Source organism: Tauraco erythrolophus, chromosome 2 (genome assembly GCF_009769465.1).
Source record: "Tauraco erythrolophus isolate bTauEry1 chromosome 2, bTauEry1.pri, whole genome shotgun sequence".
NCBI lineage: Eukaryota > Metazoa > Chordata > Aves > Musophagiformes > Musophagidae > Tauraco > Tauraco erythrolophus.
The window spans coordinates 126,995,296-127,062,733 of record NC_141466.1 but is presented as its reverse complement, the minus strand read 5'-3'; the positions used below and the strand labels follow the sequence as shown (position 1 = coordinate 127,062,733).

Here is a 67,438-nt window from a genome sequence, read left to right as displayed (position 1 = left end):
TGCATGTTTACACGTATACAGATCTCATGTCAGATGAAGTGTTGTGACTCAAGTGAGCACTAAATAACTAAGACTCATTCTGACGTGAAACCTTTTGCAAGGTCTGTCGTTGACTTCGGTGGTGGGTGTTTACCCAGAGCTCAGTTCTACCCTGCAAGTGCTGCCTCCAAAATCAGTGGGAGAGCAAAGGGATGGGCTCTCCCAGCAAGGAGGCACGGGTAGTGCTTTAGAGCCTGCTGCCATGCAAGTAAACATTCCTCTGAGCTCTGCAGCCAGAGCTGCAACAGACTCGTAGCAAACACAAGACCAGCCAACTCAAGTCTCCAACACTGAGGCAGAGCACTAGCTGTGCTCCAGCATCTTTCTGGAATTTAAGAGGCATGGTAGTTGCTTTTAAAGGGCAAACCCAAAAATATCCTGTAGCTTGTTCATTGCTGGATAGTCTCTCCTCCATTCCTGTATTCTCACTGCTGTGGGCTCTGATGGCTCTTGAACTACATTTACTTCAGCACATGGCTGGGAGAACAACCCAAATGGCCTATTTCCCAACATCCCACCTCAAGACAAAGCACCCAGGGCTTGCTGGGGTTCATTGATCCAGGCTTTAGGACAGAAGCAGGGTGGAAAAAAAAAAAGGGGGTAAGATAGCAAATGAGATGGATCTCCAGGTGTCCCCACTGGTTGGTCTAATCTTTTTCTTTCTAAAGCAGAGATGGTCCCTGACTCTCCATCTAACACTACCTTCAGGCAGTGAAGTACTTCATTCTCAGTAGCATCTTTGCTTTGACCCTTCTGAGTTTTGGATTGGGGCCATAAAGCATGCTGTAGATACTATGTCAAATCCATAGGTGGAAGTAAAGTCTGTTCCCCCACTGCAATGTGTTCACCAGTGGCTGCTGTAGCAGACGTGATACAGTACAGGCACAATGAGGGAGGGAATGCAGTAAAACGACAGGGTCTGGATGAAGGCAGTTGAAATGATTGAACAGCACCAAAGAGCTAAAACTCTTGATGTCTTTCAGCCAGGAAGGAAACCCATGGGGTGCTGCACATTAATACTGTCATGCCACAATCAAATACTACAGGAAGGAACATAGCTGGGATCAGAAGTGACAAACTCCTGGCAGGGGAGGATTATGAGTGGTGACTTGAATCTCAGGACAAGGAAAAACTGCAGATGAAGATGGTAAGCACCTCCTGAACCATGAGACAGACCTCCAACTCCCTTGCAAGTCTAATCTGTAAGGAAAAGGACACCAAGACACTGAAATTTTGTACAGTACAATGATGTACTGTACACATGATATGCACATACAGAGAAAAAACATCTGAGGGGAAAGGAAATAAAGAACGAACTCTGCTGGGAAGAAAAACGCTAGGGCTTAGTTTTCATTATCTAAAACCACAACTCAGAACTGTCCAACTGATAAGAGATGTCACCCACCCAGGGAGCTGGATCCAGAGAGAAAAACAAAAGCTTTCAAAAGAGCTTCTATAAGATATTAAACCAGCTTAATATCCAGCCAGACTGAAAAGCAAACATTTTAACTCCAGAACATCAAAGCATTGGGAGAGAACATGCTAAAGCAGAAAATTCCTGAATTAAAGGCTTAGGGTTTCAGTCTTTACATGTTTGGCAAGTAACCCATTATATAAATAATGCCAAACCCATATATTCTGCAGAATGTCCCAAAAAAGGTTTCCTTTAGCCAGAACCCTGTTTTGAGCCAGACTTGTCAACTCCCTTGGTGCATAATGCCATCCTGTGCACATAACCTTGTGCCATTACAGCTGATAACCATCATTTTTTCCCCCGAGCTACTGCAGGGGATGTGTGTGGGCTGCTACACAGTTATTGCTTTTCCCCCAAAGTGACCTTCACTCAAAGGATGACACCTGCTTGTATACACAGTAGTATTCACGGTCTGAAATTGGAGACATGTGAGCAAAGCTCCTGAAGACTTCAGTGGAAGTTTTGCTTGCCCGAGGACTTGGGGATGGCCTACATCTATTTATAAAGCTTTACAGTCCGTTGGGATACGGAGAGCTACTGCTCACAAGCATAAAATTATGACTGTGAGGCTTTACCACCATGAGATAAATTATATTATAACTGCACTTAAAAGTGTGTTTAACACAAATTAGCTATATCAAACTAACACTGGAGTTATAGGCTGCTGAAGCTGACTAAGAGATCTGAAGGCTCAGTTGCTTTTAATTTGAGTGGAAACAAGGGATTTGAGTTCCTTAAATAGTCTTGAATGTTTCATCACTCACATGAAAAAAAGAAACTTGCTCTTACTCACTCTTAAAGCCTACAAACCTAGCCAAAAGATTTTGCCAACGTTTTTTTGGGACACACCCCACCCCCAACCATATTGCCATTAAAATCAGAGATTTTCAGAAATCCCTGAAAATATTCCAAGTTTTGATGAAAATTTTCAGAAAACACAATTCCAACAAATGTTTTTCAATAGATCACTTTGAACCATTACAAAAATAAAAAAGTAATTGGGCTATAAGTCTATTTAAAGAAAACAAACTTTAGCACCAAACCCTTTGCCCTTCAACTCAGAACAGAAACAACTGGTTGCTTAGGGTCTGCTCTTTCTTCCTGACCTCAACTGCAATACTTGCATTTTTTTAAACGTTTTTAAGAAAGCACAGAACAAATATAACGGTATTGCTTGGGCAACACCGTAAAATTATTTCCCAGTCAGAACCAAAATGTTAGTGGCAATGAGGAAATGGAGGGAAGCTGGTTACATGAACACATCCTTCCATAACTGAAAATATGTTAATAACGAATCTACGAGCTGATGCTATTCCTTCCTGGATGTCTGTATGCCTGTCAAAAGATACTAAGACAGAATCCCCCTGGGTTAAACACTCCTCTGCATTGCCTTTCTCTTGCTAGCAGTCTCTCTCTTTTTTGGGCACTTTTCTCCGTGCTTTCCTCTCCTGAGCAGATGTTGGCTACCCAGACAGCTCCACTGAAGCCAGAGCCCAGCGTGCAGGTACTGCTCACCTCCACAGTGAAGGCTGGGAGGTGTTTCAGACAGCCAGGGCCCCTGAGGTGAGAAATTTCCCTATATGTATTTATTATATTCTAGGAAAAACATTCAGGGGAGGAGAAAGAGGGAAGAGAGGGCGGGAAAGCAATATAATAATGATTAGTGTAATGGGATTTGCTATTCTTGTTAATAGTTTAATCAATACAAACATTTACTGAACCCTCTTACGTGCTTGCCATGATCAAGTCGCTTTATATTTAGCTTAACACTCGTAAGCCATGGTTAGCATTGTCTGCATCTCTACTACTCATTCACTTCTGCAACAAAAAGAGCCAGGACTGGGATTTCCCATTCCTAAAAAACCCAGCCATGCACAAGTGACTTCCTCAGCCACATGCCACAGTGCATGCCCTGGTTGTGCTGGACACACCAGACACACGATATGGAGATGACGGGTCTCAGGATATGTGGGACTTGCACTATAGGAGCAGGTTAATTGCATAGGTGCTGTGCTTCAAGGCACCACTTGCCTCAGACTCACAAATGCAGCCACATGTGCTTCTCACCTGCCCTGGAGACTGCCCAACACTTCTAAAGCTTTGCAGATCACACACAGTTGGATCCTGCACTTCTCTCACAGTCTTTCCTTGAAGGAATGGCTTATTAGCAGCCTCTGCTTTGAGGGTTCATCAATTAGATACTGAAGATATGCAAAAGATAAAAACATACATATGTCGAGGGACGAGGCACAACTGGCAGCAAGGTGGCACCGCACCAGTCCCACAGAGGTCACCACGGGGAGGCTGGTGGTGCCACAGTGGCTTTGCTGGATTTTTCCCCTAGAGTAGTTTATTTTCTGTTTCATACCATGGCATTTATGATATATTATTGGTATCATACCACAGGATGTAGCATATGCTCTAAGGAGCCACAGGCCTTTCTTACAATCCTTTTTCTTTAGCTTGATTTTAGCCAGAGAGAGAGAAAGATTGCCTTAAGTTTTGCTTTCATCTCTCTAAATAGATAGTGCTAAAAGCACATAAAAGCATCCTATTGGTGTATCAGTATAAACCTAATTTAAAGGGCTTAAAACTGGCTGTGAAATAAACTGAGAGAATCTCCAAATCAACAACTACAAGGGGGAAGAAAAAAAATTAAAATCTCCTACAGGCAGATTTCCCTGCAGAACAGCCCTCCCCATTGCAGAGCTGGAGGCAGGGAGGGGCACTTTCCCCATCCAAAAGCCTGTCCCCACAGCCTCACAACAGGGGCAGTTGTGCCATTTATAGACGCTAGTCTGAGAGCAGACACGTGTCGCTGTAACAGCAAATGCCACAGGCAGCATCTGTCCAAGGAGCCCAGATACCATGTTCCAGAACACAGGAACTCTGAAACGCAAGATTAGTTTGCTATAATGGGTCTAATTTATTTTGGCATTTCCTAGGGACAAAAAATAGCAAAACAACAACTATGGGCAATGCTGTTGTATCAGCTCTGAGAAGCATAAAAAAATACAACTGTGAGAAACATGTCTTTTGGGTGGGTAGGGTTTTTTGGTGTTTTGTTTTATAATAAGAAACAACCCACAACTTTCCATTGTGCCACTTGGATGCACTTTGTAGTGCACAGTATCACAGGTCAACTCACTCCCAAGGCAAAGCCTGAAATTTCCCATTGGAGCTTCAAGATTGTCACCACAAACATTCAGACACAAATACTGATAACTCAGCATTACAGAAGAAGTTATATGCTTCTAACTAGAATTTAATAAGAACAATCCTGTCCTGCCTAAGGCCACAGCAGAGCAACAAGCCTCAAACACTGATCAAAACCTTAAATATCCACTGCTATGGCTGAATCTTTGTGTTAGGAGTAGAGGTCTCCTACTCCTCTGCCTCTCTTCCCCTGTGCAGACAGCACAGTTAAACTGACAAGAGCATTACTGAGCATTCCACAGGGAAAAGAGAAATCTCCAGTATCCTGGGAGCCATTTGTGTGCCAGACAAGCTTTGGGTAACTCTGCTGACTCACCATCTCGCAATATTTAACTCTAAGATCTCCATCAAGGCTTACGTACAGACCTGAACGTTTTCAAGAGTGTGGATTTAGGAAATGGAGGTCAAGCACATCAGATGTGGGTTATTCCATCAATTAGTTAGTTCTCCTAATTAAGAGAATTCAATGGAACTGCTTTCTTGGGAATTTGTCTGTAAAGTGAGTCTAGAAGCAAAAAGTCAGTTATCTTTTTCTTCCATATTTGTAGTACTCCTTTTCGAATGCAAGAATGCATTTCCTTAGTTGGAAGACTAGTAAGTGCTCTGTGATAGATAAATAAAGGAATGAAGCAAGAAGTAGCTGCCTTAAAACATCCTGGTAGATTTTAATTCTCCTTTCTTAAAAATAAAGTGACTAGATGAAGAGAATTCCCAATTCCTGCAGGTAACAGGAATGGCGTTTTCAAAGAGAACACAAATCACAATCATTACAGTATCACGTGTGAAGTGAAACATCACTTCCAGTTTCCTACTTGCACATTTAATGGAGCTGTTATGTGCAGGCAGCTGTAAGGAAGAAATTACCTTTGAATAAAAATAAAAAAGAAGCTTGAGGATCCAGAAATTAACTACAGGGAGGAAAAAAAAAGGCAAAACATTAAGCAGACTCTATGAAGAGGTGTAGATGAAAGAAACAAGTGTCCATACACTCACAACGCTAATAGCATTCAGTGGACCATTAAGTGCCAAAAAATACCTGTATAGTCGACTTGTCCACTGTATATAAGGCTGTCACCTTCTGCTGTTTGGAGAGCTGTAAGGAGCCTGCTCTGCGTTACTTCCCCCTATCAGCCTCTGAAACCACCACCATTTAGGGGCTGAGGCAAAGCGGGATGAAATCAAAAATTTTTAGCTAACACACTGATTAAAAAGCGGGTTTCAAGTTATTGGGATATACATGTTGCTTTGTGCACTTCCTACCCTGCTCCTCTCCGTGCTTATGCATTTAATACTTCCCAGTCCCAGAGTGGAAAACCTCTGGATATCTATAGAAGGCAAAATTCTCTTTCTATCAATAGCAGATTATTGGTACTGACTTAGTTAAATTAACCTGGATTGTTGCTGCTAGATTAGTGGAAGTTAACCCTAGCAGAACCAGAGGTCTAGAAGAGATTTCCAGACGTTTAGTCCATCTGCCCATTTGAGGGAGGATAGCATAGGCCATTCCTGACAGGCAGAGGTCTAGCTTATTTTAAAAGTGTCAGAAACTCCCCTCTCCCAGGGAATCTGCTCCAGTCCTTCACACTCCCTTAGTATCAGATTAATTACTAAAAATAAACTGCCCTGATTTTCCCTTGAAGGATTTTAGCCCACAGCTTCTTGTCTTAACTGCCAGGGCCAGGAAGACCAAATTATTCCCTTTTTCCTTTGCAGGAGCTGACAGTGTTTTGGAAGAGATTTAGTCTCCCCCTCAGTCTCCTTCCTGAGGACAAAACCCCCTCAGTCTATCCTGGCAGACCATGCCTTCTAGACCTTTGATCAATCTTGCTGCTTTCCTTTCCATACTCAACCATTGTCCAGCTTAGTCTTGAGGCACACCAGCCACAAGCGAGCACTGTGCTCCTCCTTGGAGAGCTGACTGCAAGGATTACGACGCTTGCCATAGTGGCAACGGTCCTGCTCGTGCGTTTGATGTGCCTTTTCTGCAACAGCACAGCGTTGTTTATTCACGAGCAGCTTGTGAGCCATCAAAGTCTTTCATCCTTTTCGATAAATCAGCTACACACGTAGCTGTTGTTGCCCAACCTGTTATAACTACATCATAACCTATATTAAGAGTTTATTGCAATACATAAATCTATATTGAGCAGAGGGACAATACACAGTCTCAGCTGAATGGCAAGCTGGTTTTGTGAGGTTTTTTTTACTGCATCTCTAGTTTGCGAAGATCATACCGAATTCTAGTCCTGCCCAGTGCGCTGACAGCCTTTTCCAACACGGTGGCAGCTGCAAATTTTAACTGCATGCTCTCTCTTCCATCAGCCAGATCACATATGGAAGCACAAGATATGCACAGAAAACAGCCCCCTCAGAATCTCCCTCAAAAGCATCCTTCTATCAGTTTTCCATCCAGGTATTTTCACCCATGCCATCCTTGTAAGAGTGCATGGGAAACAGCTCCAAAATTCAAACCAATCTCAGGGTGTTGCCCTATTTTAGCTGGCAATTAGACTGGTTTGAAGCTCCTGCATTTAAAAAAAAAAAAAACACACAACACCCTACACTGCCTGTTACTCATCCCCTCGTTTTCTTCTAGCCACTCACAAATAGTTTGGTTATTTGTTCCAGTGTTTTTCCAGGAACTGAAGCTAAGCTGACAGGTCTATAATCCTAGACCTGCTTGTTAGCACCACTTTCGTATCGATGAGCTCAAACCTGCACATAGTACTCCTGGGCTCTGCTCCAACAGGCCACTTTAGCACTTATTTAATTGCAAGAGTGAGAGACATCTGTGGCTGTAGAGGGGATGAGTCACATGCTTAACCTTATGCATGTGATTCGATGTTTTTCTAGTTCCTAAGAATGGATACATTCAAAAAAACCCCAAAACACCACAACATCAAAAGCAAGCAAAAAAAAAAAAGGCATGTTTTCATACAATGCTTATGACTTTAAGAATGCAAACACCAACAAATCTTAGACATCGATCTCCATGGATAAATGAAAAGCAGGAATCATTCGCTGCTATCCTGTGATCTTCTCCACTATGATGACATCTTTTGCAATTCTGTTACTTTATTATATCTTTCTCACATCTCCCTTATCTTAATGCTTGTAACATTATGCCTCCGGCAAGCTTCTCAGCCTTTTTAGTCCTTTCTTCTAGAGAATTAATTAATTGATCAGTGTCACTTAGTCTCTTACGAACTGCTATTGATACCTCTCATAGCACCTTTTAGTGCATTTGAAGTGGATTTTTATGCTTCTGAAAGACAGAGCGCTGACAGCTCTAGAAAGCAAGACTAACCTCACTCCTAGGTAAACTCTGCCCAGATCAGTTCAAACCAACAAAGCTATTAAATGCCACCCCTGCCCCTCAACTTTATGATTACCTGTAGCAATATCCCAGGAGGAAGCAGCATATTCAAAATGGTCCAACATACAATAGGGTCAGTACACAATGGTGGGGCCCAACAGGAGTCCTCTGCTGCTCTTTCTCCTCTCCTTCATCTTCAGGAAGCCTTTCCTGATCTCCACGTTAGACATTTATCTTAAACACAGCCCTGGATCTGACTGATGCTGCTTTATCAAAGGAACCGTTTACACCTGTTGAGTTGCCTGTGGGCCACTCGACTCTGCTCCATGGGCCTGCCAGTCCAATGGCTAATTGCCATTTGAACAGAGTCACCTGGATAATCGGGTGCTGAGTCTCAGCACCTGACTCCCATGTGTGCTTCACTCTGCTTAAGTTTTCCCTGTTTCTGTTGCTGCTTGCTTCTGAGCCCAGGATGGATGTGGCCAGCCAGGCTTTCTTCCACTCCTCTTCTAGCTAATTCCTTCATTCTCTCCACATGAACCATTTCTGCAGACCAGCAAAGAGACCTCAAAGCACACTGCTAATCCCAGACTAAATTTATCTTATGCATACAGAATTGGGGAGGAATTCCAGCTACCAGAGCTCTCTTGCAAGCTAATTATTCTTCAAAGAAGTTTTAGGCAGTCCCAGGGAGCATCTAACTATTGATTTTCTACTTTGTATAATTTCCCTGCAAAATGTAATCATTCTCCTCTGTCTTGCACTATCACTTGTCTCTCAGAACAACCTGGGAACAATAAAAGAATGGAATAGAGGGCACCAAGAAGGGCACTGTTGAAAAAAAAAAAAAATCTCTGTACAAGCATAGTCTGTAAAAGCAAACTCAAGAAATGTGTGTAGACTTTGTTTAATATTCATCAGCCAAGGTACTATATAACTGAAACCCAAATGTAACTGTTCTGAAAATTCAGGCTAGAAGGAAATCAAATGGAGACAGCATTCTAAAGACTCTGGCATTTTGGAGTTTCTCATGTCTGGATTTCTAGTATAAATGTACCACAGAGGGAAATGTTATTAAATATATTGGTTGCTTACAAATGGCTACATTTGTATATAAATTTACCTCTTAAAAAAAAAAAAAGAGAAAAGGAGTTGGCAATAAAAGACTCCATGGAACTGGCCTAGCATAAATCTTATTGCTGACACATGATTTTATGGAACATCAAAATACAATTGGAATTGAGACCAGCATATCTAAAAACCCTGTTGTGCAATATTAAGCTGGTTTTAGTTCCTCAGCTCCCTGTGCAACAAAGTGCTTGATGTATTATTAACTTCATGAACATTAAGAATGCCTTTCGACTTCAAAAAGTTAGCACCTTTAAATTAACCTGTATTCTGAATACTGAGTATTTAAGCCGATGCTGACTTCTGTGTTGGTGCTTAATTCCTCCATGTTTACTATAAAATCCATCCTGCTTAGGGACAGCATCGAATAATTCTTCAATTCTGCCCAGTGAGTCTGCCTGGTAAGGGTCGGCCATTCTCCAGAGGGGCCAGAACCACTTTTGTTGCAGTCACACCACACACCAAGGAAGACAGGGCTTGTTAGGAGAGAACAGGGAAAGCAGGTCAGACATCGAGTGGTACCGCTTCGCCCATGTCTGTGCTGACAAAACTCTGTGATTTAACTTAAAGCTGCTCCCTGAGTGTTTTTAATCAGGAGAGGGCTGCACAAAGCCACTTCAGGAAGCTGCATTTGGGTCTCTATTGACCTCTGCCAAGTCTCTGCTCTTCCCTTGTAGTACGGGCACGTCAGGGTAAAGAACTGATTTTGATTTCTTCCATGCTTGGGATTAAAACCCTGCAGGACTAGCGATGAATGTTGGTTCTGAGGCTGTACTGCCCAAAATTGAGCCTGGTTCAATCAGGTTTTGCCAGCCCCTTTCCTTCAGATGCCAAAGGACAGTTCAGGAGGGGGAATGAAATGCTATGGAAAGTAGAAGACACTTACAGTTCATAGTCATTTTTTTTCCTAATTTTCTTCAGCAATTTTCAAGTCCTTCCTATTTCCCTTAGGAAAATAAATTCTTATTAGAAGCTGTTTAATGAAGGAAAAGAAAAATACTATTATCGACTTAAAGAAAAAAAGTAGCTGAGCAAATTTAGGTAAATTGTGTCCCGCTGCTGCTGCCAGGCCGAGAAGTTGGTGCTCCGAAGACAGCTTCTTCTGTGTGTCAACACTTAGCTATGCAGCCTGGCACTCATTATTTAACAGCCTCCATGTGACATACAGCTTTCAGAAACACGATCTTCTTTAGCAACCCAGATAAGAACTCAGCTTCGCTTCTCACTGGTCCGCAGCACGACTGCGTGGAGATGCCCGTGCACTCTCAGAGCAATGCTGGTGGGCTCTGCTGGAAAGGAAGCTGGCTTCGGGGTAGAAACATCATCACGGGACTCAGCGGTTCTGGGGCACCTTGTCTGAATTTGAGTCAAATTCCTGTTCTCTGTTCTTCTGGCACCCTTGAAAACACACCAAAAATTAAAAAAAAAAAAAAAACCCACCACAACAACAAAAAACACCAGAGGAAGGGAATGGCCAAAATCCACATGCAATTTTTATCATTAAAACCTTAAATCCGATCTTCCAAATCCAACTGCTTAAATTCATGCTCTGAGCCCCCTGTGAGAAGCATTAAAAATGGCCTGGTTTAGGGTGACTCTGAGCAGCTGAAGTCCTGGAGGCCTTGAACATTTCCTGTGTCGCTCCAAAGCATCTCCCTTTCATTTGGGGGCCCATTAAAAAAATGGGCATTTCCATGATGGCAAGAACAAAGCAGGAGGGCCTAAGCAAAACCCCAGACCTTTAGGATTTAAAGTACATCTATTTTCACTTTCCCAGCGTTAACAAGAGCACTTTCTTCTACACCTTTGGGCACCTCCATGCAAAGAGATGAGGGCAAGATGCGCAGATGCCGCAAGCCAAAGGAGAAGACAAGCTGGGAAGAATCCAAGCTTCACCCAGGAGCAGAATGACATTTCAGTACATTATGCTTGGGAGGGTGCCAGTCCAAATGATCTCCTACGCACTGCCTGGGCTGGAAAAATCTGTCCCCATATTTCTGTTATAGTGCAGTTACAGTTTCTTACCAGCGATGCAACTGTTAGAGGAGGCAAAGATCCTGAGTCAGGAAAACTGCTGAGCTGAGGGGTATGGCATAGCTTCTGAAAAACGGGTCCTGTATTTTCTCATAGAAGTAGAACTATATGAGGGAGCAGGGAGAAGGGTTTAGAAACTACCTTGAAGCATAACGCATCCTATTATCTACAAAGACCTGGTCCTGCCAACCATGTACTCCCCTGTGAGCCCAGAAACTGCCCTCACGTGCTGTCTCAATTACTGAAGGGCCAAGGAGGTAACCCCACGTGGTTGCTCGGAGGTGGCATGCTTGACAACACTTCTGGCAGCTGGAGATCGAACTATATCAGAGAAGCCAAGCCTTCTTTTCTGTGGGCTTTTACATTCCAGGAGGAAACCAGACCTATTGATTAATTCCTTCTGCATAATATGGGTTTTGGGACCAGATGCAGGTGGGTGAGTAGTAGCTGGTATCTCTTGAAATATTCTCTGTGGGACTCAACTTGCATCAGTGGGCTTAGCAGTAAACTTCAATATCTCTGTCTCGCCTATTAAAAGGCCCCTCTACTGTCCACGTTACTTCTCTTTCTCTCACAGCACCCCAAATCTACCGTGGAATTGACTTTTGACTTCTATTTTAAAAAATGCAAACCTTCCCGTATTTCCATCCTCTGGGCTTTCTCTTTGTTTGCGGTGGAAGGTATTAAACTTGTCCTGCACATGGAGCAACTTGGACTTGTAAGCAAGGAAACTGGGCTTTTCTGTCACACTCGGTCTCTGGTTTGCTCAGTGCCTGTAGGCCACTTCTCCACCTCCTTACCCATCCTTGTGCCCTCACTACCAGCTGGCACGCTGCTAAGGAGAGGCGAAAGATACTCAATACAAAATCGCAGAGTAATTTCCATAAAGCTATTTCTAGTAGAAATCAGATTCCTCTAGTTTGGACTAACTGGCGAATTATGTGCCACATTCTGGGTTGTCCTGAAACAGTCAGTCATGAGAGCAATAAGCCCTTAAACCACCACCCCTCTGCTTTCTGCCCTTAGCTAGTGAGGGATGCCAGTAAAATCATCTACAACCTCACCCGTACCAGAAATAAGTCCTTAGGACACATTTTGCAGGCTGACGGACCTGCTGAATGGGCACAGCTGTGGCTGGTCATCCCCTAAAAGCACAATCTGTCCTTCACGAGAATGTTACTTTACTCCAGAAAGACGTGACCACCTGGAGCTATTCAGTTGCTGGCTTCACCCAGGTCTTTGTCCAGGATGAACCAACATACATCCTTCTCAAGCCTTTAAGTCAATGGCACCAAGGAACAGAGTGTTTTATGCAAACTCAGAGAAGGAGCAGCACCCTCCTGTGCTCATGTGTATTTATTGCACTGGAAACTCGGAGCTCCTTTGCTGCTAATCAGCACAAAGTACTTTTTGTCCGTCTGCCTCCGAGGTCTCTTTCATTTTATCCCCTCTCCAGACTCTCTGTTATCAGAGATGTAACTTTCCTGCTATCCCTCTAAAACATCCCAGCTTCTCTGGTTTCTCTGTGGCATTTCCGTGCTTCTCAGCGTGTCTCACCTGCTTCCCACCTGTCGGATCCTGTGGCACAGGTGGGAGCTGGCACATCCACGCGGCGTTATCCGAACGCTTAAACCTTGTGCAGCGCGTGCTGGCCGGGACTGCAGAGCAGAGGTGACTTTTGCCTGCAGAGGGAAGGTGGCACACGTACAGCATCATCCTCTTTTCCTGCAGGTATAAACGGGGCCCATTTTTCTACTGCACAGGCTGCCATCTCGTGGGCATCATCTGATGCGTGCGTTTTCCTGGAAATAACAACTCCCAAGTGGAAACAACACGGTACTGTCAATATTCTGCTCTGCTGATCTAAGCAAACCGCAAACCTTCAGGTCCTTGGCTTTGGAAGATTGCAGAGGAGCAGAGATGATGGAGTTATTCAGCTTTTAACATGGTCGGTGGGATAGATTTTCCATAAAAATAAGAGCTTTAACAGGCAAATCTATAGCTGCCAGTGTGGAATATAAGGTCGGAAACAGCAAGCTCAGCATACTTCTTACACAAAAGCTAAAGCCCCGCTGCCTGTGTCACCATATGAGCTCCAGGCTACTGCTGTTCCGTCATCGCATCGACACAGCGCAACCAGGCAGCCAAAAGTAACAGAAATCTTTCTGCTGACTTCAGAAAGTTTTGGCTCCAGTTCAGATGTGAGACAATCAGAGCTAGCTTAAAAATTGCTAATGGACCCAGGTGTTTTCATGAGCACCCTGTCCTTACAGGGGTAAGCTACACCCTCGGAAAGGAGGGAAGGTCCCGGCATATCTTATCTTCTTTTAGGATACTGCAACTTGAGTCAGATTTCATGTTTCAACCTCCTGCCTTGCAGGAATCTGCAGAGTCAAATCAATGGAAATGTGTGCTCTGCTTTCTCAGGTGCTTACTACACAACACTCACCAAGATTACTGAAGGACAATTCTGGGCAGATTTGGGGCTTGGGTAAAATTCTTCTAAAATTTGCTAATGCTTATGCTGGATCAGTTTATCACCATTGAACTGATTTTTTATCTACTCTGATACCACTGGAATTTCCCAACAGTCCGACAGCGTAAAGGCTTTTCATCATACGGAGCTGTTCTGGAAGAGCCATTGTGTTCAAACATAGGCTCTTTCTCAAACTGAATTAACTTTTAATCAGAGATAAATCCCAATCTCATCATGTTGTGCCTCTTTTTCAGTAACCTTCATGTTCAAAACAGCTTACCCGATGAAGCTAACTATGTCTGCACTGCATGGCTAAGGTGAAATTATGTGCCAGAGGAAAACACTTTGATTTCAGCACTTTCTAGCTCCAGCCACCAGGAAGAGAAGGAAACTTGATCTTCCCTCACCCTTATCCTCCACCTCCACTTGAAGCTCTCCATTTGCTATGCTGTGGTAATCCTTCCAGGATAGAAATGGGTATTAGTCTGTGTGGAGAAGCTGTCTAAGCACTTTTACTCCCTTTGGGTCATTTTGCAGTAGCATTTTCAAGTCTGAATCACCCAACATTTATCTTGCAAGGTAGAATTGAGACAAAATGGTGTCTAATTTTTTGTTTGTTTCTGGAATATAATCATTGGAAGGTATAGGGTGTCTTTTTGCTTTCCGTGTGCCCCATGCACACAGAAACAGCAGCTGAACCATGACACATCCATCCCTGAGCCAGGGGTGTTCCAGTTTAAAGAGGATCAGTCACTTCAGTTTAGAGGAGAAGGTGGATTTTCCTGCTTCTAGGAGAATTTCCCTCCCATCTCCCTTCCTTTGTTTGCTACTACTCCAATACTGCCAGAAAGGACTTAATCCTAGGGACTTAATAAAATAACTTCTGACAAATGGGAAGACTTCACTTCTGGAACAGACTAGACATTGTACACAGTGACAGGTATTTGGAACTATTTCACGGATAGAGATATTCCTGCCTTGCCTTTTAAAAGGAAGCCATCTCCCTTTTATGACACACCGAGCAATACACGTGACACCCTAAATCTGTTTTGTCAACTGAGTCCAGGGTTTTTAAAAATGTGCAATAAGATTTTAATACAGCTCATCACATTATACAGAACCAGACACCCTGCTTAGTCTTCAAAGACTTGATATTCCCTGTGCACAGCCCACATGCAACTGCTCCTATCTAATTCCATGCAATGACAACCTTTGATTGGCTCCCTTCCTTCGACACCACAGCAAAGCGTTCACTGGCTGAGCCCTGAACTGGGACGCACAGCTTGCCAGCTCTAAAAACTGCAAGCGTTTCTGTTCAGAACGTCTTTGCCTGTCTAACTGCACTAAAAATACACTCTTTTAATTTTCTTCCTGGAAAGCTAATTTTCCCACTCCTGAAATGCTTGCCTGCAGAAGCAGATTTGATATCAGTTTTTTGGATAGTTGCAGCAAGCAGTGTCATTTGTGTGTTAGCGTTAGAAGACAGGAGAGTGTTTTGCTAAACTTTTAATCGACAGGCTGGTCAAGATGAGTTTCATGTTTCTTTCTGTTAAATAAGCATCATTTTCACTGTACCAGTATCAAAAAGTCCCAGCTGAGGTCAGCAGCACGCTATGCTATCCACTGTTCCATGGCAAGAGGCAAGCTAAACGGTCTGGGGTCTGAGCCGACAAGACTCGATGGATGGCAAAGAGAAGAGTCACATTCACGGTGAACTGTGTGTGACAGACCAGCTCTTACGGGGCAGAAATCCCAATCCTGCACCCCAGAAATCATCAAACTGGCTTTAAAATCATAAGAATGTTGAAAAAAAAAAAAAAAAAAGAGGGGTCTGTGTTGATTCTTTCCTAGGTTTGTTTGGTTATTTGGAGCTTTTAGGAGGCACTCTGTCACATTCTCAGCGTTTTTCTGAAGCTTTGACAAAGAGACACTTTGTGCCAAAAGCGACTCCTGTGAAACCAGGGATGGCTCTGCAGTTACCTGAAAAGGCAACGGAGCTTCATTTTTGCTTCAGAAAATAAAAATAACGATGACTTCCACACGATGCTGGAGAGTTGAGGCTGTAAGAAAGACATCAAATATCATTACTCCTCCTACCCACTACTGAGTGGGTATCACTGAGCGTGACAGATGGCAAATTTTGAGACGGCTCCAATTTGCGGTAAGACTGCCAGGACGGATAGAGAGATGAGGGGCTTAGGGAACAGCAACAGGAGAATGGGTAAAATAAACAGATGTGAGTAGACATAAGAAGAGGCAAAAACATAAGAAGATCATTAGGGGCAGAGAAAAACTACACTTATGGAGCAATAACCAATTGAGTTAGTAAGATCTGAGCAGTACTTTTTTCCAAGAGGAGCCTAATCTTAAATACCTTAAATCCACAGTTTGGCAATTCTGGAAACAATCTGATTTTCCAAGGTGTGGAAGAACTGCAGCCACTGTGGTCGTCAGGAATGCAGCACTTTTGAATATCTGCTTATCTAATCACCTAAGAAGAGACTTCGATGCCTCTGGAAAGCTCATTCTTCAGTTTTCAAGTGAAGCAACTTGTTATTTCACACTGTGAAACTTACTGGGTGACCTAGAGGAAAGCTTTAAGCATCAGCTTCACAAGTTGCTGTTCCCAGAAAGAGTCTCAGGAAGAGCGGAAGATCCCTGGGCATGTTCTAGTTGCAGACTTATTCAGATCCTCACCAGTATCAGTCTCCTCACCTCCTTCCTCAAAATCCAGACCTTTGCTTAAACTTACTACAGGAAACTCACAACTGACTTGAACTACGTATGAGGTAGAACAGATTCAGATAGAGATGAAAACTTTTACTTAAAATGAGTTCTAAAGATGAAAAAGGGATTTCAGAAAGTAGACAAAACATAGAATCAAAAATTCAATACGAATATTTAACAGATATGTATGTGTTTGTGTATGTGTGTGTCCCTTCCAACCCAAACCATTGCGTGATTCTATGATATGTCTTTGAGTTTGGAACAGAATAATACATACCCAGAGGAAAATAATTCCAACAAATAGAGAAATTCTACTGCACATCGTCTACGCTGTAGACCTAAGTGGCCTCATTTCTGGACTAGGTAGTCATGAAGTTGGTTCTAACTGTGAAGGTTACAGTTCTAAACCATAACTTCCACGCTAGCTTATTCTGTTGCTCCGACAACATACTGCTCCTGTTCTCAGACTGTAACATGCCACATTTTTAATATCTTTTGAAGTTTATTTGGAATAGAGACAGCATAAAATTCAGAGGTTAGTTGGGTCACTTTTTATTCTTCGGGAGAATGGTTTTGTCACTGCCTGTGATCTTCCTGTTATTAATGGAACACCAAAGCTGAGAGAGCACAGACTGGCAGACGCAAAGTCGAGGTGGGTAGAAGGCATGGAGGAGGTGAATCTGGAATCCCTCCCCATCTTTGTATGCCAGAGGGAACCAGACAGGGAAGCTGGCCGGAGGACAAGCTGTTATCAACTCTCATGATTTTGAGCATTGCATAATATTTTTTAAACGTAAAGACAAAGCTTTGTGACTCAGGTAGTTGCAGAAGACTGAGTAATCTTTTGAAGACTAAAAAAGGGCAGCTTCTCCCAGTTTGACGGAGCATGATCAAATAAATCCTGCTGAGGACAGGTATCTGGATATCGTCTTCTGGGTTTAACCATGCCACTTCCTACGTTGTCTCCCAGCAGCAAAACATAACCTCTTTTTCCAAGCCACTTGAGGCTTCGAGTCCTGTTACGCAATGCCTACAGGAGACCTGAACGCTGCAGAAGGGAGAGCACTGAACAATTTAAAGCTAAAGTAAATCTAGACAGATGGGCCGCCAACAAGAGTAAAGACACATGAATGCCTCAGCCCACGGAAAAGAGATTTAAACAACAATTATTCTCTTTCTCCTTAGAATGTCATTCAATACACTCTCTGCAGTGCAAAGGGATCCCCGTGCAAACATGAAACACAGCTGATGGCAGGGACCAGTGCCACTTCTGGAGACTCACGGACAGCAGGGTGTCACAGTTCTGAAGCCCCTCTGCCGCAACCTGATACAGCAGATATTCTAGACAAACTACTAAAAGCGAACAAGGCTGACCATGGAGCTACAGTGATGCAAATTAGGCAAATATTTAGGACCGTCCCTGTGTGCGTTAAGTCCTGCTGCTTCCTCTGCTGCCGTGTATATGTCAATGAATGACTTTGGCCCCTTTGTATTTTCACAAATCAACTTTAAATCACAATTAATAAAGGCATCTGGCTCTATCAAGCATTTCATTTCGCTCAGAGGAGGCAGACATGACATACTGTCCCTTCCAATAGCTGCTTGGAGGCTTTCTCAGATGAAAGAATGGGCAGAGAAAACACTGCCTAATCAAATTTCTCCTGTAATCTTAGCTCTCAGGGATCTTTGTTCAGCAATGTAAAACTGTCATTTTAGCCTACAAGAAACAGCCATTTTTCTCCACTGAGGAGCGTCTAGGGGCACCCTTGATATAACGTAGCAGACACAGACCCGGGCCATAAAAAACCCTCATCAATTGAATACTATAACACAACATATAACAACTATAACACAATAATGCAGCTGTACTAGAAATCCCTCTCTCACGGATCTGGAAACAACTCATGACGCGTTCTTGTGTGATCTGATCTAGGTGGTCCTGCTCCGGCAGGGGGATTGGACTAGATGATCCTTTGAGGTCCCTTCCAATCCCTGACATTCTGTGATTCTGTGATGATGCTTTAAAGCACTTCGTGCCCTGCGGCCAGTCTGAGTGACGCGACCCCGTGAAGCCCAGTTAAACGGACGGGTTGAACTGCCCACGGTAACTTCCGCGCTGGATTTCGGCTGAAATCCCTTCTCCCTTTTGACCGCGCACATCCAGCCCACAGGACATCGCACGATGCTCACAGCCTGTTTTTTTTCCAAACAAGCCACGAGAAGCATGGGGGGAAAGAGCCCCCCCTCCCCGGTGAGGACAGACCCCTCCCAAGCCTGAAGCTTCACCACGATGCCGGCCTTCCTCTCCACCGCCCTTCGGAGGGGCCGGCGCCCGGCCCCGGGCTCCCCGCAGAAGCCACGGGCACCTGCGGGGCGAGGGCGGTGCCTCGGGCCGCCACTGCCCGGGGGAGGGGATGGCGGGCGGGCGGGCAGGCACGGTGCTCCCGGCGGCTTCCCTCCCGCCCACACGGCGCGGCGGCGGCGCGGGCAGCATGTGGGCCGCGGCCCCTTTCCTCCTCCTCTTCCTCCTCCTCCTCCTTCTGCTGCTGCTGCCGGCGCGGCTGTGGCGGCGCGGGGCGGTGCCGCTGGAGCCGTCCGGCCGGGCCGTGCTCATCACCGGCTGCGACAGCGGCTTCGGGCACCTGCTGGCGCTCCGCCTCCACCGCCTCGGCTTCACCGTCTTCGCCGGCTGCCTCTGCCCCGGCGGCGACGGGGCGCGGCGGCTGCAGCGAGAAGCCGCCGCCGGCGCCGGCCGCCTGCGCGTCCTGCAGCTCGATGTCACCCGCGCCCGGGACGTGCTGGCCGCCAAGGAGCTGGTGCTCCGCCACCTGCCCGAGCGAGGTGAGGCGGGGCCGGGGGCACCGGCGGCGGCCGCGGGGGGAGCGGCTCTCCCCGACCCGCGGGCCCGTCGCCGCCGGAGGGGCGGGCGGGGGCGGCGGGATCGGCGGGCACGGAGTGCCCGGAACGGCACCTCGGCTCGCCCGTGGGCTGGAGGGGCTGCGGGCAGGGAGCTGCCTGAGATCGGGGGTCAGCTGGGCCGTCACGGCTCGGTGGCTAAGGAGCGCTGTCACTAAGGGTGCTAATTGCAATTAGCAATTAGAGAAGAACAAGCGCGCACACACAGGAGGCGGTGGGAAGGGGATGTATTTCTAGGCATGTTTGTGAAAGGGGAATAAGTAAAGGAAATGGAGAGAGGGCAGCTGCCATGCCATACCCAACCTGCTGCTTCTCGGGACAACTTGAGTTTTGTCAAGCTAGTCCCTGGAAGGGCTACTGAAAAAGAAATCTGGCAATCAGACACCCTTCAGGGAGCATACACCAGGGGAACGGAGAGACTTTGGCTCGCAGAATAATTGCAGACAACCTAAATCCTGGGTTATACCCCCCGAACAGGTGACACAGAGAACAGCACAGGGAATAGGGCCACAGTTACCTCCTTTCCTACTAGGCTGCAGGGCGAGAGTCGCCCAGGGTAACACTGGGGGATACGCTCGGCGCAGAGCTGGCTTACTGGGGCTCAGCAGTGAGATTCCCTCAGAATTACAGACAAACCCTTCCTGTTCATACCGGCAATATAAGTACGCAGAACCATAATGAGATGCAAGGCCTCTGCCTGCCTGGTTTGGTAGCGCGTTGGGACGGGGATGAAATGAGAAAGGAAGTAAGAAGAAGCCCAGACGCCCCTCATTAAGGATGTGTATTTATGGTTGATCTTGACCTTAGCTGATTAAGAGGCAGAGCCTTCTCCTCTCAGGCTCTTTCCCAAGCTGCAGACAATGCCGATCACTCATAAAAGCCCTTATAGGCTCGATGGGGACCAGGTTACTTGAAACTCCGGGTTACAGATAATTTATCCTGTAATTCTGGCAGCTTATGCCATGGTCACGCTCATGCTGTTGTGTAGACTCTTGAGTGCACCCCTCAGCGCTGCCGGTTGTCCTCGCCTCTCACAGGCGTGTGGACGCATCCTTCAGATCAAGGGAAATCATGCTGGAGACACCAGGGCTTGCTGGAGGGGCCAGGAAAGACACTTGAGAACAGCTGGCGTTGACATGCCGCGCACACATCGTGTGCACAGACAGTGGTTTGCCCGGGTTGTCCGTCAGGCTCTTACACCCGTAACACAGGGCTGGGCACCCACAGGCAGAGCATGCATTTTATAAAACTTTTTTCCATTGTCGGTTGGCTCTTCTGCGGCAGCATTTTGAGGATACGCTGCAAAGGCAGAAAAGAAAACGTAATTTTACAGCTTTGGATAGCACATATGTCATTTGGGAAAACTGCCAATTATCAAGTAATCTTCCTCCTAAGTTTATTAAATAAAAAGGAGCAAAGGAGTTATTTTAATGTCTGATGTTAATGGAGTAAACGCCATAAGTCTTCTTCATAATTTATAAAATACAGGGGCATAAATATTTTTATCTCAAATGTGAAGAAACTGTGAGGATACTCTACTTACATAGAGTCTTTAGGCAAAAGACATCAATAGGAGTGTTCCTTCTTGGCACCTCTGAAAATAGATGTGTTGTTTTCTTTGGTATTTTAACTTTATAAAAACAGTTTCCATTTCACAATTCATCTGAAGGTTAGTTTTCATTAACCAATTTATTTATCAAAGATAGGAATTGTAATTTTTTTTTCATTTGGGTCAAAGTTTTTTTAATAAATCATTTTTCATTAGGGAAGAGAATTCTGAACCATCTGCAATTGCATTTATGTTCTGAAAGTATCTAGAAGATGAGGAGAGCATGTGACTGCACGGAATGTTGGAACTAGGTGATCTTTAAGGTCTCTTCCAACCCAAGCCATTCTATGATTTTATCTGCTCCCCAAAGGGTGGGCAGTGAGGCATGTGCCTTGATGTCCCACCAGTTAAGGAACTCTCCGTAGTGAAACCTTAGGACATTTTTCCTGGTGGATCACAGACAGCAGCACCTGGGGCCTAGAGCAGAGAACTAACCAAACTGAAAATCAAGTACAAGTCAGACATTTGTAATAAGGAGAACAAAGAGCAGGTGGTGAGTCCAGTAGACTTTTAAATAAGCACTGGACAGATTAAGAAAAATCTGCTTTTGGTTTTTGCACCACCTTTAAAATAGTTACTGGCAGTGTTCTGGATGTCATCTTTAGCTGGTAAGCACTGTTGGACAGTGCTGTCTCTCTCCCCTTCCAGCAGAACAGGATAATTCTATCCAGCAAGTCCCTGTAGAAACTGAGAAGAGGCATCTACCTTTGGGAATCAGTAGGCGTTTGCTTAGGGATTGTTCCCTCTCTGCTCTTTATGCCGTGTTTACTATAATCGGTTTCACTCAGGTACCAAAGATTTTACGTACATCACACCAGTGTGCTGGACTTATAAATTCAGCTCACTAAACCACTTCCTTATCATTCCAAAAATGAAAAAAGAAACCACTTCAGCAATCTCCAGGTTTAATGGTAAATAGGTGAAGGCCATGCATTCCAAACTAAAACCTCAGGAGATGTACTAGAATAATGAGAATGCAGTTAAACAACGATGGCTTTTTGCATGCTGTATTTAAATAGCTCAGAGTAAATCCTGGTAAAGATTAAATATTTATTCTTTATGATGACAGTGTCGTTCTTTCCATGGACTGTGCATCTCAGACAAGTATGACTTTTTGGAATGTCAGACGTGGCAGGTATGCTGTCTTCCAAGTCATCTTAATCTGACTGATAAGCCAAAATTTTGTCCTTTATCTTAAATCTTTTGTTGTAGTTGATGAAAATCCATGTTTTCTTCTGTTTATTACATCTCTATACACTGTTTTCCTCCTTTCAAACTTGCGAAATGTTCTTGTTTTTGCTTGTGTTTTCACAAAGCCTGTTGAGCCTGGTCGACATCTCATACTCTTTTGTTCTACACCTGATGTATGGTCAAAGTAAGAGGAGTCCTGAAGAGTGTACAATCTACAACGGAGGGTCTCCAGACAAGGACCTAGCAAAGAACAGAGGCTCAGAGAGCTCAAGTCCCTCCTGAATCTTGTTCTTTGGCAGATTTTAGTTGCTTCAAACCTCGACCCAAGTTGAAGAGGCTGCAGTTCGACACTGTAAAGCCTGTATTTTTTTGTGTGCTCTGGTGTTTTCCTGTGCCCGGGATCTTTTCTGCTTTAAGTAGACTATTCAGTATAAAATGCACAACTAACTCTCAGGAAAAAAGCACAGTACTCCCTGCACCACCTAGTTAAGCCATAACCATGAGATAACTAACCCAAGCTCTACCTCGTCTTCCCTCTCTCTCCGTTACGCAAGAGTAGAAATCCAAACTACTGGCAGCACAGCTAGCTGGACTTTCTGCCACTTCATAGTTTGTTTCCTTGTAAATATTTGTCTTGTTCTACACTGTGAAATTATGTTAGTCTGAAAAGGACAGCAGATCAATTGCCATGGTACATAGCTCATTCTCTAGAGCTAACTAACTGTCCCCCCGAAAAAATCCTCTGGCTCTGAGGCTTTTCTTATTTGTTTTTATGGGTTGCGCCCCCTTTAAGATAACTTTCTAAAATATTTAGAGTCCTTTTTGTTTAAAAAGAAAAAACTTCTTGCACACGTTAAAACCAACATGAAGTAGACTGGGACTTTGCATGGTGATTTGCAACTCTCTTAAGCTCTACAGCAGACCTATTTTTTTTCCTGATTTGCTTCTGTTTAGAACAGGAATTTCACTTCCTTTTCTTGCCTGTTGCGAATGGGGGACGTGTAGCCAGCTAGAAGGGAGGGGTATTAGTTTTAGTCCTACCTCCTAGGTTATTACTCTCCTCCACTTCATTAAGATTTCCTATTGATGGAATCCACCCAGCAGGCCCATTGTACCATATTTTAGCCCAGATTTCCTACAAAGATAGACTCATCCTTGCGAGGAAGACAACCACAGCATAATACTCACATCTGAAGCTCAGGAGTCTCAGCTGGCCTGTTACCACGGACACCCTGCATTGCCACAGACAGACTGGTTTGTTCCCTGTCTTCTTCATTTTTTCAATAGGAATGTTGCAAATCACACTCTCCTTCCTTTGGCTAGTTTCCTTTAGTATTGGATTGGAATCTTTCAGGAAAGAGCCTGTCATTTTTTGCGTGGGCTCAGGTTTAGATGAGAAATTCCAAAGATCAGTGATGCCAAGAATACATGTTGGAGTTCAGAAACTCTGGCCGAATTCAGGTATTATCTGTGTGTAGGCACCTACATAGAAACGGCCCAATTTTCAAAAGGTTTTGTGAGCACACAGCTTGATTGACTTGAATAGGAAGAGGACTTTTAAGAGTTTCTGGAAAAACATCAGGCATCTTTTGGGCCTAAATAAGGACTTTGGGTATATGCCTTTTGGTCAACGTATCTTGAAGTAGAAATTGATGTGGGAGGTTATGTGAGAGCTGGTGTTTTTCTCCGGAAAGCCTCACTAATCTTAAGTTAGGTTTCCTAAAGTGATCCTTTAGATCCCCTGTTATATCTCTTAATCTTTGTCCTCAGGATCCATTTCCCCAACAGAAAGATCAGTGAAAATCTCTTTGACGTCCAGTTCTGCTTTCCAGTTTATTTATTCCTTGCCTGCTCTACCATAGTCTAACACCCCTCTTCCTAAATTATGCTTGGACTGAATTCTGTTTTGACAGTCCGAGTGATTTTTTTCCCTTCCAGATCAAACATCAGCTGTTTTTTTCCTAATGTGTCCACACATGAACACTCAGAGGAAATGCAATGTCTCTTTCTTTCAGCTGTTCGGTTCTTACTTCTCCCTTGTCCTTCTAGATTTCCACCTAAGGACTGTATTTCTCAGGTTACCTGAGCTCCATTTGTCTAAGCAAATGTACAAAATATTTTGTATGCAGGTTTATAGCATTAATTTTTGCCACAAACATTTCAGGAAAGGAAGAAAAAAGCTGACTCAAGTACACCGAGTACGTATCTGGGCAGGTCATTTCTCAGGAGGTAGGAAATTTTCCAAAAAAGTGTCATAAGGGAACAATAACCTGTTCGTTCCTTGGGTAGAATTTTGCAAATTGATTCTACTGAACAAAGGGACAGGAAAATTTGTGGAAAATATCAGAACATTTCCCATTCAGGAATGCCAAAATGTTCTGAGAAACAATATGTTTCGCTTGAGGGCAAACAAAATGTTTCGAGCTGACCCCGAGCAAAATGTCTTTTTATGTTTTACTTAATCTTCTCTTCAGAAAAGTCTGTTTCAGTTTAACTCAACGCCAGTTTTTCTCCTCTTGACACTGAACAGAAAGGAGGAGCCATTATTCTGTGAACTCTGTTTATACACACATGCTGGCCTCACCACCAACCACCTGGAGTCTTTGAAGACCATGAGGGAAAGCTGGCAAAGGGCTGGAGATAAAACTTAAGCCCTGCAAGCTGAATTCTGCGTTTCACAGTTTAGAGAAAGAGGAAGAAAATCAATTGTCTAAAGTTTAATGGCTGTATTTATGAAACCCTAATGAATTCAGGGGTGTTTGGAGCAAGAGTTCTCACTGTGCTGTGCCGGATGCAGTGGCAGAAGCAAAATGACTGGTTTTTTTTTAAATAGAAAAGGTAAAGCTGAGAAGGTCAGGGAATAGCCTTTACAGTGATGCCAGGCTTTAGTTTGTGTTTTGTTAGGGTTAGGTTATGTGAAAATAAACCTGAGTACAGAGACCTCCAGCCTTACCTAGAAACAGATGGAGTGTCTCAGTCCATCTGTAGATCAGATCATGTGCAAGTATAAAAATATTGATAATTAGCTTTTACAGAGGAATCTCTAATCCATTGATCTTGAAGCGTTTTATAAGGAGGTCTGTCCCACGGAGCTAGTTCCATTTTAAGAAGGAGAAATAAAGCCACAGAATGATGGATGGGCCTGGAACAACAAGGCAATGGCAGGAAGAAGAAGAATGCCCAATTCCAGTGGCCAAATTTTTGGTCCATTTCCTCTCCTCTGTCCACTAACCTTTGGGGCAGTGGAAAAGAGGTGAGTACACAAGAAACTGCTGCATGACGAGAACAGCAGTCAGTCTGTATCTGAAGTTATAAGAGAGGCCCAGTGTCAAGGACTGCCATGTGACAGACTGCTGAATAGTATTTACTCTCTTTGGAGGACAGACTTATCTAAGTTCCTGAATTTGAATGTTTGCCCTGCAAATGAGACATTCACTGAAAGTCATAGAATCATAGAATGGTTTGGGTTGGAAGAGACCTCAAAGATTATCTAGTTCCAACCCCTCTGCCGTGGGCAGGGACACCCTCCACTACACCAGGTTGCTCAAAGCCTCATCCAACCTGGCCTTGAACACTTCCAGGGATGGGGCATCCACAACTTCTCTGGGCAACCTGTTCCAGTGCCTCACCACCCTCAATGTAAAACATTTCTTCCTTATATCTAAACGAAATCTGTCCTCTTTCAGTTTAAAGCCATTGCCCCTTGTCTTATCACCATATAGCCTTGTAAAAAGTCCCTCTCCAGCTTTCTTGTTTACAAGAACTTTGTTTCCTTGTTTAAACAACAATTTCATTACATAATACAAGCTTACAGAGGTCTGCTTTACAAACAAATTCAAAATATTGTCTGTTTCAGCTTTAACTATTGCCGTGAATGAAATCCAGTTCTTGGCAGGGCTCTGGAAGGACTGATACCATGAAATCATCACAGTAGGTTTATCAGGGAAGATCAGAAAGAAAAGAGTTCAGCTCAAGCGTTTCTGCAGCACTTTCACCATGATGACAAAAGGTCTCACTGATCTTTCCCACCACGGGTAGAGGAGGCTCCAGCTGGGCCGGCATCACGCGCGTGCCCTGGACTCTGTGTCCAGAAGAAGAAGGAGAGGCACTGTTACTCACTCTGCCTCACCAGAAACCTAGGCTTGGAGATCCTGTAGAAGGCATGACAAAACAATCATTTGCCTCAGACAGGTACAAAAACTCTTTTTTAAAAAAAAAATGCATTAGAAAAATTGTCAAGGCTGGCAGAGAGGCTGCAGACGTAGCTGTTTCAGCGCAAGTCAGGCTACCCTGGGTACTTCTTAGTTCCACCACTGGTCACCCTAGAAATGCCCTCAGTCAGCATTTGAGGACAGAAAGAGGAATGTTTTCAAGGAAAGCACAGTGTCACTCCTTGCTTTACCATACATCTGCAGACACATACTCTGAGGGCAAGAACGAGCCAGCGTGGCTCAATCAGTGTTTAGCCAGCACGCCGGCTCCGAGCAGCGGGCGCTCTACACTCCAACGAAGAAGCGTTGCCAACAGTTGAGGTTATCAGCGCTGCCCGGTGCTCACGCAGAGTGCCCTGTGGCTCTGGGCGAAAGGGCTTGTGTGTGTCAGAACAAGCTTTGGTGCCGATAAATTTCTGCTTGTAAGCACTGGAATCTTCCTGCATTTTAGGGAGCTGCGCTTCTTAGTACCAAAACCTGTTGTTATGTGAAGAACAGAGTTGTCCAAGAGTACAAAATCAAGAAAATACTGTAGCTACGGACCTTACTTGGCTACTTTACCTAATGCTGCACCCATGTACCTGATTCTGGCCGATTTCGGAAGGAATTGAAGCTCAAAATCCTGGAAAAGGAGCCAAGACTTAGGCTCCTAAATTAGCCAGGCACTTTGAAAACATTACCCCTTAGCCTTTAGACTGCTTAATATAATTTTCACAAAGCTGCTCATAGCACACAGTGGGATTACAGTAATTAAAATATCATGGTACACGGCATTGGCAGTAAGATGTAGTCTCCCAGATCATGTTATTCATAAATAACTTAAGATGACTATAAAGTGAGTGATTATTAAATAGCACTGAGACTCCCATAGTTAAGATAATGGTCACAGTTTCATTCCTTCGTTAGGCAAAACACGCCTGTGCTTATAAGTAGAAAAGACGAAAAGATAACACAACTAAAAAGTTGTTTCCAAGGGTTCAAACGACTAGTGCTGTTTTGTCACCTACTGGTGGTTGTTTTGCAGTGAAAAATGCTTGTTGAGATGTTTCTCTTCCGTAGGTTTCTGGGGGCTTGTCAACAATGCGGGAATATCAACATTTGGCGAGACAGGGTGGCTGTCTATGGAGAAGTATGAAAAATTTGCGGATGTGAACCTCCTTGGGAGCATCAGGACAACCCTGGCATTTCTTCCTCTTCTAAGGAAATACAAGGGTAATGCTAATCCACTGTTATTTAGAGTTGTAGAATAATTAGCTTACTATAATCAGGGTAATGTAGCATCTATAAAAGAAGCCTTAATTGTCTCTCATTGAACTGAAATGACAGCCTCCTTCTGTGTGGCCTGAAAGAGCAACTTGATCCTGAGAAGAGGGTAAAGTCGTAAGGGGAAAAAATACACTTAAAGAGTCTGTCTTTACAATACATAGATAGAAAAAAGTATTTACAAATAATGAATTATCTCAGTGTTTGACTCAAAAAGGGAGAAAAAGTGCTTACAGTAGGTCATTAAGCCCAGGCAAGACTTTGTAAGCACTGACAATCAGAAAACACAAAGATCCAGAAAACTCCTGCTTACCTTTATTGCTTAGGCTTTACTGTTTTACAGTTTGGCAATTAGGAGAGGAAGGATGACCCTACAGAGGTGAACTAGAGACATCCACCTTCCAGCTCCAGGCCTAGCAGGATCCTCTCTATGACCTTGGGCAGGAAACTTCAAGTATGTGAAAGAGTGCCAGTACAGAGATGCATGGATATCAAATGGGATTAATGCATTTGCATGGACCTCCAGATGCATGGACTTTATCTTATCCTTTCTTCTGAGAAGAAATGGTTCAAACAGCCCTCTACAGCATTGCAGCATGTCTCACTTGCTTCACAGTCTGTTCCCTACCTGTCCCCATCTGTATTTGGGAAAGATACCCTTTTCCTTTCTGCCCCTTTTGCTTAGCTTGTCTATTTAAGTTGTAAGCTCTTTAAGGTGGGGATTTGTTCTGTGTGTATACAGCATCGAGCACAGCAAGGGCTAGGTTTCATCTGGAAGCCCCAGATGCCATTGTTACACAAAATGTTGGTAAGATAAAAGCATCCCTTTTTTCGGCTACTCTGCTGCTTTCTGCTTGGCTGCCTTTGGTTAATGATATTCTGAAGCAAGAAAGAAGAAACCTTCGAATACCGCAAGCTGCATGTCTTTTTGTAAAAGAATGTGCTGTTGCATATACCTAGTGAGCGTGTTCTGTGACCACTACATGGGGAGACATCACTTTTTTTCTGTGATGTCCTACTTACTGCTAAAACCCTGTGATGCTCATCCACCAGAGGCGTTTATCTGACTTCATGAATTGCAAGGGGTTACTTTGAAGTGAAAGGGACTAATGGTGTGTATGATATTAAGCACACGCACAAACTTTTAGAAGATTTGGATCTGGATGGCTGCACATACATAGTACCTTATCTCAAAAGAGGACTCTGCATCTCATTCCTGGCGGTCACTGCTGCCTATATTAACTGCCCGCACTCAATTTTCAAGTCCCATCTACGTAGGAGAGGAGGCCAGGGCACTTCTAGGAAGAATCCTAGGTTTCCTGTCTCCTTCCTTGCAGGAACAGCCAGGACAGCTAAAGCTTATGTTTTTGGAAGCAGCAAGTGTCCTCTCCACATTAAAAGCTTGAATAATGGATGTTAGAATATTCTCCTGGGAAAGCTGGGGTTCGATTACCTTAAGCAAAGAGAGAAGTTAAATGACATGTCCCACATCCTGGCTGTGTGCCCTAAATCACTTAGCTACTGGAGAAAGGAGGCAGAGGTCATCCTACCATCCTACCACCCAGAAGCTGTGTTCTGAAGGAAGGGGTGGACTGCCATTTTAGGATGAGCACCTGTTCCAAGAAAAACAACAAGATTATTAATACTTGCAAAGAGAGGTATTGCCCTCCAGCCTAGAATTAAGGATCCTACTCTGAGAGCAACATGTCCCCCTAACTTTTCCAGATGGCCAGGCCAGCTGATGTAGCATCTTGATCAGCACACTGGTAGTTGTTCTGCTACTGTATGTAAGATTTATTCCAGATGCTGTGTAGGAAGGCAGGAAACCTAATTCAAAATGACAGATTTCCCTGCATTCCCATGATACCCTTTTGATATCCCCACAAGCCTATACCGTTTGGTCAGATTGGAGCCCAGACGTTATCTGCTTCTGTGACAGCAGCAGGAATGCAGCTACGTCGTTCTCTGCATGGTTAGTGACGAGGCCATCTTCTCTCTCACCTCTGGTATTTATATATCCATATTCACATAGTTCTTGCTCTATGGCATGACTATGTGATGGAAGTTTGCAAGTAAACAACGGAAATGAACCACAGCCCAGCGCCTCGAATCAGAAATCTCTGCTATTTAATGCACGCCTGCTCTTGGCGAGAGTTACAAAAGGGAAAAAAGCAGCAGAGATCAGGGAAGTCACAGCAAGGCAGTGTAAAGCTGCACATGTTTTGTCAAGTTACCTTTCTCTGGGGAAGCTTATCACTGTACGGTCTGATTTTGACTTTATATGCACAGCTGTAAGCCAGGTCTCAGTGCAGAGACATCATTAACGCAGAAAAAATGGTATTAGGAGTCATATATCCACTGCAGGGAAAATCATCTGCTCCTCTCCTCTGCAGTCCTTCTCCTATTACTAGCAGAATCTTTTATTACTACTTTTCACTCTAAAATTATTAGGGAACTGCGTTGTTTCCATCTCTTTCATCCTGTCTCAGATTCAGAAGGAATAAGCAGCACATTGGGAACATGTTACGCTGTGTCTAGTCCAGCTTCTGTCACTAGATGGAAGATTTTTGTGTGATGTTCTCTGCTTGACAGAGCTGAGTGCACTTCTGTGCTGGGACTGCACGCTTACCCAGCCCAGCTTTGGCATCCTAGGTAGTAAAACAGCATCGTGCCAAGTACCACCTTATTAGCACTTCAGAAGACTCAGGTAAATCAATTCTATTTTCAAGACTGAAAGTGAAGTTACATTATTTGCACTATTTTCTTTCCAGGACGTATTGTTTTCATGTCCAGCATTATTGCCTATTTTACTCTGGGAAATGGCATTTACTCTATGACCAAGGCAGCTATTGAAAAATTTTGTGATGCCCTAAGACTGGAAATGAAGAAGTTTGGTGTCCGGGTAAGTAATGTGACAAGTATCTGTTGTATGAAAGTCCCTGCTATTTCTAACTTTGATTTTCACATGAGAAAGAGAGAAGTTTCACTCCTGAAGCTTCCTACAGAGCTGAAATGCATCTTTTTTTGGGAAAAAAAGCAAGTGACTTGCACAAAGAACACCAGACAATGGCGTCGGAGTGGAAATTTTGGCCAAGGGAACAAGAACAAGCATATGGAAAATAATATCTGATCTTGTGCAAAGTAACCTCCATGCATCCGAATGAGAAGATAAAGATCAGAGCTGAATCCATGGATGTAGCTTCCCCTTGGAAAGAGGTGGTTTCTCTGTGGCTAATCAGGGAGCTGGAAATCACTGAGAATAGGGAGCCTGGGTAATGTTAGCAGTTCTGAGCAGCAGTGGGATAGCACTCCTCCTCTTTGTGCCAACACTCAGACTTCCACCCTTTCTCCACATCCTCCACAGTGTAGAAACTTTCTGAGTTAGGGCTGCCTGAGCAGCACCACGCTCTGTGAACGGCTCGTACCAGTACCAGGTAACTGAAACTTTCTCTGGGGTGGCTGGAGGAGCGAAGAGCCCAGGTGTGAGCGATGTGCAGTGAGAAGGAAGACTTGTCACCTACCTGAGGGGTTCGTTCTCCCTCTCTTCTCTCATGACATCAGTGCTTAAAAGCTCCTTCCTTTCTGTGGGAACAGCTACACTGCAAGAGGCAGCACTGTGCAGAGGAATTATGTTTTTATTCTCTTAACCTAAGAGGCTCTAAGAGTGCTCTTAGTGCCCTGACTAAGCAACAGTGATAGTCAAACCTGTAGCTTAGATCACTAAGTAGCTTCAGTAGGCTTTTTCCTTGTAGTCACTCCACGGCTGAAACACTCTTCTCAAACACTATGAGTCTTCCGTGGAGGATTTACACTAGTGTACTGCACATAGATTTACAGTACCGTTCCTCAGCTTTGCGTTGGAAGAAATCACAGCCATGCATCTATTAGCTACCTCTCTCAGATAAATATAAAACGCTATAAAATGCGAGTGATTTTACACATCCTAATACCACACAGCACGATGAGGATTGGAACTGATTAGCTGAGGATAATCTCAAATGCATGGAAGAGCTTAGTTTAACAGGTTAGCTACTCTGGTTGGTTTGGGATTTTTACTGTGCCCCCACCCCTGGAATAGCCCCAGCACACAATGCAGTGAGGCAGGCTGATAAACCTTTCCAGAATATCCATAAGAGTTATTTTTCTGTCTCTCACTGTATGCAAGACACTGGCTGGCACTTGCCTCAGAACCTACCCCGCAGAGAGGCTGCGGAATACACAGTCCCTCTTCCCTGTGCTCCTCTCCCCTGTCCTGACGTTCCCTTTGCCCTTTCAGGTGAAAGTCACCCAGAGGTAGCAAGGAGCAGGTGGAGCTATGGCTCCATCCCGCTGAGCTCTGGCCAGGCAAGCTGGCTGCCTATAGGAAACGAAGCATGTGTCTTCCTTTAGAAAGACCAGCAAAAAAGGATTTGCGTGCTCTCCATTTAAATCTACGTGCAGAGAAATGTAAAGAAATTTGCTAATGACTTCAGTGAGAGCTAGACCAGGACCTTTGGTCCCCTCTGTACTTGGCTGACAATGCCTATTTTCCTTTTAATTACACCTGCTTGGGGAAAACAGCAATTATTTCCCCAGGACCTTCTAATTTTCTTTGACGTCTTCTTATGTCCCGAATCGGGACAAAAAATTACTCGTTGCAAGATTTGCCATCGAGTGAAAAATCCAAAGTATTCCACTTTGGAGACATCAAAGTCATACTGAAATGCTTTGTCTCAGTATTGTCAAAACATTTATACCATTAAGCATTCTATAAAAATCAAAGATGCGCTACTGCATTCCGTGAAGGAATGCTGAGTAGTCAAAACACGAACATTAACAACAGAGCGCAATGAGGAAGTCAGAATAAAGCACCTCTGCAATCTTAAACGTTTCACAGGAATATATTTGATTTCAGTCAAGTTTTCAAGGTTAGAATTTCAACAAAGCAGCGTTTTCTGGAAGAAATCTGTCTGCAGAAAGCTTTTGATCTGTTTTACTGACTGTAGTATTTAATTGAATTCCGAATGACTGATGGCATCTTGATAAGTTTTACATCTTGCTTTTAGGTCTGTATTATTCAGCCAGGAAATTATGCACGCTCTACAAAAATTCAGCCACCAGTCAGTGCCGAAGAGATTTGGAACGAACTCAGTGAAGAGGAAAAGGCAGTTTACAATAAGGAGTACGTTCAAGAGCGGGCAAACTTTTTCAACAGCATCCTCAGCGAAGGGAGCGCTAATGGCAACGAGGTGGTAGATGCTATGGTAGATGCTTTAACATCTCCTGCACCCAAGGCACGTTACATGGTAGCGAAGCTAAAGGAGAAAGCATTGGTGTTTGTGTGTGCTTTATTCCCAACCGTTGTGATGGATTCCGTTTTGTCTTATGCTCTGAGTAAGGTAAAACTCGCATAGCCTGTGTTGGTACTCTTCAGGGACTCAGCTTTTTAAAACGTGAAAGCCAGAGCTGAATGCAATGCCCCTAGAAATCAGTGTGCTGACATCATTTAACCAAAATAAACTTTGGAGGGTCTCTCGAGTCGGAACTGTCTCTTTTTCATAGGGAAAAACATACAGGACCCCATGTAAAAGTAATGTGTTTTTCTAGGTAACTTTGTTTCTCCCATGTGGAAAGAAAAATATGGCCACTTATGCTGCTTGAGGTATTGTCTGGAAAACTTAATGCAGCTTTTTCTAATGCAATACCAGGTTACTGTGTTGCAGGTATGACAGAGACAAAAGGGAGCGTATCCTACAGGGCAACTGCACACCTGAAATCATTACAGCAGACATGAAAATACCTTATTTGTAGGAACCCAAGTATTAATTTCTTAGAGGTGATGGGAAGAGGTTAATGAAAGAGTAAGGAATGACCAGTAGACCTTGAAATACTTTGAATGGAGTTAAGTGGCTGTAGAAAGTTAGAGTCGAATAATAAAGTTGTAATATGGAAACAGTGTCTTGGCTAACTACAGTTCAGCACTTTTTCAGGTGTTCTGGGTAAATCTGTAACAGAGCCAATATGTCCTGCACTTTGGAAAATAAGTCGCATATTCCATTTACAAATGAGTGTTCAATCTTAAATAAACTCTATCTTTTATCTAATGTCTGGCTTGATCAATGCATTAACCTAAAGTGTAGTCAGAGAGCGAAACACCAAGGTGGCAGACAGCAGTTTGCAGTAGCAACCTGTAGCTTAGAAAGAACATACTCGGCCTGGAGCTCTGGTTTTGCTGCTATTACAGAGAATAAGGTCTGATGAAAAGAATTATCTATTAACACGAAGCGGAAAACTTTAGCAACATGAGAGTGATTGAGCACAGTGGCTTCATTAGCAGTCTCCTACTAACTGTTGTGAAAAAGGGTGCTGGTTTACACGTACACAGTTTCCAATTTGCCTTGGTTGTGGCATGGCACAAAATCCAAGAACTCTGGGACCGAAAGATCCCAGAATAGCTGGGATCGACTGGTGACACTGGCACTGGTGGATACACTGGCACTGGTGGATACAGGGCAGCAGCATGGAGCATTAGCCTCCCTCATGCCAGGTCTCCCATATCAAACTAAAGTCTCTGCTGGAAATTGACCTAGTTAACTTTTTGGTCTGAATCAGAAATTGCACCCTACGCCTGGGAAGTCTTTCCTAATATATTTAATTAATTACTGAGAAAAGTTACTCTCTCTCGTGGTGGGTAACTGGGCAGTCTGAGTCAGGAACATAGGTGAGATGAGCAAGCAGACTGGCTATTCCAGGTCCTCTCCCGATACACTGAGCAGTGGAACAGCCATCTCGCTGCACCTTTTTTAGGTTGTGGAACATCTTTCTTCCTTTTCCAAGTGCTGGACCCATCCCTGGAGCTGGCATTGGTAAGAAGACAAGCCAAGGCTCCCACCTGTTCCCTTGCCTGTCAACAGCCAGATTATCAGATGATTATCATCCACTCTCCTCATTTAACCACAACTGAGCAAGGCCAAGCAAGGGAATAGGAACAAGGCTTATTCCAACTGAACCAATTGATTTCTTGTATAGGAGTTCCCCCTGTCTGACCTCAGAGATTTCAGCAGCCTTACATCGCTTTGGAAGAGTTCCTTTCATGCTCTTAGCCGTTCTTTGTGCAGATTACCCTTCCTTACAGTAAGTAGCACTGAACTCAACAAGCAGCTTTGAAACCTGGATGTTTCTCCATCAGGCCTGGGATACATGTGCTTCTCTCTGCCTCAAAGGCAATGTCACTTTCCATTACATGGTCTCCCGTCCATGTGCTTTGCTAAAAACTGCTGCAGTAAGTTGTTGCTGAGAGCCAGCACCACCAGAAGAACTGCCTCCCAGATACTGACGACATGAAATACTTCCCCTTGAAAATTCCTCCTTTATTTGCTGTGTGAAGCGTGTGATCAATATTTCAGTAGCCTCACGTAACATCAGATGATTTATTCCTGCGTCTTGAAAACTAAGAACTGGCAGTCCATCGTATCTCACATGGGATCCAGTGACAGGCCGGATGAGAACAGGTGGGACAAATGAAGGCAGTTCGTCTTTTCATTCCTGTCTAACCTGCCCATGTGGAAACTAACTGAAAAATAGCTACAAAATTATTATTTTTCGCCTTCTCCCTCAGCTTTTTAATATTATGATCTGCATATAAAGAACTAATCAAGAGAGTCAGAGCTTCAGTTATTAACAGGCCTGAGGCACTCGCACTGAAAGTCATCTCGAATCCTCCCACTGAGTTGTATGTGTTCCAAGGCACAGCTTTAGATAAGTACTCATTAAAAAAAAAAAAAAAAAAGTGGGAATTATTTCAGAGTACCTGGCCTTAATAGGAGAGAGACCCTCATAAGAAGTGGTGATGAAAAAGGGGCAGCACTCCCTCCTCCACAGGTCCCGTAGGGTATAGAAGTTACAAGATGAGTAAGAGAAGCTTTTAGTGAACAACTATTGCTAACCAAGCCAGCGACAAACTCCGAGAGCTCATCCTGCTCCCTGGGAGCACATGCTGGGAAGTGTGCAATTGCTGGACTCCCCCACCATCCCTTTCGTTACTTGGCCACATCACTGGGTGAGGAGTGCCTCCCTCTTGCCCAGTAACCCTGAAATCACCTTTACCTCCAGTCAAGTTAAAGTGGAAACGCATACAAGAAGCCTGTGTTTACAGCATCTAAAACAAACAACAGTTATAGTGATTAAAGAAAAACTCAGGTGACAAAAATCAAACAAAAAAATACTCTATTGACACTAATCTTAAATCTGAAATACTCCTCTCCCAATACCCAGATAATCTGCTGCAGATGCTTTCCTGGGATTGTGTTTCTGTATAGCATCCATCTCAGACTGCATTCAACAGAGAACTTCTTGGCAGAAGACATTAGCTTTTATCACTACCTGGCTTTTATAAGCCCTGCTAACAGTTTGGGAAAAATTTAATTTTTCCCTTGAAAACAACCACCACAAAAGAGACGCAGCTTTCCTCCCCAGTCTCTTCTCTAAGGACATGGTATCGGGGACCTGACAAAGTACATAAGCAGACATGATACCACCATGGGTTATGGAGCACTCTACTAGCCACATGAACATGCACATCATGCACATGGATCTCACAGAGGTTTGGTCAGCATGTAAATTCCAGCCATTTTAGGGCTTTCTTACTAAGCACTTACATCAGTTATTTCATGGATTTTCTATTCTGTGCATGGGCTTATTCTTAAGAGCACATGTTAACTGGCACAAAGAGTGAGCATTGTTTTTGACAGTAAGCAATTACAGAAAGAGTATAAAGAAGAGCAAAAAAGTTAAGCTCAATCAGTTTGCCAAGTTGTGCATTGATCTGAGTGATATTAACAGCTTCATACAGTGTCATCAAAAAAGAAACAGAGCAGAGCCCAGGAAATACGCCTGCAACACAAGGAGTAGCAGGGTATTGCCTACCAGCACAGTTTTGAGGTGGTCGTGCTGCTGTGTGAAACAGAGATCATCTCCAGAAGTTCACTGTTCCTTCCAGAAGGAGACTATTCCCCTAACTTGAGAGGGCACAGGTTGAGAAACGCCGCCATGACAACTCCCCAGTTGTCCAGCAGGTAGAAGAGCTGTACCTCTGCGCTCATGGTATGGTCGGTGTTGCTGTGGGCATCACCACCAGTTAGACCCCAGTGCTGCAGCAGCACTTCGCTCCCACTGCGGTGTTAGGAATGGGCTCGGCAGACAGTTCTGTTGGCACTCAGCAATATTAACACCCTGATTTGATCTCGTGCTCCCCCAGTGTAACTCACAGCTAACCGAAACCGTCCTGACGACCTTCAGAATTAGCCAAATGTGTAAGTTCGTGTCATCCTCCCAAGCTGGCACATCTGAACAAGGAGATTTTGGGTGTACTGCACCATACAGCAGATTTTTTGCAGTAGCATCAGAATCCGGAGAGATGAGTGACAGTCATAATTACTCAGGCAGTAAAAGGCTTAAGTAAAACCCGTGCAATCCCCAAGCACACCTTCCAGCTGAAGTCAGGCTATCATCCAGCCCAGCTCCCACTGATGTCAGCAGGACCGTAGTGCCAACTGGCACGAGAGTCCTTATGGTGCACAGCCTCCTGTTGGCAGTCACCTGTGGGACCTCTGCAGCATCCTTGTGCTTTTACATCACCAGATAAAAACCAGCACAATACAAAGACAACAAGCAACACTGAGGATGGTAGCTCTGTTATTCCACTTGTTCCGTACAGGTCCTGCGCGGTGCTGTCAGTCTGACATCCTCTGGTAGCACCAAACAAAACTTCACTGGCTTTGTATTTCTAACACTTTGAAGCAGCTGATCAGCAGCGAAATCTTTTCATGTGTAATTAGACCATTTTGGAGCTGGAAAGTGAGCGTATTGGTAACAGGGGCTTTACCCATCATGATGAAGCACGTATGTTGTAGGAACAATTGACATTAATGTTTAAGAGTGTGTAAAACAAGGGGAAAAAAAAAATGCTCCTCAGTAAGAAATGTTCTTTGGAATAGTCTTGGTTAGGAAATTATTTACTACAGATTATCTCATTATTAGATGCTGACACAGTGGGAAAAACCTATCTGTTGTGGGCTCCACAGATTGCATTCATCTAGGTAACCATGAAGCCAGTGGAACACCCCTGGGATTGTTCCAGGAGCGGACATTGCTTCTTCGGGACTGTGGGCCACTAGAGATGTCCCTGTGTGGGAGGGGAGGGTGTGTGCTTAGAGCACCCAGGACAGGGCAGCCACAAGGCCACCCTGGTTTATATCACATCAAATCTCTGGACAGCACTGCCCTCAGATGAAGACTCAGGCGGTGCACAGACACCCTGGTCCGTATCAAACCATGCAAGAACTGTGTATTGATTTGTGCTGTGACGTGTTTCCTCTCTGTTTCTGCTGTTTCCTAGGTTCCTCTCTGGGAGCTGTAATCACCAGCTACGCCTGAGGGTATGCTTAAAGTTCTGGGCGGTTTACACCTTTCTTTCCTTAGTGCAGATACATTTTTACCTCTGCCGTCCCACTTGTATTCCTGCATTAGCTTGGCACTCCTCCAAAACTGAGCTGCCAGCCAAAAGGAGCCCAACAGCTTGAGGCTTCAGACCTCGGAATAATTTTCTCTGGCGAGCTTTATTTATCTCTAAAGGCAGGGAATACTGTGAGTTTCTGTAATAGGATTTTGATCCTATGTATTTTGGAGATGTTGGTGCACCCTAATACCAGAGCAGCAGCCAGCAAGGCAGAGATAGTCTGCTCTCGAAGCCACATTGCTTTGAAACATCCAGTATGATGCTCAGCTGTTGAAAAAGGATGTTTTGCTTCTTGAATCGTGAGTCTTCATGATCACTCTCAAAAAGCTCACGGAAAGATGATCACTGTGAGAACATATATCAAGCATAAAAATCTAAATCTCTCCCCCCAACACACATGCACTTACACGCACATCCACACTTGGAGTGAAATACCAAGTACCCACACTTGTTACGATCTGATTCCAGAGTTTCCACAATTTCAAGAGTTAAGTCGTGCAGGTGTTTCACACAGGATCTTCAGTTGTTTTCATGTTGGACTAAATTTCAAAATACACATGCTAGCTTTTCTAACCTGCATTTAATGTGTGCCGCTCTACAAAGTGAAAAAAGGGGAATTCACCCGGGCCTTAGGCCAAGACACACATGTCTCCTTGTTTGTGGCAACAGCAAAAGCGAAAAGAAAACCTTAACACAGAACAGGCAGGGAAACATCTTCTGCTGTGCCATGCCTGCAGCATCTATTTAGTGTGGCCAGGGAGAAAGAGAAGGGCCTGGACGACACGTTTTGCAAAGAGGAAAGTGATCAACCAATGCAGAACAGTGCCAGGCTAATAACGCAGCCAACTCACACTGCAAAGTGCTAGCACGAAATAGCTACTGTACAAACGACGCTCCTCGCAGGGGAAATAATGAAACGCTTTATCCTAAATTGATGTTACCTGTTGCCGTGACTCACCACGCACTCCCATGCCTCGCATCACCTGCCCGTGGGACATGCATCCAGCTGCGCGTCACCGCTTCCCTGGCAAAAGATACTTCATGTCAAAACACTACTTTGCCCTTGGACTTGCTAATGCCAGAGGTGTTTTGTAAATAATTAACAGCCAGTCTTGGCTGGGCACAAGACAAACAGTCTCACTGTGGCAGTCGACGATAACCCCGTACGCCATTCCTGAGCCCCACGGGAGCACCAAGGGCTGGCTGGTTTGTGGCACTGGGAGGCTGAAATTAGACACTAAAGGAAACAGACAGAAAAGAAGCACAGAGAGCTTAGGAAGTCTCCGTGTCAGGGAGTTTTGCCTTCTAGAATGACTTGTGCTCCAACTCCCTTAAGCAGTTTTAAAGGTTTTTCCCCATTTGTTGGCACTAATGTTTTTTGTTTCTGTTAATGAGCAGGTTTCTCCTCTCAGCCCAGTCTACAAGCAGTTGTGCTTCAACTCAAGTCTAACGCGCCTTATTCACGTTACAGTGCGACACAAACCCTGCGGGAACGGCTATGGAGTTGGGTCACACGTAGATCTTGTAATTCCATTTACACGGCCAGAGATTCCAGCAAAATTTAGAGGTGAAACAACTGCGACGCGCAGCACGGGGAGGACAAGGAGGTCTGGCAAGGAGGTGAGGCAGCAGCAAGGTGCCAAAGGCCGTGACATCCAGCTCCCCCCCGCCCCGCAGAAGGACACCGGACACTTTCCCGCCGCGCAGACAACAGGCAACGAGGGGGGAGTCCGACCCCCGGCGCGGGCCACGCTCCCGCGTCCTCACGGGATCGCCGTACCGAGCCCGGCGGCCGCTCCCTCCCTCCCTCCCCGGCGCCCACCACCGACTCCCCTCCGCGCCCCCGGCCCCTCACCGCCCGCCCGTGCGCGGCCCCCGCCGGGGCGCTGAGGGGCGCTCCCGCCGCGCGGCGCCGTTGCCAGGGCCGGCGCGCGGCGGCGCCCCGTTGCTAAGGAGGCGGCGGGCGGCAATGGCGGGGGCGAAGCGGCTGTGAGGCGGGAGGGTCCCGGCAGCCGCCGCCGGGCTCTGGGGAGCCCGCGGGTCTCCAGGTGAGCGGCCGGTGACGGGGCGCGGCCATCGGGCCCGGCGGTGCGAGGGGAGGCCGGGCGGCGCGGCGTCCCCCGCGGCTTCCGAGGGGTCGGGATAGGGCCGGCGCGTTGCGGAGGCCGGGGCCGGCCCCTCGGCGCGCCCGGGCAGGGAACGCGAGTGCAGGGCTCCGTGTGGGGCAGGTGCGCCTGGGGGCGGAGGGGGCACAGCAGGAGCGGCACCACCGAGCTGCTGCGCTTCGCATTCCCAAAATAAATACTCCATCAGCACCCCAGCGCCTCGCGCCCCTCTCGGAGGAGGGCGGACGGGAAGTCACCTCAGTTTGTCTCTCCGCATCGTCAGGCGAGCGAGTCCGTACCGCTCAAGTCAAGGCCGGGCCAGCGCCAGCTCCGCAAGGTGTTCCCTTCCCGGCGGTTTCTTTCCCGTTAAAGCCAGCCTGCTCTGCCGGCCACCCATCCCGAGGGAAATCAGCCCGCACCAGCTGTATCCCCTCACCCGGCTTCCCCGGCGCTCCAGGCTCTGCGGGAGCAGTCACGCCGCGTTCCCTGCTCCTGGAAGTCCAGAGGCACACAAACCCCATCATTACAGGCGATTCGTTTTACTGGGATTCAGCTTTAGGAAGACTTTGCTGCATCGCTCCCATTAAAAATAGTCACAGCCCAGACCCGCTGCGATTGTTTGCATGAAGCTGTAAATCCAGCGTGGCACTGTTGCCATGTCAGTTCCCTTGTGCCAGCATGGAGGGCTCCAGCTTATCTCTGCGGCCGGCATGCAAATGGATTAAATTGAGAAAGCACTAAGCTACTTTCTCTCACTAAAGATAAAACATATGAAAATTTTGTTTACTGGTTTGTGAATATTGATAATTAAAGGGATGTTTTCAATTTGAAACGTTGAAAACTTTAGGAAAGGAGTCACAAGTGCTTCCAGCAGCAATCAGGCACCAGGCTTCGACAGGGAGTCAGTGGGTGAGAGCCCTGGTCACCAGACCTTCCCTTTCTGTCAGTGTACCTCGATCACAGCTTGGAAAGCTTTGTGACAAAACAAGAATCTGATTCAAATGATTTTCTTAATACTGGGTGTACCAGGAAAAGGATTAATCTGAATTGGAAGTGAGTTCATGCTCTCAACCAAAACAATGATACAAGGTGGCAGAGCGAAGGTAGCGATTCTGTTGATTTTTGTAGACAGATAAAACCGTTGCTAAGCAGATGTTACAAGTTTGGGATTTGTGATTACGTATCATGAAGTCCTCTCCAGAGCATGACTGTCTCAAAGCCACGTTAACAATCCCTGATTTTCCATTTAAAGATCTGTTGCAGGTTGATAAAAACTCTGTGAAGTACGTATGGTTGGTAGTACTCACTTAATGAAAATCTGCAGAACGCTGTGGTTATATTTTCAGTATAGAAGCCTGTTTCACTTGCTTGTAACTTTACCTGACTCTGGGTAGAGTTTTCTCTCCCACCTATCTTTGATTGTGTTACTGCAGAAACTTCTAACAGAATTTTATCCAGTCACTGTCAAGAAATGCTGCACAGAAATATTAACTGTCACACTTAAAATGTTACGGTTGTTTTCATGTAAATTGCTGGTTCTTAGCACTTTGAAGCAAAAGCTTTAAACTTGGTAGGATCTCACTGGTGGTCGAGTTGTGATAACAGGATACGTAACCATTGTGATGAAAATAATTTCACTTACATTTACGGAAATAATTTAGCACCTGGCTCAGGGCTGCAGATATCTTTAGGCAGCATGGCCAGATGCACAGGGATAGTGCTAAAAAGGTGGTTTAGTGGGGGAAAACAGAAGAGTTCTCATAAATCTGGCAACAGTAAACTCAGCCCCTGTCTCTGTTGTTCCAAAAGTAGGCTGGCCACAGAACTTCAAAAAAAATGAAAGACAGTAGTTAACAGAAATGACAACTGGCATGTTGTACCTATGGTATAAAAATTACCTCCCTCTGTCCATTCCCAACATGATTAGCCTTCATTCTTTTTTTTCTACTTTCCTGCAGTTTTCTGTCAGGCTTCCTGTCCAGAACGGGAGGTATTGCCTCAAAAAGTCTGTTGGAATTGTGCATCATTCCACATCTTTCTCTCAAAACTCGCCTTTTCTTGGACATCTACAAAGCACCCAGTAGTAGCCAGGCAGATTACTTAGTGTTCCCAATTACAGGCTCTATTGCTAACAAAAAAAGCCACCCCAAAACCCAAGTATTCCCTTGGGTTTTGCTCCTCCACATTTTTTTGTTGCATGTCCTGCAAGCGCACTGTCCTTTTTGGAGGACAGGCTGAGTCAAGGCTTACTGAAGCTGATAGGAGCTTCTCATCCACTTCAGCAAATTTCAGAAATGGTTCTTAGAAAGGGTCTGACCCTTTCTTGGCCCTCCACCCACAAGTGCTGAGACCAGCTAAAAGAGACTAAAAAAAAAAAAAAAAAAAAATCAGAATTGAGGCAAATGCAAAGTTGATTTCCTGCTCCACACTTTTCTGAAGAAGCATGTGTTGCATCACCTGGGGGAATTGTTTTCCAGGCTAGTACCCTACTGTCTGGATCTTTTTTTCCCCGCAGGTTTTGTTGCAGAGAAATGCAGTTTACTCTTTTATGTACATAGACCTGCAGGAAGTTCATTCATCGGCTACCAAAAAAAAGAAGGTGCTCAGATACTGATGAGGTGATGCCAGTATCTGTTTTATGTTTTAGCAAGTGCAGAGGGCACGGAGACTCATGATTTATTTTTTTTTTTCCCTGTGAAGTACTAAAATGACAGATGATCAGCCTCCCCTTAGGCTTCCATGTAGTTGTAGATTATAACAGTTCCTTGAATGGAGAACAGTTACCTTACGGTTTCTTAACTTAATTTTCACCTTGAATGAGACTGCTTCAGAACAGTTTGAAGACTAGAAAGAAGGATTTGGCAAGGGGCTACATGTGCTTATATAGTCTCTATATGTGCTGTATATACTAAATGAGATAAATTCGTTCAAAGCTTAGTGCTCTGCCAAGTTAAAGTGGGTATTTTCATGCTTTGAACATAGTTTGATTCCTGTTCTTACTGGTGTATAATTATAATCTCATCTCTGAGTTTACATGTTTTCTTCCTTCCCCATGCAGAAATTACTTCCTTGAAAGAAGCTGTTTTTTCTTATTCCAGGATGTTGCTGATAGATGACAGACTTAGAGACTTACAGATCTACAAACTTCTTCAGTCCGTTCACCAGAAAGACCAAAAGCAAATAGAAAAGCTGGTCCGGAATGGATTCCCAAATCTCATTAACTTCACAGAGCCTGTGGAAGGATGTAGTGCCCTTCATTTGGCCTGCATTAAAAACGATATCGACATGTGTAGCTTCTTGCTGGAACAGGGCGCTCATCCAGACGTCAAGGACAAAAGTGGACGTACTCCAGCAATGAAGGCAGCTGAGCTAGGCCACGAGTTGGTTTTGGATTTATTAGCAAAAACTAAAGCAGACATGACTGCTGTGGATAATGAAGGAAAAGGTAGGTGAAAGGGAACCTTATCAGACCAGAAATGCCCTAAAATGACCCCTTACTGTGTTACACACCTGCTGCGTACGTTGTGTCCGACCTGAAGAGAGGAACCAGGGCTGAGGGTAATCCTTACAGCCCAACAGAAGCTGTTGGCCATAAGAGCGGTGATGGAAATGAAAATACTTCTCCCTGAACAGTCCAGGCCTTCAAATCTTAGGTGCCTCTAGCACATAGCTGAAAGAGAACTTGGGATTGAGCATCACATTCCTCCCATGACCCGTCACATACTAAATTCTGGTTTAGTCCCCAAGTTCCAAGGCCCTAAAGTAGAAGTCTTTTTTGCACGTATTCCCTAAGAGAAGTTGATGGGTCCTTGCTGAAGGGGTTGTCCATTCAGCTATGAAGCTCACAGCCCGAGTGAGCTTTCTTACCACTCAGTATTACACCTGAATCCCTGCTGGTTTTCTTCGCAGGTGTTTTGTTTTACTGCATTTCACCTACAAGACGGCACTACCGCTGCGCGCAAATTGCCTTGGATCATGGTGCAGACGTTAACAACTGTACTACTGATGGGAAACCTGCATTTCTACAAGCCTGTGAGCAAGCTCATGATATGAAAGAAATGTGTCTGAACTTCCTGGAAAGAGGAGCAAATCCCAATGCAAGAAACCCGGTATGAATGTTTCTGTAACTAAGATCATATATACAGGAGCACAGAATAGTTACCAGATGACTGGAGTGTATGACCTTAAATCCTCACACTAAAATAATAACGCAGGAACAAGTGCTTAACTCTGTGGCCATGCCTGTTCCCCTCCTCTGTACCATTTTTGCAGGAGCAGGGATTTAAGTATTCTGCTTGAACTATGTATCCTGATTTAGATCTTTGTCGATCAGAGTGCAAATATTTTATAAAACCAAAATATAACTGGTTCGGCTCTTGAGAGCTGCAGTTCTCTGTACTTCAGTGGAGCAATGCTGATTTGTACTTGGCCTGGGAGTGCCCTAAGGTTTTCAGAGTCAAAATAATATTCATTAAATAGTGACTCCAGCACAAAAAGCTTGATGGGGAATCAAGGCAGGGACAAGAATTAAGAAACTCTTCTCTCTTTCATACATCTTAGTCATTTATTTGTTTCCTTCCTTAATTTAACAAAGACTGGAAGGACTGAAGCTCTGTGCTATTGACCAAGTCAAGGAGCTCAAGCTGTCCCTCAGAGCTACCCATGGCTTTTGTTTTGGCCCTAGTTTTGCAGTATCCTTCCTGGCTTGTAGCTGTAGTAAAACATTTTATGTGGCCAGTTTTAGAACATTCTTACCACATCCTCTCATGCACATATCCGCTCATGCACTCGGTGTACCTGCAATATGACGAGAAACCCTAATTTTTTTTTGTAATATGTTGGGCACATACCTGGTCACATAATGGGAATGGTTTGCTAAGCCCAGAGAAAGACAGATATCAGGGAAGAAAGTATGGTTCAGTGGAACAATATCCTCAGTTCACTGCCTGCCTCCTGCACTGTGTGTGATCTCTTTGCCTCTCTGTAGGGTGGCAAGTAAGATATTCTAAGCATCGCAGTGGGCCAACAGGTTAATAGTAATGCTCATATTTTAGCAGCAGTATGACTAGATTCTCGAATTTTACCTAGAAGTGTACTGGACTTGTCTCCTTTCTTCAATAATACTTACAAAGAGGCCTTCAGTTTTATGCCAGCTTGCAACAGTTAGATCGTGTTGTTCCAACCTGATCTGGCATACGAAACAAATTCCGAGTTGTTTTCTTGTTACGTTGCAGGCTACAGGTCGCACAGCCTTAATGGAAGCAGCAAGAGAAGGTGTTCTTGAGCTGGTGCGTGCTCTACTGGAGAGGGGAGTCGACGTGAACCTGTTCGACCTCGAGAGACACAGCGCCGCACACTTCGCAGCCAAAGGCGGGTTTTTTGAGGTATCGTTTGTGGTGTTAAGGGCTGCTGCAAAGCCAAACCTGCTTTTTTGTTCTGGTTTTTGAGCCCTGTGTCTCAGCTGATCAAAGTATAATAATCAGCAGTCGAGAGCAGCTTCTTTTTACGTATCAAAGGGAATCCAGCAGTGATAGAATCTCCCTCGTAATTGCAGAGCCTTTTTTTGCCAAAGTACCTATGAGTGTGTGTGCTAGTGTGGCTGCCTGGTGTGAACAACTCCTATAGAGAGCTTGTTTCTCTCAACACGTAGCACGTCACAGCTGTGTAACATGGATGAAACGTTACCATTATAAGAAGGGCAGATGCTTTCAGCTGCAGGTAGGCACTTCCTTCCCCATATCATCTTCAAAGGATAGAAAATTATGCAGTTTTGATTGTGTATGCAGCGTCAGAGTTACTTTAAGACAGTGGGCTGGCAGGAGTGAAGATTGTCCTTGATGTCTACAACTGAACAAGGTTTCTATTTCCTGAGTTAAGCAAGCACAGTACTATAGAAAACTTGAATGTTATGCACATGCTCAGCTGGGCATGGGAGAGAAGTTCACTGTATAAGCTGGGAATATATGGTACTGCATTTATTTGTAAATCATTCTCACGCTTCCCCATCTTAAGAAACAGACAAGATTTTTAGTGGTCCCGTCTTTGTTTTTCTAGATTTTGAGGATTATTTCAGCTTATAATGGAGACTTGGGCCTGATTGCTATGAACGGTAACACACCACTTCATTACGCTGCAGAGGGAGGATTTGCAAATTGCTGCAAGTTTATAGGACAAAGAGGTACAGGAAAAATAAGTTACTTTGCAACTATCACGTATGTTCTATTTATGTGCTAAAGGAAAGATTTCACTGGGGCATTTATGAAGGATTTGACTCTTTGGGGTATCATATGGCAAATGTAATTCTCATTAAGAAGCACCTAACAGGCTAGTATGACTTATTTTTACTCAAGTGGCCAAGATGAGATAAAGCATTTCCAAAGAAAGCAGCAGAAACATCATGGGTTTGTATAATTTAGAACTGGAGTGTATTAAGTGGTTCTGTTTTTAGTTGGTTTTAGAAGTATTGTATTGAATTTTCCAATAGAAAATTAATTTTTGGTTTGCTGATAATTTAAAAAAATTATCTCAGTGTAGCCATGGAGAAAACTTGGCACCCCCAGACATTGAAGCATACTCCCAAGCAGCTTTGATCATTTTCTAACTTAAGCTGTTGATCACAGCACTTCAACTTTTGATTCAAAAGGACCACGCGAAATCCTACGTTCTGTTCTCGTCACTCAAACGTTTAACTAGTGACCCACCACCAAATTGCAAGGTTGGAGTATAGAATATTGAGTGGTATTTTCATCTTAGTTTCTTTCTTCTTAGCCTTGCTCACTGCTTTAAGAGAAAACGTAAAGTTTCCACTGAGCTTCTGCCTTTCTGTACGTATTCATGAGTGGGCAGATAAGTAGAGCATGGGTTACCTGATGAATCGCCCTTTGGGAAACGAACACAGACACGTGGCCAGCCTTCCAGTCTGGGATCAATGATGTGGTTCCATCTACTATCGCTATTTATACTTAAGACAGCACAGAATTGTAGACCTGTGGCAATTAGTTGCATGTATATTGTAAGCCTCTTACATGACTTAATCAGTAATTGCTAATCCCACTGTGTTATCAGCAAAACCACGTCTGTGTTTTCAGGCTGTGATCCTACGTGGACAAACCTGTTAACCAAGACCCCAAGAGCCGTTGCCAAGGAAGGCGGTTTTAAAGCAGCAGCAGCAGCATTGCGTAAAATCGAAAACACCTTTAGGAAACAGTCCAAGCCCGGGGCCAAGGAGGACAACCCCCGCTGGGCACTGAGGCTGTACGACTGGTCCTTGGAGCACCAGGCTGCCCTCCGCAAGGCGTTTGAGGCCGTTGACCAAGGAGATGGGACAGTAGCTACAGAGGACTTTGTGTCAGTCATTCAGAAGCAATGTGCCTTTGTGAACGCTGAGCAAGTACAAACTGTGGCGGAAATGCATGAAGGATCTCACCTGGATGGAATCGACACTGAGGAATTTTTTAAAGGCTCTAAATACCTGCAGAAAAGCTGTCTTATAACGTCCTTTACACCCAAACGCAAGAAGAGGAAGAAAGGGAAGAAACGAAGAGGCCAAAGAGGCATCGCCGTCCCCGTGCCGATTTGTGTCATTCCGAAGAGCGCGTCTCCGCGTAGGGAAGGCGGCTTCCCCGCGTACATGATCGAGGCTGTTCAGAACACTGCCGAGAGCCACCGTTTTACCCGGGGCCACCCGTCTGCCCATCCCGTGCATGACGACCGTGCCTGGTATATAGAGGAGCCAAGGAAAACGTACATGAACATTAACTACCTCGTCAGAGCAGGAGACATTCTGTCCCTACAGAAAGCGTTTGAGGAAGGTGTGCCAGTAGACACCAAAGATAAATATTACAAAACACCTTTGATGGCTGCATGTGCAAGCGGGAACATAGTTGTTGTGCAGTATCTTCTGGAAAAGGGGTAAGATCATTTCTTTTTTTTTTAATTTTTTTTTTTTAAATTGCTATTTTGGAAGGGCTTTCAAAAGCATAAATTTCCATTAAACATTTGGATGCAACTATGTTTTTTTTTTTATTTACATAATGTTTAGTATTAAAGTTAGTTCCATAAGATCCTGAGTTACAGAAGGTTAGTTTATTATTTTTCACATTTGAGTAAGAGGGACATAAAACCACCCAAGAGGTCACTTCTCTAGGTCTGAAATTTTGGTGTCTGGGCTGTTGGCCTTTTGGTCAGCTGCAGAGTACCTACAAATCCAGTCTACTGGAACTACAGTTAGTTCATAGCCACGCCTCAAAAAGTGCATCCTCAAAACTGAACTCTTCCCCAAAATCACTTCTCCGATTTTGAGGAAGTCTGGCTCAAGTTACTTGCTCAAAATCATCAAGGCAATCCTGGACTTCCCTGTTCCACATGCCAGGGCCTTTGCATGCAAATGTTTTCAGGGGATAAGCCTTCTAATCACTTTCCTCTGTAGCTTCAGCAGGCTGAGGCAGCAGGATTTCCACCAGAAGCCCATGCTGATATTTAGCCTGTTCCTCATTTTAGAAGTGCTTCAGCAATTTTGTAGCCTACAGACAGGCTTGTGAAAAATCTCAATGACAGCTCAAATTGAAAGCGACTTGAGACAGATTCAGTCATACTTGTGTAACAGCGTAATCTCTTCTTTTTCGTTGTCAGACTGCTGTAGTCCCACAGTCATTCACACAAACGCTTCAATGAACATTTTTCAAAGATATTTACATTAGTTTTTATTCCCTACCTGTAGCTAGAATTCATTTTAATGTTCGTTTCTAAGGATAAGTGGCAGTAGTTGCTGATCCATTTCCTGTAAAGGCTTAAGAGCACTTTGTATCTTTACACACCCTGGTAATTACACTGACATTCCTGGAGCATATGGAAAGTTGTGTAGATGTGTATATTCAGGTCTTCCAAAGATAAGGATGCGAGAGTTAGCAAATTAGTCTCCAGTGCTTTCATCAGGCCTCACTGGACAGCACTAGAGTCACATCCCCACATATTTAAGTTACACCTAGAAATGTAATAACTTAGTTTAAAAAAACAGTACCAAATTTGAGATTTTTAAGTTGATAGAAATCAAAAAGTAGAGAGGAAAGTTATCAGCACAGTGTTTAGCTTTGCATCTTTCCACAGCATGGACTTTCAGCTGCTTTCAGTCGGGCATGGGAGTTTAAATACTTTTTACAGTATAACCTTTTCAGTGCGGCATCACAAAGCCATATCAAATAGAAAACCAAACATTTTTTCAGAGCTATAGAAAAATGCTGAAGTTTAAGCATAAATTGGTGTTACCCACTTTCTATCTTGTTCCAGAAAGACTCAGCAGTAAATTAAATTTGCGCTAATGGAAAATTCAATGTCTGATCAGGAGTAAATGCTGAAGAATTAAGTCAGTGCTGTGTTGTCCCTGTTCCCTTTGATGGGTTTGTTTCTGATAGAATGAAGTTAGCAAAAGGGATTCAGGGGCAGAAAAAGTATCAGTACAGGCATGGTGTTGGGTCGAGAGAGAAAGTGGAATAACTGGAACTGCTTATTTTAGTGAGAAATATAAAGGAAATGACAACTACATATGAATAAACCATAACAGCTAAGCAACTGAAAGATAACAAAGGTAAAACTGGTAGGTCTGGGGAATTGACTGCAATGAGACCTCACCAAAGGTAGAATTCTGAAAAATATTAAAGCTTTAAACAGAAAAGATAAACAGATTAATCTGCTCTTTTGATCTAGAGTTAATTAACCATGTGACCAAAAGAGCAAAAAAGGAAGCAGCTTTCTTCCAAATTTTTTTTCTTCCTTCTCCCTCCTTCCATGTCTTTTGGGAAGACACCAGCTCTTTGTCCTGAGAGTAAATGGGACAGTGACCCTAATTCAGTTCAGGACCTCTAGACTGTCCTAAATACAATGCAAAGTAATTCACTCCGCTTGAGCACTGGGAATCCCTTCATGAGGTTTTGACCCCCTCTGAATCCACACAGGGCACACGTGCAAGGTCACAGATCTGGGCATGGTCCTGGACTATGCTTTCTTCAAAGATATGGAGGAACCATGTTCCTTCCCTTTTAGCACCACTCAGGGGCTCTAGTGGCTCGTTGCCCAAGCCTTGCTTTCACATGCCCCCAGCCCAAGAGCTCCCAAGGCAGCCAGTTGCTAAAGGGCTGATAACGTGTTTCTCCTCAGCTTCATCAGAAGGCAGCATATTGCAAATTTCCCCCAAATAGCCCTTACATCCTCCAGAATGTGTCAGTTTTAACCTGGGAGCAGTCCAGCAACACAGCTGAAAAAGTTTTAAGTACTCAGATCTTCTGAGGCAGACCTTCTCCAACTCATTCAAAAAATCAGACCATGGTCAGTTTAGCCACATTTTAAAGCACCTGTTCTTGGCCCAGAAGCATACTTTTTTAAAATTCCTTAATCTGCTTTTTGCCATTCTCAGTGAACCTGGAGCACAAACACTGGCAGCATTTTACAGGACTAAGCTGTTTGAATGCCTGTTTCACCCGGTACCTGTGAAAACCTCCATGTAGAGGACACTGCGTTGGCTTAGAGGGGGATACAGTCACCACCCAGGCACCCTCTTACAACTGACATTCCATGACAAGCTATAAATCAGATACTAAAATGGTTTAGAGTAGCAGCAGCAACATGAAAACATTTCTTTACGTTGAACATGCCATTGCAGTGGGCAGTTAACGTTGATTGGACTTGGAGCTGTGGATGTTAGTGCATCCAGTAGCTATCGTCATCTGCCACAACTTCTCTTGTTCTTTTGTAGGGCTAATGTAAACGCCACAGACAACTTCCTGTGGACTCCTCTCCACCACGCATGCTATAACGGACACCTGGATATCGCTGAACTGATGGTGAAGGCTGGAGCAGCCGTGGATGCACCTGCAATAGGCAACGCAACCCCACTCATGAGAGCCATCGAGATCAGCAGATTGGATATAGTCTATTTTTTAATCAGTGCGGGTGCTGACATCCAAACTACAAACAGCAATGGTAAACATCGGTGTCGCCCAAAAAGGCCTGTGTCCTTGTGTGGATACATGTTTTGTTAAAAAACCTGAGTTCTTGGAACACTTGGAGAAGTGTCCTGAATTTACAATTGCTATCGGGATTAGGATAAAGGTGTCGGTTGGGTTCAATTTGTTCTCTGCAGGATGGAGTCTCTATTCTAAGTCAGCTTTCCTGGGTTTTATGCATCTAGAAAATAAAGTAACATGACTAATTACATGATTAAGGAGGCTATTGCTCCTCATAGGATATATACAGAGTTATAAGTGGCTTTAATGAAAAAAAATCTAGCTAGTTACTAATATTATTTCATGGAAAATTAGATTTTTAGTTGCGGCCAGTGTGTTCTCTGCCACCCATTTACATCACTTATTTTCATGCACATGCAGCACTGGTTAGAAAATAAATAATACTCGCTGAGGGGGAAAAAAAAAAGTGTTTTAACAGAAGAACAAATCTGAGCTGATATTGAAGTGTTACCTGTTTGCAGCAGATCCCTCATTCAGTATTATTTCCTCCATTTTCAGAGTAATTTAAACCGTTAACATTTATCATGTTTTAAGCTCTCGTTCCAACATAGGAAGCAACACTGCGACATAATGAGACTTTCCTTCCCAAAACACCCAGGAGATGAAACCCTGCTTGTAGAAGGAACGTGTATTCTCCGTTTCTGTTACCACATGAAGTTGGAATTCACACAGCAGCTTAGTCTCATGACTACTTTACAGCCACAGGGTCTGAACTCGTAAGACTCCGGAGAGTTTTCCCCTTATTGAGCACTGAAGGTGTTCAGCCCCATTTAAATCACAAGGCTTTCCCTTGACTCCTTGCTGCCCACAGAGCAAGTACTGGAAGAGTTAGATGCCTACAATAACTTGGTCTACATTCCTGACCTTGTACTTTGCTAGCCATCTCCTAGTGCTAAATGCTCTCAAAGATCAAAATTACAACCTGCAGGGCCAGTACATTAAGCTGCAAATGTCAGGACATTAAGAGCAAAACAAGCACTCCAAGAATTCCTGCAGTATTTTGTTTCAAAATGAGTGCCAGTCCTCACACCAATGGCAGGCACGCTGCTGGCACACTGGGTGGTTAATAAAATAGAGGCCTAATTAAATTCAGTTGACTGTAGTGTCGTTGTCTGGTTGCAATAACAAGTACCAAGGTTCATTTTCACAGCTTATACAGGTGTTGGTTTGGTTTTTTTTAAATACAGGAAAGAATGCTCTTGATATTGCGGAAGTATTTGCAGATTCTAGAATAATTGATCTGCTCCAAAATAAACTGGAAAATTTGCCAAAAGTACCAGAAAAAAAAGCAGCAGAGAAACAAAAAGCTGTGAAGCCAAAGTCACCTGCTACCCTGATGCCTGTAGAGGTCCAAGCTGTGAAAAGAGAGGTATGAGATGGTAACCAAGGATTGATTTGCTAAGTAGAGTGCTTCTTTCCTTCATCTATTTTCCTCCATGTCTCTCTAAAGCTGTAAATCAGGCAGTTTTGATAAAGTGAGTATTTTCAGAAGCCAGTACTTGTTTTTGCCAGTACTAGTACTTGTTCATTGGTTGAAATTTATAGTTGGTAATTATATGGACTTCATGTCTTCCCCAGTCCCTCTTAAGAATTGTGTCCTATATGACTGACAGGACACAGGAAAATATTTCCTCTTCTCCTGAAGTTTATGATCATCCAGCTCTGTTGTGGTAAATACTGAACAACTGGTAACCATGATTTCTTAAAGGGAGCACAGGATAAATTAGTAGAAAGGTCTTATTCTGCTAATCAAGCTCATTGAGGTGGCATTGGGCTTGCTGACTTCTCATTTCCCAGCTCGATTCCCATCCTTCCCCTTCTACTGTTGACTTGAGTCCTGTTTCTCAGATCCCACGCTGATGTTTGGCTGTTCTATTCTGACTGCCTTTCCTGCACCCTCCTGGAGCCTTGAGTACCTCACCATTGCCCTAGTTTCCAAGCTGGCATCAGCCTCCATGACCACATCCTGGTTGTCTTATTGTGGTTGAGATCTTCCTGATTAGTGCTGCTTGTTAGTCAGACTTGGGATGCTACTTAGAGAGAACACGCAATTGTATCTGCATTGCTGGAAGTGTCCTTCAGCAGTCCTACACTGGATGCTGTAGTAAATACATCCCAGTAGCCAAATGTTGGTTTCCCCCTTTCAAAAATATTTTGAATGTCAGGGATAGTATAAGACTTCCATAGACAGGAGGATGACAAGCTTCGGTGCTTATTTATTCATCATCCAGCACAGGATGGGATCACCAGTGGTACTAGGTGATTCTTGGGAGTCTTAAAATAGAGGGAGGTAGATTCAGATTGGATATTAGGAAAAAATTTTTTACCATGAGGGTTGTAGAACACTGGAACAGGTTTCCCAGAGAGGTGGTGGATGCTCCATCCCTGGAGACGTTCAAGGCCAGGTTGGACGAGGCCCTGAGCAACCTGATCTAGTTGGAGATATCCCTGTTCCTTGCAGGGGGGTTGGACTAGATGACCCTTGAAGGTCCCTTCCAGCCCTAACCATTCTATGATTCTATGATTAAAGAGCAGCTAATGTTTTAGTGTCCAAGGAGGAGAGTCATACCCTACTTTTTGAAGTGTTTCCCTCACAAATTTTGGTTATAAGATAATTATCATCTTTAAGAAAAATGGATTCTGAACAGATTAGGAAAAAATACACGCACAACAAACAGATAGCAAAAGAAGCATCAGAAGATGCAGGATGTGTGCCTTGCTTCTGAACACAATATGTTTGTGTAACTGATAAGTTCTTCTCTTTCATCCTTCACAGATATCTCCGCCAGTTGCAGAAAAATCCGTCTCTGAAAAGACAATGCATTCCCTTAAGGACAGTGTTATTTATCTGAACTCGCTGATAACCAGGGGTGCTGCTAACAGAGATGACATCACATTCAAACCCAGGAAAGTACGTACGGTAGCAAAGCATGAGCACGGTTTCACCTGAATTTAAAGGTAGACCTTGCTGTAGATCAAAACCCAGAACAATCTGATGAAATGACTACAGTTCAGCTAGCTTACAGATGGTGTGACACAGGCTAGAGATTGCCACAGAGCAGCAGTAAACTCTAAGTTTGATATATACTTGTATATTTATATAAAAAGAAATTATGATGAAAATCAAGCTCTTACCAAGTTTTAAAATAGGATTAAAGTGGATCCGCAGTAAAATACAAATGCAACTACGTCATGGTTCTAATTTTTATGTTCTTGCACTTAAAGGGTAAGAGCCCTCGTGCACAGGACTGGCACCAAACTCGAACTGGCCTTCTCAATTGGTTATCACATGATTACTTGTGTCAGTGACTGTTACTGAACTAAATGGACCACAGTACACTAAATATTTACTTCCCAGAGTTGGAATACTGGAAATATAATTTTCGTATCAGGGATTTGTTAATACTCATTCACAAATAGCCAAGAAACAGAAAAAGATCAGAGAGAAGCAATTTTTAATATTATTCTTTTCCTCCTTAAAAAGAAAAAGGATACCATTGCTGATCTAGAGGTTTTGTCTGGAGTTTGTTTACCATTTCCCTAACCCAAATTTGTGCTAGTTTCTGCAATGGTCTCAGGGGAATAAGGCTACATGGCCAGTGTCTCTACAGCTAATTACCATTTTTCGTTCTGAGGACCCTGGACCTGAGTCAGTCATTCTAAACAATTAGCTTTGGATCTTCTTTCCTACATTATCCCTAAGCTGAGCCCATGGCATGATATATATTAAAAGTGACAACAAGAGAATGCTCTGCTACATATACACAAATTGTTGTGAAATCTTCTGCTGGAAGGCCACACCAGTTTTCTTCTGTCTCAGGATGGAAAGGAGTGCTAGAACACTAGTATCTTCTTAATGCTTCAGTTGCAGAAATCATGTCTAAATTTACTACAAATACCTTTATTTTCCAGATTTGGGCCCCTGAAGCCGCAACAGAAGAGCTAGTAAAAAAGCAAGAACTGCTTCATGAACGCTTTGCTCTCCGTGGCCACTCAGAAAGCGTCACAACCCCCTTTGATAGAAAAGTTATGCAATAAGCACACCAGCTGGAAGAAGCTACTTCAGCACATATTTCGGGTGGGGGGGATTCTAAAAGGCTACTCCTCTGTAAGGAAGGAATCATGCAGTGCTCAGTAAATGTATCTCAGTTATGATTAAAAAAAAAAAAAAGAGTAGCAAGTTTTTCCTCTGTAGATTATGTTGCTTACACACAATCTTTCGCCAAGGGCTTAGTCTGGAAAAAGGTTTATCCTCATGTGATTCTAAGTCTCAGAGCCGGCTCAGTGTAGTTTGTGGAACGGCCAACGTTGTGACATATACACATATCCTTTTTCTTTATAAAGGTATGAATTTATGAGGCTATTTTTCACCCCAACATAAAATGTCTTCCAGGAAGATAAGTGTTATCCTTTCTACTAAGGGAGTATTAAATATAAAGATAGCGTTCAGAAATCATTGAAGACATCAGTGTTCTTGGTTGTCTGCAGAAGCAACAAAGTACAGAATTTACAACCAGGACTACTACTGCCTGGCTTACTGCTGTCACGTTCCCTCTCATACGCTTGGAAGAGCGCACAAACCTTTCTCCTCACTCACTGAGGGTGTATTCCCCACCTGCAGCGTTGCAAAACCTTTATCAAGACCTTTAGATATTTTCAGCAAACTTGAAAAATGTTCTGAGATTTTGTGAATGCTACATCCGGAGCTAATCCAAATCAGTGCTTTCCCCTACAACAGCGAAGTCCACAAATATTGTCCTTGCCACTAAGACGAGTTCTGTCAGTGGGAAGGAACTGGTGTGTTAGAAGCGAACTGACCAGGCTGTGGTAATTTAGTGTGAAGAAAAGGTACTGAAAGTTTGTTATAGGAAGTAAATAATGTCAAGATTTGTGTGCTAGGACCGGGCCAAACCAGCCTGCGTTCTGCTGAGAGACTCAGCACCTCTTGAGTTCTGTTGATTATCTCTGCAAAACGGTCAGCAGCAGAAAAGTGAGAATAATTTGGAGCTTCAAGAGGGCAGTAACAGGTGATAAGTTTTAAGTAAGCAGAGACTAGAAATACTAGGAATATTTAGCTTAGAAAGGAAAGAAGCGAGAGGGAATGTCAAAAAGTATACATAAAAAAAGCAAAAAGTGTGGAGAAGTGAACTGAATCCTCTTACCTATTCTTTCATGGATACAAGAACATTCAGTCTACAGAAAAAAAAGAGAAAGCAGCACACAGACATTAAATACTCGACAATGTGCAAATAGCCTGTGGAGCCCTCTAGCCCAATTATCCTTGGAAACTTAAAAAAAAAAAAAAAATATTTGCATAGATTGTGAGAAGAGTCTCATTAGTTAAGGCATAAGGGATAAAAATCCCTTGTGTGTCAGGACCTCAGCTAATGACTGTTGGCACATGATACAGGAAGTTTTCTGGCAATGCAGTTCACTCCCTGATTTCCAGTGTGGTGACGGGTGCATCCCTTAGGAGAGAAGGTGACACTGGCCTAGACAGACACCGTGAATTAAATCAGCTTCCAGTTTGATAGTACTCATTCTTCAAATTTTAGTGTTGTGAGACTTCAAGAGCTGCCTGGCTCAAGAGTACAGCTACTGTGGAAAATTTGTTTTCAAGCATACTCTTCTTTGTTTTAACTGCAAGTCTTGAACTCAGGAACCTGAGCTTCAGACTGGGTTCTTTCCTTCTGGTTCATCATTTCCTGTTTCCAGAACCAAGTTTTGCCCTCGTTGATGTGTGTGATACAGCATTTCCACACCTGGATTTGCTTAGGTATGAAGGGAGCAGAGAGGAAGATTGCTGGGGAAAGCTCACATGGCACCACCACTGCCTGCATGACACTGTGTGCAGTGATCCTTTTTTAACTCAAGCTGCACATCCAAATGCAAACGTGATACTTGGTAGATAAGCGAGACAAATGCAAAGCAAGTAGATCTATCTAGTGAGATACTATTTTCAAATACTGCCACTGAACATAGTATTTGTATGAACGTGGTAGTGCAGGAGTAGTTTATGACAAGTTGCTTACATTGAGAAAATATCCTGGTATGCCTAGAATTTTAATAGTTCAGTATAAAGACAGACTTTTCTGGCAACTGAGGCACCATTTCAAATTTCAGCTGTCTTGGAATTCTTAATATCAGCATATCATCTTTGCCTGTCAGCATAAAACTTCCGCTGGCTGCAGCTGATTGTAAATAACAAAAATAATGGTGTTAAAGCTGGTCATGGGAGGCAGTGCAGGCAAGGAGCAGGATGCCCGTGAACAACTGTAAATAAAACTGCATCTCTAAAAAGAATAGATGTGAGGTAAATTTGCTAAACAGTAGCCATCCAAATAAAAATCAAGCAGCACAGTCAGGAACTCCTAACTCATCCTGTATGGTAAAACTTTTTTTCTAGCAGAGTTATGCCATGGAAATCAGCTGGGAGAGTTCTCCGCTGTTGGAGCTGGTTGCTCAGCTTTCCTCTCTGAAGTACCACAGAAGCACTCCTCACTTGGGCAGCTACTACTGTGTTAAGGTATGGACCGTTTTCCACTGGCTAATGGAAGAGAACTTAAATGCAAAGGGAACAAGCTGACCTGGCCAGCAAAAGGGGCCATCTGCTGCCTCAGTTCAGATCATGCTGTAGAATTGGGCTTGTTGGCGAGTAGCCTCTGAAAAGGTTGTTCAGAGAAGAAAGCACTGAGAGGGGCTGTTTTCTGTTCCCATAGGAAATCCTTATGAGCATCATCCTTGTGCTTTTTCATCCCAGCCAGAACGGGCTGCAGACTCCCATAGTCTTCACGTGTGGTCCCACAATAAGAAAGGTGGAAGAGCTGTGCATCACCTGTACGCAACGCGATGGCTGAGTAGAAAGAAATATTTGTGCTCCTTTGGGCTGCTGGCTTCTACATAGCTCCCTGGTCACCTCCATAGCAGGCCGCCCAAAAAGCTGATAGGCTCATCTCATAAGCTACCACCCCATCTCTCATCCAGCCCTCAGTCTGGGACCAGCTTTCTGCAGGAACACAAGTGCAAAATGACAGAAGTGAAACAAAGCATCACTGCATTTGACACGAGGTTAGCCACGTGTGAAGACAGCTCATTTTGTGCAAGAGAAGAAATAGTCAGCAAAGGTACTTGAGGGACGTCACACAGGACTCCCTGTCCCAGGGATTTCTGTCTCCACCTGCAGTTGTTGCTCAGGCTAGCTTGGTTAGTGCTTTCTGCTGCTAATCCGGGGCTATGCTATTGTTTAGGGCTTTGAAAGTCTGTCACAACAGTAAGATCTTATCAACTGAGTGGCCTCAGCGCTGTCTGTTGGGGTATCAAACGATAAATGACATCACTAGTGTATGCCTGAGCCTTCCCTACAGTTCCTGTGTTCACCTTAATGAGAGAAAGGCAGTGGTATTCGTGTGTTTATTCACGTATTGCAATAATAACTACCTTGTGGCATTTTCAGCGAATTGACTATAATAAGCACCTAACACTGACTTTAATGGTGTTTTGATATCTAACACCCAATCAAGAAATCCAGTACTCAGAAAACATTGTTTGCATGAATAGTTAACTCATTCAGGTCCCGGAGGCAGACATCAGAGCACACTGAGGGGCTTGGCTGGAGTCAAGAAGCACCTTTCAGGACTGCCATCCTCAAGCGTGGTGATGAGCATGTGTTTGAGACTCCTCACTTGTACACCAGAAGTGAAGTAGGAGAACATTGCACGAAGCAGTGATAGCAGTGTAGGAAAATTTAAGGGATGTGGAAGGAGATGTCACAAGGGGAGTCAAGGGATAAAGCTCCAGAACTCAAAATTAACATCAGCAGGAGGAGTAGTATTGAGTACAGGGCGGGGAGCGAGCTGTGGGGGAGAGAAAGTCTGTGCTAATGGTTGTGGAAGAGCTGAGCCATGTTCAGTGGATGGTGTTAAAAGGTACCAAGTGACAGAGACACCCGGGTAATACGAGAGCAAAGCACCGCTCCCTCAAGCGAGAGCGCCTTCCAGAAAGCTGAACCAGCTGCCTATCAGAAAATGTATGGGAAACAGGGAAATTTGCACGTGGGAGTTCAAACAGATTACAGCTGTGACTCAGTGTCTTGAGACAGGTAGCACAGGCGAGAAATAAATCAAAGGGGGAAAACGCAGAAAAATTAAGCAGGCAGAAGGCAGCGACACTGAAAGGAAGAGGAAGGATGAACTCGGCACATCTGCACGACCTAAGGCTGGAGGAGTTGTATTCTAGTTTTGGTTCACAGCCAGGCTGTGATGGAGCCTTAGTCAGCCTTTGCTCTTTACCTTTAGACTTCAAGGCACTCGTGAGATCTCCAAGCACTGTTCCAGGCTAACACAGGCACCTCAGCTGGCCGCTGTTGACACCCAGAAGCGTTTCACATACCAACCACTCCATCGCAGAACACAGGCAGCCACGTTTCTCAACCCCCGATTTCCAACACGTGCTGTTTTAGGTTCACTTGCAAAACACAAGAAATTGGTCAGGGCTGGCTGTTGCGGTTGCAGGTACCGTTTGCACATGCTTATGTGCTCGAAACTCAGTTCTTCAACTCCAGAGTATCTTTCAAAGGCTGCTCATGATGCAGGAAGCCTCAGTGCTGAGTAACAGACTCAAAATCCATCAAATACTACAGGACATGGTAGTAACTGTGCACCAAGAGGTCTTGGATGAAAGAGACCTCAGTGAACAATAAACTGCTTTAGGCCTATATTGAATCAATTTTCTTTTTTTTTTTTTTTTTAAAAAAGGCACCTCACGATTGGACACCTTTCTTCTCACATATGGGGACAGCTGGGTTCACATGCACCTAACTCCTCATTTCATCCACACATTCCACTCCAGCAACCCACACGTTCCTACCCAAAATGCAAACATGCACAATACGTCCCTTTGTGCAGTTCCTTTGTCCCTGAGACTTCTCTAAGCCACTATATAGTTTCCCCAGCTTGCCTCTACTACCACTATTAATATAGGAGGAAGACATGATCAGAGTTATTTTCTCCTAAGCAAACAGTTCAACAAATCATCACTTTGATATGATGACGTTAATACAGCTTCAGTAAGTGCCATAAAATAAGATACATTTGACAAGAAGTCCTCTCACCTCTGTCCTCAGATCATCTTACAAGCTTCCTACCTTCTGTACTTGTATTTTTTCCCACTCTACCCTACATTCCATGAAATCCATATTTATGTACTGGAATATAAGAATATGCTTTTTCTCCTCATTTTTAAAGCATTTACCATTCACAATTGTTTGTTTTTTTTTTGTAAGGCAGATTGCCACACAAATATTGTTCTAGTCACAGCAATCTGTGCTCTTATGCTAATGCAAAACAGGAGATACAAAGTGGAATTCTCGAGCTGCTGAAAGTGCAGCAGAGGTAATAAATACAGTTATAGCTTAGGACCTTTGAACGGCTCCTGAGGAGCCCAGCTTATCAGTTGTTTGAGACTGAACCCCAGGAAATTTAATTTAGCCTTACTACTGCTACAAGTCCCTTGCCATAGCTCCAAGGAACATCTCATTTGTAGTAACAAATCAGGGAAGAGTTCCAGCAAGAGGAATTGAATCGGCTTTAAAGGGCTGGAGGAAGGAGGATTTCCTCATCCCCAAGGAAGGGTTCACTTCCCCCCCACTCCCCCCAAAGGAACTTGACTGGGACAAGGCTAAGTTATGGCATGTTGTCATTATAAGCCTTGAAGGCCCTCTGGAAGGAAACAAAACAAAAAAAGAAATAGCAAAATAAACCAACAGAGTATCACTGAATGTGATCTTACTGAAAGGGTGGGGTGAGGAAGTCCTCTCCTACTACTAGCAGTGCTTGTACAACCCAACGGCTCTCCTGTAGCACAGGGTATGCAGGGAAATCCAACACCATGGAACTGCTGCATCTGTCCAGTTACTACAGCCTATGACACACTGTTTGCCAGAGACATGGAGTTCAGGTACCCCCAAATGAAAAGACACAAGAGTTACAGAAAGACTAAGAGCAGACATTAAAAATGGGAACCTGCTAGTTTTGTGCAAGCCAGCTCCTACCCAGTGACTACAGAAGACAAAAGAAGCCCAGCACAGGATGTTGCTGTTGAGCTGTACAACCATTGCAGAGGGACAACCAGAAACATTCACATGAGTCAAAAGCAGTTTCAAATTGCCTGTTAATTCCAAATGCCTGTCAGCAGTTATTATCTGATGGGCCAGAGTGACCTGGCTTCTACTAAAGAGAAAAAGAAGAAATCAAATACAACCATTACTTAGAAGAAATAGCTAAAGACTCATTTCACCATGACTTTCATCACCTTGTGCCTTTTAGCTCCTTTTTACAGTACCTTATTGCTCCTGATGGCACTCCCCTCTCAGCTTGCTTCCCTTTACTTCTCCCACCACTTTCTTCTGCCCCAGCTGAAGGGATGACATGTTTAAAGGCACATGACCCTCCCTCTCCCAGCTGGCTTGAGTTGGCTGTTAATTCCCAACAGTTGGGGTTTTCCCTTACCAGCCTGATAGTTCAATGGTTTCTTGTAGTCACTGTGTGACTCTCCAAGCCTACCTGGGTGAAGAGACTTTAATTTCTCAGTGAACAAGCCATATCCACCTTCTGCCAGTCAGACCTCTGTGTGTGTGTACTGAAAGGCACCATCCGCATTTGAAACACTGATTTGCATCTTTTTAAAAATGGATTTGCTGAGGCCAGGCCCTGTGCAGCGTGCTTTCGGTGAACAACTGTGGGAGGGAACTTTTCCTGAATATAAAAAATATGCAGCGAAAATGAATTTCAGAGATGCATGTTGCTTTGCTTACAGAAACTGATTTTAAAACGAGCCTTGAGCATTCACAGCAAGGTCTGCTGGGGGAACATTGAAAAATGTTGAAATATTTTCCTCATAAATGAAATTTTGATGAAGCTTGTAATCAAAACTTCAAAACTGACCATATTCCTTCAAGCTCCAGATAGGGCTGTAAATAAAATTAAAAAAAAAAAAGAAAAGAAATGAAACTCCGTCCTTAATGTCTCTGTTTTAACAGACTTTTCAGAATTGCCAGTAATAGTTTTCACTAAAATAAATAACAAGAAATCTTTGGGCTTTGGAGAGTTCTGTTTGCTTGACTCTATTTGCATGCTTATCTGGTCAGGGGAGACAAACAATTGCTCATGACAGGTCTGACCCATCACCACGGAACGCCTCAGCTGCAAAGCTGTCTGTTAACTACTGACTGTTGACAGGGAGTGTTTGCAGCAGTCTCAGGCACCTGGGAGAGGTCGGATCACTCCAAGGGATGACTGAGCCCTCGGCAGAAGAGTGGGTTTGTGTGTAATGCCATGCTGATGAGCTCTGTTGGTTTTGGTGCTGGTGCTAGCTGGTGTGTACCATTACACTGCTTACATGTGCTGGAGCAGGTGTAAAGCAAGATCCTTGCAAGACTCCTAGATTTAAAAACCTGCCCCAAACCTTCAAAAAAATTCTCTAAGATGTCAGTAAGCACCATTCAACCCCATGTGCCTCCCCGTCTAGCAGAGCAGGTCATTTATCTCATGCTCTGTGCCTTCGGGCCCAGCTTGGTACCATGTACAGAACATGCCATACAGAAGATGCCTGAGAAACATTCCAGCACCCCTGGCTTCATAATCTCTTTAGCTGCCAGCATTTTCAATCTGAAGCTCAGCTGCAGCAAGAAACAGTAGGAAGGATGGTGCTGAGCCCACTTCTTTTATGGAGGTCCATATCTAGGAACTGCTTGTGAATCTTGCATCAGAGAGGCACTAGGGAAAAAAAAGAAAAAAGAGCTTAATAACCATGCAGATAAGGATTTGGACCATGCCAGCATGCCTTAGCACCGACTTTACTTCATGCTTCCATGGGCTCCCTGTTCCCTCCCCACATATAGTGTGTTCTCGACTAGTCAGGATCAGTGCAAAGACCTCCTGGTGAGCATGGGAGAAGGAGGAGGAGGGATGCTACCCTGGAATACCCCATCACAGGGCAGCGAGGCAAGAAACAACTTGCTCCTTCCTTCTGTGGTTAAAAATGCCTTATAATTTAAAAAAGTTTACGCTGCAGCAGCTGAGACATCAGTACTTTTTCGCTGGATTTTCTGCCTGGGGTACTGACAACAGTCAGAAATTTGCTTGGAAGCAATAAACGAAGCCAAAAAAATAAAGCACAACCGAAAGGCACAATTGAAAGTCACAACTGAACAGGCAAGACGCCGTGCCAAAGCAGTCAGCAGCCTGGTGGATATTTTAGACAGTTTAATCCTTCAAATATATGCCAAATATATACCTGCAAGTCCTCGGCAGACAGCTGTGCTTCAGCGTGTGGTTCACTCCAGAGAAAAGCAGATGTTGGTGCCTTCCTTCCACTGGAGCTTCTAATAATAACAAGTTATCATCATTGAAGTCAATAGTAGTAACTGCAATGCAACACAAATAACTGGATCCCTAATAATTCTGGTTTGGGGAGCCACATTCCAGCAAGTAGCTTTCCCCATCCGTAAAGCTGAATTACCTTAGGAGGAAATCCCCTGTGTTTGAGACAGCCGGCAGCTAGTGGAGCAGAGCTGGGGGCGATCTCTACCCAGCCCCTTCCCTTTGGTTTCTGGTAAAAACCAGACCGTTTTGCTGGGCAATGCCTCCAGAAAGCAACCCACAGAGTCTACACCCCTGCAGCAGCCCGAGAAACGGGATGATGGCGATGCACTCCGGCTCTCACTGGTGCTACGTGTTTAACCCCACTGCGAAAATCTGGACCCCAATTGCATGTTTGTCCAAGATCAATCTAAAGAGGCAACGTAAAGCTTCCTGGCATCATCTTGGTGGGGTGTTTGCTGCTGATGTCGACCCCTGGATGGGCAGGAGAGCATGGGGCCAGGGTTTGGCAGGAGCCCGGTGCGTGAGCGGCCTCACACTGTCCCTTTGCTGCTTTTGTAACCCACAGGCTTTAACCATGGAGGGGAAGGCACGAAGAGAGCGAGGGGTGCGGAGAGAAAGCTGCTGGTAGTGTCGGAGGCAGAAGGACAAGTCTGCTGGCATAAGGAAAGCCAAGGTCTGCTCCTGGGGGCTGGGGGCACGGCAGCGGCTGCAGGAGAAGGAGGGAAAGGGGCAGCTTGCTGAGACGCCGTGAACAAAAGCCGCTGCCAGGGGAAAGATCCCTCCACAAGGCTTTTGCCTCGGCTGGGCAGGAGGGACTGAGCATTTTGCACGCTCTATTTTCTTCGCAGCCCAAAGCAAGACCTGGGGCTCAGATGTCATTCTGAATTGCTTTTCCCCTTCCTTGCAAATATTTAACCAGTGTATTTCCCTTCTGCCAGCCAGCTGACAGGGGTCAGATCCTGGTGCAAAGCACAGGCCAGAGGACAGAAATGTGTTTGCATTCCTTCCAAGTGCACCAGCAGTGCGGGGGCGAGCCCTCGGTGAGCCCTCACCGGCTCTTCTCGGCTGGCGAGGGACTGGGGGGACGCGCACCCACCTCTGCCCCCACGTAGCACACGCAGCTCGCTCATGTGAACATATAGGAGGAATATTTTTTTCTCCCCCTTTCTGGCCACTGCTGCAGGATTTTCATAGCAATGTTTTCTTCCAATCTCTGCTGCCCTCTGCTGATGCAAAGCCAAGGAAGAGAGGAGAGCGCTTGGGATGAGCCAAAGCCTCTGTTTTTTTTTCTGTAAAAGCTCACCCCCATCCTCATTAAAACACCAGCAAAGTCATAGCCTGTGCTTTCCTCCTCTTTGTCCCCAACACAAACTCTGAAGCCATAAGGCATATCATTGCGGGAAGGATTTCTTGTTTAATCACACCACAATGGTTTGGGAGGTGTTAATTCATCCTCATTACCTCATGTCAGGTAAATACTGATTTAAACAATTTACAGACTTTGATACTAAAAAAAGAAAAAAAAAAAGAGTAGGATGAGGGTTAAAGGTTCTGGCTTGAAACTGGGTGCCTGCACTTAAGATTTTCCACTTGAATTTCTTCCTGCACCAGAAGTCATTCTGGAAACTTAGCCCTGACACATCCACTGCTGCTTACAACCCCACATTTAAATCAGGCATCTGTTTCCCGTCAATAACCCAGGGAAGAGACTGCCTTTTGCAGGGGCTCCTCCAGACCCTGCGCAGGGCTCTGGGAGAAGAGTGGAGGGAGGAATATTTTCTAAGCCCTGCCTGATGTGCTTTTAAAATAAGTTAAGACAAAAGCTGCCTTTTTTATTGAGACAAAGGCCGTGACAAGCAAGCAGGGATGAAGTCAGACTGCTGCATGTGCATAACGGGTGTCATTTTTTCCCAAGCTCTACTGTTCCCATCACCTGCTGCAAAACAGATCTTTAAACCATTTGTAGACTGCTCTGCTTCTCCTGCATGTACAGAGACCAGTTTAGAGGAGGCAAAACCCATTAGGCAGGCTCCTGGCTGAAGAGGCAGACCGGGAGCCCTGTGTCGAAACTGCTCCTCCGGTGTTGCTTGGCATCATCCTGGCCAGCCTCCATGGCCCAGCGCTGTTCAGCGGGGCCCAGAGGGAGATGCTTCCATAAAGCACCCATCAGAGAGCCAAAAATTGCCAGCAGGCTATTCCCACGCCAGTTCGCTTGGTCACGGGAGGGAGGCAATGTAGCCCTGTAGATAACACACCGACCCAGAAATCCAGACCCTTTTTTCTTTCCTGCATCTCTAGGAACAATCGCTTCATTCCTCGACGCTTGAATTTCCGCCTCCGCAAAGCAAGGGCATCATTTCCACCGTAAAGCAGCTTGAGAGCTGTTGGTAACAAGATTTGTGATTATGGAGGAGTTATTTAGTACAGCTTTTAGATCCTGCTCCATTGATTTTGCTTCGCAGACTCTGTGGCTCCTGCCGCTATTACCGGTTAACTAACACTGGCCCTTTGGTAGCTTCTGGACATTGTGTTTCTGGAGGAGGATCCTGGTGCTCAGAGCTGCACAGAGAGAGAAGCATCAGCCATGATCACCAGAGGATTTACAGCCTAAATTAGGTCTTGAATATAAGCTTGTTTCTTCCTTTTTATAGCACCCCCTTGGACCAATGCTTGCAATAAGTGACAAACACAACCGCCAAGGCCATATTTAACTCACGTGATACTTACGAGAATGAAATACTCTTCTCTGATGAGCTCTGTGAAAAGTAACAGGTGATGGTAGCCCTTAAAGCAGGTTGTTCCTCACCAGCTCTATTCCTTGTATGACTTGCAGCTAGTTCAACACCCGTTGAGCTCTGCTGTCCCATATTTTTCTGCTCTGCAATCTCCAGGGAAGGGCTTACTGGTTGTGCAGCGGAGGGAGATGCAAGTTTGGATCCTTAAGGAAGAGCTGTGTTAATCATCTGGGCTGCAGGGCAAAGAGAGGTGTCTTGTTCAGGTTATGGTGTTTGGTTTTAGGTGAGGAGGTGGATTAACAGCTGGTAAATACACCTTCTGACTCCAAGACTTTATTAGGTTGCATTACTTGAATAGCAACAAGAAATTTTTTCCCCTCAGTAAAATCTATACCATTTGGCTTAGCGGGATTAATAACAACAACAACAAAAACAAAAACACCAACAAATTTGCCTCAAGCAGATTGTCTGAACATCCTTTGAGTGTGCGTGTTTCTGAGCATGTGAAGGACAAGAGCCTGAGTCACTGGAGAGAAAGGTCTCAGGAAGCCCGGATAAAACATCAAACAGTTCAGCAGCGTTTCTGCTTTGTTTATGCAGTTGTCATTTGGCCACAGTCACAAAACCAAGTCTCCCTTCAAGTAGCTGAGCTGCCAGGTCATGATCTTGTATGAAACAGCACAAGTTCAGGGTCAGCACTGCCTGTGCTTCACCTCCCTGGTCCCCTATAGCTGAATTAAGCAGGTTAGGCTGGGAAGCAACTCTGCAGGATTCTGGATTTTTCATTTCCTAACCCCACAAGAGCCAGCAAGCCACCTCCAAACACATCATCCTACCCTACAGTTGCTTTTAAACCCAAATCCAATCCTAAACAGGAGTCTAGCGCTCCACATCCACACCTAAAATCTGGGTTTTCATTCAAGCACATTTGTTTTACTCGGAATCCCATTCACAAAGCGACACTGGACAGTGTCTGCAGACAGGAGACATTGTGGCAGGAGGCATGAAAACATCCTTGCCAGGATGGCGGTTTGTGTACACTGAAATGTCTCAGCAGCAGAGTTGGGCCCTTTGCTCTTCAGGATGCAAGAAATCACCACTGAAC

At 44.4% G+C, this 67,438-nt stretch overlaps 2 protein-coding genes across 2 annotated transcripts; both read left to right on the top strand.

Moving 5' to 3' along the window:
- The first annotated feature begins 18,902 nt into the window (after nt 1-18,902).
- Nucleotides 18,903-32,993, top strand: LOC104370819 (D-beta-hydroxybutyrate dehydrogenase, mitochondrial). The gene is made up of 4 exons (XM_086631119.1): nt 18,903-19,251; nt 27,397-27,549; nt 30,372-30,502; nt 32,646-32,993. The coding sequence occupies exons 1-4, from the start codon at nt 18,903-18,905 to the stop codon at nt 32,991-32,993; spliced, it is 981 nt and encodes a 326-aa protein (XP_086487245.1).
- Nucleotides 32,994-43,299: 10,306 nt separating this feature from the next.
- On the top strand, nt 43,300-55,256 carry ANKEF1 (ankyrin repeat and EF-hand domain containing 1). Its single transcript, XM_086631118.1, has 9 exons — nt 43,300-43,645; nt 44,110-44,309; nt 45,435-45,584; nt 46,255-46,378; nt 47,289-48,111; nt 50,948-51,174; nt 52,406-52,587; nt 53,995-54,129; nt 55,131-55,256. Exons 1-9 carry the CDS (start codon nt 43,300-43,302, stop codon nt 55,254-55,256), a joined length of 2,313 nt encoding a protein of 770 aa, XP_086487244.1.
- The last annotated feature ends 12,182 nt before the right edge of the window (nt 55,257-67,438 follow it).

Coding starts and splice junctions, on each gene's coding strand:
- LOC104370819 (XM_086631119.1), top strand. CDS start 18,903: ATGTGGGCCGCGGCCCCTTTCCTCCTCCTCTTCCTCCTCCTCCTCCTT. Junction 27,550..30,371: donor TCTTCTAAGGAAATACAAGG/GTAATGCTAATC, acceptor TTTTCTTTCCAG/GACGTATTGTTTTCATGTCC. Junction 30,503..32,645: donor TGAAGAAGTTTGGTGTCCGG/GTAAGTAATGTG, acceptor TCTTGCTTTTAG/GTCTGTATTATTCAGCCAGG.
- ANKEF1 (XM_086631118.1), top strand. CDS start 43,300: ATGTTGCTGATAGATGACAGACTTAGAGACTTACAGATCTACAAACTT. Junction 48,112..50,947: donor CAGTATCTTCTGGAAAAGGG/GTAAGATCATTT, acceptor GTTCTTTTGTAG/GGCTAATGTAAACGCCACAG. Junction 52,588..53,994: donor TCCAAGCTGTGAAAAGAGAG/GTATGAGATGGT, acceptor CATCCTTCACAG/ATATCTCCGCCAGTTGCAGA.